At 34.0% G+C, this 72,089-nt stretch overlaps 2 protein-coding genes, 1 long non-coding RNA gene and 1 pseudogene across 4 annotated transcripts; 2 read left to right on the top strand and 2 right to left on the bottom strand.

The window, feature by feature from the left end:
* Positions 1 to 122: 122 nt before the first annotated feature.
* Positions 123 to 3,167, bottom strand: LOC121173640 (uncharacterized). The gene is made up of 3 exons (XR_005888873.1): positions 2,198 to 3,167; positions 1,226 to 1,389; positions 123 to 324 (listed from the first exon to the last, which is right to left on the bottom strand). It is a non-coding gene; the product is annotated as an uncharacterized lncRNA (long non-coding RNA).
* A 12,866-nt stretch (positions 3,168 to 16,033) lies between these two features.
* Positions 16,034 to 16,837, top strand: LOC112999594 (uncharacterized; annotated as a pseudogene).
* A 20,084-nt stretch (positions 16,838 to 36,921) lies between these two features.
* On the bottom strand, positions 36,922 to 38,160 carry LOC112999593 (elastin-like). The gene is made up of 2 exons (XM_026125909.1): positions 38,136 to 38,160; positions 36,922 to 37,397 (listed from the first exon to the last, which is right to left on the bottom strand). Exons 1-2 carry the CDS (start codon positions 38,158 to 38,160, stop codon positions 36,922 to 36,924), a joined length of 501 nt encoding a protein of 166 aa, XP_025981694.1.
* A 487-nt stretch (positions 38,161 to 38,647) lies between these two features.
* On the top strand, positions 38,648 to 47,354 carry LOC100801775 (lysine-specific demethylase JMJ18). Of its 2 annotated transcripts, none has more exons than XM_006597856.4 (12): positions 38,648 to 39,128; positions 39,341 to 39,429; positions 40,096 to 40,167; positions 40,661 to 40,738; positions 40,833 to 41,342; positions 41,438 to 41,659; positions 42,122 to 42,283; positions 43,763 to 44,128; positions 44,285 to 45,359; positions 45,451 to 45,554; positions 46,226 to 46,423; positions 46,704 to 47,354. In XM_006597856.4, the coding sequence occupies exons 2-12, from the start codon at positions 39,388 to 39,390 to the stop codon at positions 47,013 to 47,015; spliced, it is 3,141 nt and encodes a 1,046-aa protein (XP_006597919.1). In that variant the 5' UTR covers positions 38,648 to 39,128; positions 39,341 to 39,387; the 3' UTR covers positions 47,016 to 47,354. The 2 variants fall into 2 exon arrangements, with proteins under 2 accessions (XP_006597919.1, XP_003547562.1); XM_003547514.5 differs by having other exon boundaries at positions 38,652 to 39,128; positions 40,833 to 41,348.
* Positions 47,355 to 72,089: the final 24,735 nt, after the last annotated feature.

The raw sequence follows: 72,089 nt of genomic DNA, 5'->3' as shown, positions 1-72,089 counted from the left end.
TGATATAAGATTTATCAAACAAAATTTTACTAGTGTGCTCGGACAAAGAAGGAGGACATATCATTTAATGAAAATGAAAAGAATAAATTTAAAGACTTTCAAAAGAAGAAAAAAATCTCAGCTTTCAAGAAAGGGGTACCAGATATATACACTTTGGATGCAGCTCAATTCCAACTAAGTAATAACCCTCAAGATAAAAACAAGGAATAGCAGAGTCACAATGATATTAATCTTGTCTTTGGCAGAAAACAAGGCTTGTGAAAATCCACGTTCCTCCCCTTGCACTGCCATCTCAATCAACATGTATAGGTTCCCAATAGCCATCTGAAAATGACAAAGAAAGAAAGCATGTTGCGGAGTAAATTTGGCCTCTTCCAATGTTGACAAAGCATGAAGCTAAACTAAAAAACTTGTCAAGTAAAAAATGCCAAATATATAGCTTCACTCAAAGTTGCCTACTAGCAACATACAAAAGATGTGCACCATTGCTGAACTTAAAATGCATGCAACACACTTTAAGATCTGAACTTAAATTGCATGCAAGACATTTACTGCTACCAAAATATTCAGTAGCAGGAAAAATACCAAAAAGACTAATCATCCAAAATATCTAGCATGTATTGTGAAAAAAAATAGAAATCACTTGCAAAAGCAGATACACATTTACTGCTACCAAAATATTCAGTAGCAGGCAAAATAGCACACTCAAATATAGTTTGAATAAATTAGTCAATAGTGCAACTAAAATAATTCATGAGTTTGACATGTTCTATTATACAAATTATCTCATCTAACTCCTCCAAAAGTTAAGATGCTTAAGTTAAATTTTAACTTATGGAAAAAACTTGATTCATTTTCCTTTTTATTTTCTTCTTCTATAAGTGCTTATAGAGAAGTTTATCTTAATAGGGTTAGGGTCGCAATAGTATTGTAAGGAAATGAGCAATCAAACTCTTCCCAGATATACCACAGTGCAAGTGGATAGATTCATGATTTAGGTTAAAGTAAATAATGCCCATCACCCAAACGACAAGATTTTCAGGAAGTAAAATGCTATTCAGATATGAAGTATAATTTAAGTTGTAGCACCTGCCATAAGAATTCATGTTATGGTGGCAATTAGTTTGTAACCAAGAACCCACCAAATGCTATAGATCATAGTCATTGTTAAAGAGTCAAAATAGAGACCAGTCTTTAACCATCAAATTATCAGGGATATACTGACCTCTTTAGCTCCAGGTATTTCAATAATAGAGCATGGGCTGTCACTAGAAATATACATTGCATAAGTTGAACCATTGTCCTTAGCAAACTGAACGAGTTGGGTGAGTTGTTCTCAAGTTGCCGTAACACCAGTAGGATTGTTTGGAGAACAGAAAAAAATTATGTCTGGTCGAGAAATTGAACATAAATTAGGGAAGAAACCATTTTCTAGATTACACCTCATGTATTCAATGTATGCAAAGTTGGCAACATCCTTCTGGTAGAGGCCAGTCGGGCCCATAATTTCAATTGAATCTACATATGCATGCAAATATAACAGAGAACAACTACAAGAGATAAAGGGCTAGTAACTTGAACAAAATAATTTTATACCAAATTCATTATGAAAATAATTTTATATTATTTCAGTAGTTGTAAAAATGGAGTGACAATCAAATATTGATGAGAAAAAAAAAGACAGCCAAAAGTTAGGTATGCAGTCACATAATGGTTATTCTCGCTCTTCTAAAATGTGTGTGTATTGAAAGCCTGAGTCAAATGTTCTCATTCCAACACAACTATCAAATAACTAGCTATTAATTTGTTTGTTTATCAGATATGAAAAGGACAACAATGTCTAGTGTATTAAGATATAAAATAATACATGTTAATCATTTCAAAATGAAACAAATTATGAAGCATAAATAAGTGCTTAAGCAACTGATGATACAACATAAACCTACATATTTATCATTCTTTCAAGTCTTATCTTATATGAACAAAGAAACTTGGTGATTCTACTACTTCCTGTTGCATCATACAGCATAAACCAAATTGAATGGGCTAAAATCAGTCAGTATCTCACCTATTAAATGAATGACATTTAACAATAGGAACAAAACTAAATTCTCCATTTTTGGCATATTGAAGCATAAATGAGTGCTTAAGCAACTGATGAGAAAATCATTTAAACAATGACAGAGCAAACAATTACCGGGTATGAAGGGTCTTGCACAACCATTTTTACATTTGACCCAAAGACAATCTGCCACAAAATGAACATAGAAGAATATTTAGTTCAATTCACAAAGTACTTATTGATTGTAGCAAATACCCAATTAACATGCCAACCCGCAGCCCTCATCCCCACAAAGGAGAATATTTAAAACTAAATCAGAAAAGTGGTCTAGCTAAAAGAGCATGATAGGCAGAAAAGGTGATTTAAGAAGGATATCAAATATTTAAATAATAAAAAAAAAGACATATGAACCTGGAGACGAGATATATCACACTTTGCTCCATCTGAGACAAATATATGATCCTGTTTTATGCCAAGATCACTATAAAATGTTGAAGCAAGTTCCCTTCTTAATGGATGCATATATTAGAGATGTCATTATCTAATCAAATTCCCCCAAACGGTAAACATCAACATCAATTGCAAGGATTAAACTTAGGCACTTGGCACCCCTCATTACAGAGACATTTTTTTTTATATATGATTACAAACACAAAGCTTTCTTGTCATCTCAATTCTCAAAGCTTTCAAAGAAGGTATATAAATTAAAACGATGGATAAAAGCTACTTGGCATACAATACAAGGTTAACTACACACCCTGAAAACATGATCTAATGTGAAAAATTTTAAGACCCAATTTTGTTACAAGGCTCAAGCCATGACTTCATCTTCCAGTAAAACTTCTCGAAGTGCACAACAAACTTATGTTCACTCAACTAAAAGGGGAAAATATCAAAATTTCTTCCTGAAATATTTCAAGGATGAAGAAAAGAAAAGAAATTCAACAGTAATCAAACATCTCCTACCTCAACACAGAAATGGTAATTGCTTTTAAAAAAAGAAAAAGAAAAAAGACCATATTAACTGCCCAATGTCCAAGCATTAAAGATATATCAGCTTTGTTGAGATCAAAGTTGTACCTTTGACATTGCATTAGTTATGACTACAGGAATAGGTTTATTTGTATCACCAATTCCAAGGCTTATTACTTTAGCATCAGGGTACTTCAGCAAGTGTGCAGACCTTCGTCTACCAATCTATTTTTTTAAAATAAAATTGCAAAAAGAAAAGGTCAGTCACATGAAAGGCAGGAAAGTAATTAGATATCATATAAAGAATTAATCTCAAAGTTGGAGTGTGTGAAAGGGAGACAAAGATATACACATTCATTGATAATTACAATTGTATATAAATAAAACAGTAGAATGAATCAGTAAAATAGTACATATTTTTATAATTCTCCCTTATTTATCCTTTTTTGAGGTAGAAAAGAAAAGCAAATTTCAAGGGTAAAACAATGATACAACATCTCATTCCACAAAAATGAATCAGTTTTTACTTTTAAAAATCATATGATTAGTTGTTGACCAAAGGCATCTTTTGTTAAGGTTACATGTATGGCTCGAAAAGAACATCAATTCTGATGAAGTAGAAATGAGTTGACTTACCTAGAGTAAACCTTAAAATAGGAGATCGATCACAAAAAATGCAGTGGTTAAGCACTTCAGAAGTTTTTCCTTATTTATTCAATAACTTTTTATTTCACTGGAAAAAGACATGGAATCCTTCATCTTGTATTATGAGGCACTTGCTTAATACAATTCCAATCTACTTGTACATATGAATGACTGGACCGGGACATGGAGAACTATTCTGAAAACTAAAAGCTTTTCCCAGAGTGGGATTAGACACGTATAGTAACACAAAATATTTATGACCAATACAAGAATATTTTCAAAACATTGCATCCCATTTGGAGGAAAAACATGTATGATGAATGAAAACAACACAAAGTAAAAACTGAACTGGCATGTCAAATGAACTATGCACTGACTGATAATGAAAGTTATAATATCAAACATTGGGATATCATACCATCAACAACTCTAATACTTTTATGAAAAATATTTTTAAAAAAATTGAGCACTGAGTTCAATTAACCAACCTCTGCAGCATCAGAAATGAATAGCAACACAACATCACTGCTTAAGATACTTTGACATATGTCAGCCAGAATTCCATTCTCCTCAGTAAAACCAGCTCCACGAGCCTCATTAAAGGAAGGAGAACCTTTCTTGAGCCCAATCTCCATTGCCAAAAATCCAGAAGGAGAGAGGGAAAATGACAAAAAAATTGCATGAGGATCACACCTAGTGGACTGCAAAAGTCGAATTAATTCCATCACCATTGATTAAGATTAGAGAAGCAACTACAATTGTGCTTGTATTACACAAACAAAAAGTTTGTTTTCTCCATTTGAGCAAAGTGTAGTATCTGTAAAAAGCACAACAAGACTAAAAGAAGAATTGTATTTCCATTGCTTAGTAGTTCCTATAGTCAATTCACTCGTGTTACACATTGGTCTAAGTCCAAAGCACCATAGTTATAGGCATTTAGTAGCTAATGCATAAATTTGGTTATAGAGACAACAAACCATGAAGTAATGTAATGTAATGTTGTTTGATTCCGGCAAGTGCACCGGATCGTGCAAGTAGTATAAAACGGTAAGAACCGAGTATCGAACTCTCGGGGAACTTGTGTTACTTGGCAAAGCTACTTCAGTGAATAGGTGTCTAGTATAAAAAGTGATGTGTTTACTATGAACAAGTATGTAAATTAACTATGAAAAAGGAAAATCACATGAGTAATGATTCGTAAAAACAAGTAGGTAACATGTTGGTCTTCCTAATAGGTGCCTGAAGTTAAAAGGATATTCTCTACTTAACAATGCTCATGTGTTCTATGGTGTCTCCTGAAATGCTAAGCCCCGATTCCTCATGATAGTCTAGCCTAATCCTGATCAGGCATCGTCCGTAGATTCCTCTTGTTGGACTAAACTCGACCAGAACCGCATTAAGACAAACATACAACAACTAGGTTACCGTACCCCGATCCCTCGTGATATAAACTAGCCCCGTCCTATCAAGTTCTAAGAATCATACCAGTTTCAACTGTTGAATGATCCTAAAGACACATGCATCTACGTGATCAAGGCAAAAGCATGGTAGAATGAAGTTTTGATAGCACAGTGAACACACAAAATATCATTAAATAGATATACATGTATTTACATCAAGTACCTACAAGGAAAAACCAACAGAGGATTTAGCTTTCCATAACTGGGAAGTTTCCTTTACACCAAAGAGAAAAGAAAGATGAAGTATTGAAGAAATACAAGTGGTGGGGATGTCTCCTCCACCTCTAGAACCTCACAATCACTCACAAATTCATCTCAAGTTCTCAGGACAACTTCCTCTTCAAGCTCAATTCTCTGCAGGTCTTCACACAGCAAAATCTCTCAAACTCTCTGGAACTTGGACCTTTCTCTCTCTAGAAAACCCTAGACATGCAAAAGATCCAAGAAAAGGCCCAAACTTCCATTTCAAAATCTGATTTCAGGCTTAAATAGGTGGCTTTGTTCGTGCTTGCACGCTTAGCGCAATTCTGAACCGCTTAGCGCTTATTAGTGGATTTCGGCTTAACGCGTGCTTTTCTCGCTCAGCAGATGGACTGAAGTGGTGCGCTTCGCTGGATGACCCTTCTCTTAGCGAAAATGCACAACTCATCCTTCTTCCAGATTCTTCCTCGCGCTCAGCTAAGGAGTGTTGCGCTCAGTGGATGGCTCGCTAAGCCAACATATTGGCTTAGCAAGAGGGTGAAAATCAGCACTTCACAAACTTGCTTAATTAACTTGAAATTGAGAGAAAATGATTATTAAACACATAAAATGGGACATACTAAGTATTTATTGCCTATCTTTAACAAAAATTAATTACAATACTACAAAACAACCATAAATTGGAGGAGTTTTATACAATTTACACAGGTTTTATACACAAAAGTTAGTCGTATTCATCGACTAACAAATGTTCATATAACCAATCGGAAAAAAAAATACATGCAATGGAAAGATAAAAATTTCCCACCATCAAATGAAGTTTAATTATAAAATAAGTATGAATAACGCAAATGTAAATGATTGGAAAAATGTTTAGTACGAACGAAACATGTTCCTATGTTATCTAAATTCTTGTAACTTTCGAGTTCTTAATCTGGAGAAAATATCCCACCCATTTATGTCAGAGTGTTGTCATGGTCTCTTTGCTTAGCGGTGTTCCATCACAAAACCACTGCAACATTGTAAATATGAAATAGTTGCGTACATAAAAACATTGGAATTAGTGAGGTTTACTGACATTAACAAGTAAATCATTAATAACAAACATATGCTAATCCATTCATTCTTCAAACCACCATTGACTATGCACCAAATTCAGTGCATGACATAGTATCCACACTCGTAGCCTCTCGTTTGAACATGACTCTACATGCAAGATGTTGACTTAAGGTAGTTATTTCAAAGAAACACACATCAGTTATTGGAGATCGCTATATTAATTTAATATAATGACGTACCTTTGGTTCAATCCACCAAGGCATAGGTTGATCTGCCATTTCTTCTGCAGTTGTGCTTAATGTTTTCATTGCACTATTTTAAATTAAGAGTTAACGTATATAATCATTGTTTGTGTACTATACAATTGTAATACATCAATTGACTTATGATACTAAAACTAACCTGTTCATTGCAGTCTTGATGTTAACATCAGGCTTCTTACGCAAAGAACAAAACTAGACAACTATATTGTCCCATGGACACAGAACAACAAGTTGCCAATAGGCCCTTAAAACATAAAGGCATGTCATTGAGGGAACAATAATCCACATGATATCGACATTGAACAACATGAATTCAACTTACTGATTTAGGTAAGGTCCTATGTACACTTCTTTTTGTGATTCCTTTACCTATTTTTCAATGTAATGTTGACAATCTTCACATTTGTTCTTTGTATTGTGGAGACACTGAGGTTCAAGGAAACCATACAGTGATCCATAACCTATGCTTGTACTCCAATCACACATAAACCTATTTCAAACATTTGACATAAATATTGTTAATGGTATATTTTAACCAACTTACATCCTCAGTTAACAAATGGAAGACCTAATAAACCAAATTTACTTACATAAGCCACAACTGTATTATGGAGATGTTCAAACACTTGTAACCTAAAATTATCTCACTAACATCTACTTGTGTGATGAAAAATCCATCTTTGACATTATCGATCCAAAATTTTGCCCCATCCCATGACAACTCAATTGGCTTTTGGTAAATTTCGAACAAGTTCTTTACCAACTCTCCCAATGGATCAACTGGAGCCACTACCTTGTCCGTCTCAGCAGATTTAAGTGGTCTGGTGAGAGGGTTTTGTGAATCCTATAAGGTTAACAAAATAAAGAATTACGCTAACTAACAATTTAACAATGTCAATAAAATTACTATTCATCACAAAAGTAATTACCTCATCAGATATGGGTTTCACCAGATGTGTTGGCCATCCCACGAAAGTGCCAACATCTTCTCTCACAAACTTAATTTCTGATGTTGGGAAATGGACATGAGCATTACCGTGGTAAACTTTCACAACACTCACCCGAACCACATCATCTGCGTAAGGCACATTGTGTATGGTGCTAGAAGTGTCATACAGTTTTCCTAATGCCACTAGTTGCATAGACTGCTCGACAAGTACATGCAGGCCCACGGTATCAGGATGCAGATTAGAAGTTTTTTTACCTATTGCATTTGTCTCAGGTGCTGCACAGCTCCCTTTCATGCTTACCCTTGCAGCTAATACTTGTATATCCTGTGGCTGAAGTGGGGGTGAGTGTTGTGATGCAATTTAATTGTGTCCAAAGTGCGTTGCTTTTCCTGTTCTGCCATCCTCATCCATGCTTCTTCTCTGTTTTTTTTCTCTTGTTCTACTTCTTTCCTTCATTCTTCCTTTAAGTTACCGATGATTTTAGCCAACTATTGTGGCATGATCGATGCTGATGAAGTGGTAGAGGCACGTGAGGCCTAACCAAAGTATTGTGTGATTGTGACACCTGTCCCCGCCACCTGAACACGACCTGGATGCTCGGGTCGGCCAATAGCAGTGTTCAATATATCCTCACGTCCAAAAGGAACTAAGCTGCTTTGCATGGTCTGCTCTTCTAAAGAGTCTTGTTAAAAAGAAAACACAAAATTAAAAGCCAACGAAGATTGTTATTATACAATTAATTAATTAGCACTATCAAACGGCGACTGGTAATTACTCACAATTTTGTCAGATATTTCTTTGGCGACTGTAGAGGTCATCTGGCCATATTGCTTTGTGCGGGCCATCTTCCACTTCATTTGTCTCAAAATGGGGGATGGTGGGTCCATATACAATGACGGGTTTTCAGTAAATTCTTGTTGTTATCGTGTCTTCCTTTTTTTGTCCATTAATTTTTTTCAAGAAGCTCGTAACCTCCACGAGACAACAAGTGCAGACAGTCATTGTATTTTTTAATCTCCTGCGCCTTTTTTCGTATTCCCTTTGAAAAAAAATGGGACATTTGCAAGGATTAGAAAAAACATTTATATCTTATCAAATTCACAAGCTGCATAGACAAGTATATATGTAGTAAAATAAACCTGCCAATTAGGGGTTTGGCAGATTTTTGCAAATTCGGCCCAAGTTGCTGCATCAATACCATACTTAACAGAAGGATCATCTTTTGCTTGCCCGTCACTGTTACCGTAAACATATTTTGTTGTCAGGGAGGACTTAAATTGCCTCCATCGAGTAGCCACCATTGACATGATCTTCTTTTTCGCATTGTCACCCTCGGGGATGTTGAATTTGGCCTCCAAAACAAAATTGTTAAGTAACAATTACTGACATATCATTTTTTGTTAAAATATTATATGAAATCATATACAAATGTCAACTGAAATAAGGACTTACCAAAATGTCACCCCATATCAGATTCTTTAGAGTTTCTAGTACATCATTCCAACTCAAGTGCGCAATCGAAGTTTTGTCTCGTGCAACTACTCTTAGGTAACTATGAAACTTCTCTTTATGAGGGCCTGATCCTCTCCTAGTGGCTGGATTGACATTAACTGTAGGTCATGGCTGATCCAAGCTTCGCGCAGTCAACCTTCTTAGTCGAGTGGATTGTCTAGTCTTCCTAGACGTACCATCAGAAGGAATATTGGAATGTGTAGGTGAGGGTGAGGGTGTCGTCATGAGTATACACAACTGAAACAAATACAATTAGCACCACATGTCAGTAATATAAACATAAATGTCAACATGATCATAAATGTATGACAACATCAATTTGAGCATGTTAGTTATACAAACATAAATGTCAGTTAAACAAACAAATAAAATGTACATTAAGTTGAATCAAATTCAAATACATAAATGTATTACAATTATGCAATAGGTCATATACATTAACAGTAAAAACATAAGCAGTTATGTATGATTATTCTCCCATAAACCTTTATGATGATCATTTCGAGTTGCATGTACAACATCATCATGATCTATGCCATTTATGATGGGCATTTGTTGGCAAGCGATTGGCATGTCACTGACATCAACTGATGAACCATCACTATAGTCACTCATAGAGAATTTTCTACCTTGAACAAACACTGACCATCTCGAGTCGGATGGATCTTGGACATAAAACACTTGTCTAGCTTGCACTGCCATGATGAATAGGTTGTCATTGTAACCACCCTTTTCGAGGTCTACTAAAGTAAAGCCCAATTTGTCTTAGCGTACTCCCGTGTTGCCATTAACCAATTGACAGTTGAACACAGACACTCTAAATTCACCATAATTACGCTCCCAAATATCTTCAATGACTCCATAGTAAGGCATGGATTCGTGAATCAGATTATTATCAAAAACACTATTAAAGTGATCTGCCTGACCGTCAACACTAACCCCACTGTTCTGCATGCTACTTCTTGCATCATGTGACTTTGTGTGGAAACAATATCCATTGATATCATATCCCTGCCAGGTGGGAACATTTAGATTTGGACCAATAGCTAACAATCTTAGTGTATTCGAAACACTGTCATCAACAAATATGGTGTGTCTAAACCAGTTAATGAAAGTTCTATTTGTGAATGTATGAATACATGATTTTGATGATGCCAAACAAGAATCAAACAAGGTTGCTTCAAAGGATAAGCATTGCTTCAAGATTAATACAAGGTTGCTTCAACAAACAAAGCCTTGCTTTAAGATTAACTCAAGATCAAGCCTTGCCTTAAAACAAAGTGTATCCAAGACATCCAAGGCTCTGGTAATTGATTACCATGCAGTGTAATCGATTACCAAAAGACAATTTTGAAAATAGTTGTTAAAAAAGGTTTTGAATTTGAATTTTGAACCTGTAATCGATTACTAGATGTTTGTAATCGATTACTAGCAACGGAACTCTTGAAATTCAAATTCAAAAGTCATGACCCTTCAAAATATAATTGTGTAATCGAATACTAGAAACCTGCAATCGATTACCAGTGAAAAAATTCAGAAAAAGCTTTTTGAAAAAACACATCTCTTCAAACCATTTTGAAAAGGCACGAAGGGCCTATATATATGTGTGTCTGATTTCAAAAAGCAAGAGAGAGATATTCCAAGAGAACTTCATTGTCCAATGCTCTCTCAACAGCTCTTGGACAAACACTTGCAAATCTATTGAGAGTTCATCCAGCAACTTCAAATTGTATTATCCACTCTAAAGGAGAGAAATCTTTATGTTCTTCACAAAAAGTCAATTGTAATCAAGAGACTGGTTGTCTCTTGAATTATGAGTTTCCTGAACACAAGGGAAATGGATTCCTTGGGTGTTCATAAATTGTAAAAAGGATTTTTACAAAGATAGTAGAAATCTCAAGTGGGTTGCTTGAGGACTGGACGTAGGCATGGAAAGTGGTCGAACCAGTATAAATCGAGTTTGCATTTCTCTCTTCCCTTATCTCATTTATGTTATTGCAATCAATTTTGTCTTGCATGTTTAAAGAACATTATTGAATTGATTGTTGCTTCTTCTTCTGCATTCTGAGCCTATCATTTAGAAGGGGGTTAAAAGTTTGTTAGTGGGAATTTAGAAACTTAATTCATCCCCCCTCTTAAGTTATTGAGGCCACTTGTTCAATACTATTGTGTTCTTGCAACAACCTCATCTTGTTAAATTTAGGGTGAGTATATAAGACATGTTGTTTGTGACAATCTATGTACGAGATGACCTCTGTTATGTTGTTTAGTACATATAGATGAGCTTAGGATAGCTATTGCCGATCCATCATTACAACATTAAATCCTCGTGTACCCCTACCTTGAGTCGTGGAGTCATGACGACTTTGAGGAACCCTGATTGGTGATGCATTATTTATGTACTCTGAGCAAAACTCAATTGCTTCTTCAGCAATGTATCTTTCAACAATGCTTGCTTCTGGTCGATATTGATTCTTTGTAGATCCTTTCAACACCTTCATGTACCGCTCAACCGGATACATCCAGTGTAAATAAATAGGGCCACACAACCCAATCTCATGAACTAGATGAACAATTAAGTGAATCATGATGTCAAAAAATGAGGGGGGGGGGGGGGGGGAAAAACATCTCCAATTCACAAAGGATAATTGAAGCTTCATTCTCCAAATTATCCAATTGTGATGGGTCAATAACCTTGCTGCAAATAGCATTAAAGAAAAAACACAACCGAGTAATGGCAATTCTAACTTTTTCAGGCAAGATTCCACGAACGGCCACTGGCAAAAGTTGTTGCATTATTAAGGCCAATCAATTTCAAATCCTTAATTGACACAAGGCTCTTGATATTTGAAAAGTATCCTTGTGGAACTTTCACATTTAGTAGACAATGACAAAAAAAAAAAAAATTTCTCTGCCGTTGACATTGTGTGACATGCTTGGGGCAAATATGTTCGATCACCACGTGAGACTGGATGTAGTTCGTCTCGTATACCCAACTGAACCAAATCTTGACGAGATTTCAAACCATCCTTTGTCTTGCCCTTAATGTTAAGAAGGGTGCCAATCAAACTATCACACACATTTTTCTCCACATGCATAACGTCCAAACAATGTCGAACATTTAGATCGCACCAATATAGGAGATCAAAGAATATGGACTTTTTCTTCCAAATGTTATTCGCAGACAAATCCTTTTTTCATGTCTTACCAAAGATAGTTACAATGTCTTTGACCCAATCATAAACATCATGTCCACGTAATGGTTGAGGTGCACTTTCAATCTCATTATCTCCATTAAATGCTTTCTTTAATCGAAGATATAGGTGATTACGACTTAAAAATCTGTTGTGCCTTGTATGTACTCTCTTCTTCCCATGTGTTAGTTGGATGTAACAAGTGTTTTTTTTTTTCACAAATAGGAAATGTGTGGTGTCCTTTCACACTATATCCGCTCAAATTACCATAAGCAGGAAATTCGTTAACAGTGCAAAATATCATAGCACGTAACTTAAAGTTGTCTTCAACATTTGCATCGTAGACATCAACCACGTCTACCCACAATTTCCTCAAGTCTTCAATCAAAGGACTCAAATAAACATTAATATCATTTCCTGGCTGTTTTGGACCCACTATCATCATAGACAACATTATGTATTTTCTCTTCATGCACAACCACGGAGGAAGGTTGTAAATCATTAACAAAATCGGTCATGAACTATGATTGGTGGTCAAGTTACCGAAATGATTCATTCCATCTGAAGCAAGAGCAAACCTTAGGTGTCTTAGATCCTGTGCAAATTCTAGATACAATTGATCAACTGTCTTCCATTATGGAGAATCACCGGGATGCCGGAGCAGCCCTTCCTTTATTCTTCCATCTGCATGCCAGCTTAAGTTTTTGGCATCAGATGCACTGCCAAACAATCTTTTAAACCTTGGTATTATTGGCAAATACCAACATACCTTTGTTGGATGACTACTACTTGTGGATGCACCATCAATGCATTCTCGGTCATTGACTTTGTAGCGTGATACCCCGCACGTGGGGCAGTTACGCATTTTCGCAAACTCATTTCTGTACATAATGCAACCATTAGGACATGCATGGATTTTTTGGTACTCCATGCCGACGGGACATAATATCTTCTTTGCCTCGCAGTGACTCTTGGGTAAAATGTTCTCTTCAGGAAGCATATTCTTCAATAACACAAGCAACTCAGTGAAACTTTTTTCACTCCACCCAAATCTGGCCTTCAAGTTCACCAAACCTAGCACAGCTGATAACCAAGTGAAGCTTATGCATCCCACATACAATGGCTTCTTTGAATCTGTTTGTAAATCATCATAAATATGTGCATGAACATCCCAAAAACCCTTTTGGCCAAGACCATGTATCATATCTTCCATTCGATCTCCACTTTGTACATTAACCGGCTCAGGTTGAGATGTTGTTGACACGTGTGGCAATTCACCATGCCATATCCAATTTGTGTAACTCGGGCTAAACCCATCACATATCAGATGTGATCTAATGTCATTCAACGACTGGCGTCTACCATTCACACATTTAACACATGGGTAGAAATATTTTGCAGCTAAATCTGGTGCATTTTGTTCGGCAAATGCCAAAAACTCTTCAACCCCCTTTTAAAAAATTTCACTTATGTGAGGTGCTTTAATCCAACTTCGATCCATGGTCATTGTTCTATAATACTAGGTACATTATCCTATATGCATGATAATCTCACTTTTTTCATTAAAAGGTGTGGTCCTATCCCTTTCAGGAACCCATTTTTTTTAAGTCATTCATATGTACAAGTACGATATGGTAAATTTGATTAAATTTCGACAGCATTTTGCATTGGTCTCCAGGTGCACAAAATGAAACAGGTCACATGATTTGACCATATTCAAGTATGCACCTCGAGAACAAAGTGATATGCAGCCAACCAAAACTTAATCAAATATACTGAAATGTACTTAACATGTAACAATGAATGAAGTAAAAAAAATAAGTGCTCCCAAACTGTCCAAATGGACAATTCAAGATCCAATACAGTGATTAATCCAAATTGTCCGTATGAATCATTGTATTGAAGCTTGAACAGGAAACTAAGGGTAACTCAGCATGCACATAATATTAATATTTAACAATTTAAATATTTGAAAAATTGTAATATCCGCATAACAATAACTATGACATACGTATCTGGCAAGATACGTGTAAAAAAAACTATCACTGAGATGATGGCAGGAAATATTGTATTAGGTTATTTTTAGTCAACCAAGAACCACACAAAATCGCCTTAACTTCCTTTGTCACTGAAATACAAGTACCTACAACTAATCCCAAACACTATAATTAGGTGACATACTAAAGCAGTTATATAAACATTGTTCATGCATCTTATTAAGAAAAAGGAATACAACTTGCAGGAATGTCAGTGGAATGAAGACTGAGGTGACAATGTCCTTAACTTCATCCATGTGATTAGCCAAAAAAATATGTTGAAAATAACAATTAGCACATGAATAGAATTACCCATGCAAGAAAAATCTAGAATTAATCTACCACTAAATTGGCACGGATATGATACTTCTATGTGTATAAGTATTAATGCATGTACCAAAAATTATTATATGATATGGAATCACCATAATTTGAACTAACTTATGATAGATAGTTAAGCATTATTAATTTTTTTTCATAAACTTATATGCATCACCGTAGTGATTGATCAGAATGCATAAATCATAAATAGGTAGTGGTATGACACTCTTAGTAGTTTTTTCATGCATGTATCCTTATAGTTAGTTTAGCAGCTTTAGCTTAGCGGTGCCAAAAGTTGGTATCATGACACCTCCGCAAATTGTGGCCACCGCCGCGCAAAGCAGCTACTTTGATTCAGATAACTTAAATTACCTTCAAAGATTGGTTAGATTTCTTAAAAGGAAAAACTAAACCATGCTAACAACTAAGGTAATTATAGTTAATTAACTAATAGTATGATTTCCACCCAAACCCAACAATTTACTTTTGCTTCACTTTTCAAATCTGAAAATATATCCAAAACAATTTATTCCTTAAAAAATATAAATCTCTATGTCTCTATCTCTATCGCGGGTAATTTATAGTAATGGAATGAAGATGAGAGTGCAAAATTTATTATCTCCCCATAACCCTTTTTAACTATTTTCAAGCATCTGACGGTGGAGAATTCATCAAACATTGTCACTGATTAGAACAATAATATAAGAAAGCCTCATAGATCTTCATTTGAATCCCCTCTTGACTCATCATGTGGTCCTCTACTCTATAACCAAACCAGCATGCCTACCCATTAAGTACTAATGGAATTTTTGTTGGCTCTGCTGCTAACTACAGCACCTGAAATACTAAAATTTGAAAGCTCTCTTTCTTTAAAAAAAGTCTTCTTTCTTTCTTTCTTTATAGTACTATGGAAACCAGAAAGAGGACTAAAGTTCTTGCCAGCCAGGCCTCAATACATTGTGTTCAGTTTTGGAGCTCCTTTGTTTTTTGTTCCTTTTTCCTTATGTTTCATGATCTTCATGGATCCACAGTAATTCACCACAAATCTTGGTTCTTTTGCATCTCCTACTTTATTATCTTCCTGACGAAAAGCTTTCAGAATTTAATTTTCAGACTGAATTTTCAGTTTCTAAAAACCTCATTTCTCTTCTTATTCTTCTAAAGAACTGCTACTTGTTCATGTTTATGTCCTAGTTGTTAATTTGCTAAATTCCTCCCCTCGAAGTTTTAGTTTATGGGTCTTATTCTTCTCATTTTTTCCAAGCAGAAAAAAGTCCTTTTTTTCTTCTTTGTTTTGAAATCTGGGTGTTGTTGTCAAGCGTTGTTATTAGTAGTGCTACTGCTGCAACATGCCAGTGATGGATCTTTTTCAAAACCCATCTTCTCTCAAATCAAACAGATTTGAAACATCCATGTGGATTGCAAAGCTTGTGCTAATGTCCATGGGGGTTATCTCCACTCTTGTTTTGTTGAAAGTGACAATAGTCCCATATACATTCCATCGTCTTCTCTCAACTCTTCCTCAGTTTTGTGTCTCAGTTACAAGCTGGCTAAGACTCTCATTCCTCTACATCATTTTCAACTTCATCATCATCACCATTGCAGCTTCCTTCGACTTCCACCCCAAAACCTTCTCTGACTCACCACCAACCTCTGATCCTAAGCACACAACCACCATCATTTTAGACACTGCCAACCACCCAACTGAGTCAGAGAACCAAACCAATGCACCTAAGGAAGAAGAAAAGGAGGTTGAAGAATAAGAAGAACAACTACAACAACAACAACAACAACAAGAACTACAACAAGAAGAGGTGGTTCAAGAACAGCTAGAGCAACAACAGCTGATTGAAGAGTCTGGTTTGACCTATGACAAATTCATGATCCACCCTTCACTTGAAAGTTGCACGAATGATTATTTCTTGCTGGATTCAGATGGTGATGACACACTGGAAGCTATGTGGAGGGCTATCTTGGAGGGACAAGGGAAAACAATGAAACCACAACTGAAGAATAGTGACACATGGGGTGCAATCCAACGAACTGCCCTAAAAAGAGAATGTCAATTTTTCTGCTATGTGTCTCGTAATCCAGAAGTCAAAGCTCCCTTTATCTTGTTATTTCCAACATCTTTAATCCTACCCAAATTTGTTTTGGACTAAAACTACTGACTTCCCCCTTTATCTCCAGTTAGATATAAAATCATTCATGATCCCTCATTGAATATATTGTGCTTTTAGGAGAGCTGATATAAGACATAGTATTAAAGACTTATCGTATATGATACTGAGAATGAAAGCATGTCCTCATCATATCAAGTTTGTCATGATTCAAAAATAACTGAAAAGCAAACATGGTAATGCTAACTTATTATTTGTTTTGTTGATTATTTTATGAATTTAAATTTACTTTCTAAGTTTGCAATGCTAGCTATAATAGGCATTTATGGTTCAACAACTACTAACCAGATAGAGAACCTTTGTGGGGAGGGGATACAATAGGCTTTGGTGTGTGCTAGCTATGTGTGCTAGCTAGCTTGCTTGTTTCTCTCTACATAGATGTACCTGAAACACATCAAATACCTGACAAACATGCAAAGAAGCAACTTTCATGTATATCTGCTATTTTCTTTTTATCTCTCTACATCACTAATCTGAATTGTTCAGGGCTAGGTGATTGATGTTTTTATACCAATTCAATTAGGGTTTTGCTTTGGTCAGAACTATCTTTACTCCTTTTTATTTAAATATTTTGCCTCAGGATAGTGCTATCATGAATAGGTTAATTAAGCATATTGTCAAATCTATAATTATGTCGGTCTCTTGTATAAGTATAATTGTTATGCATTATAAGAAATAAAAAAAGAGCTTTTCTATGCAAAATAGCCAAATCCACGTTTCCCAAAATTAGACGACAAAACATTGAATTTCAATGACCTAATCGTTTATCCCAGGCCTCATTTTGATATGCTACATATCATTACAAGCTACAAAACAAAAGACCAGAAAGTGTAAATTTAGCGGAATGAACAATTTGCCCACTTTATGCCCTCTCATGGTCACCTTCCCTTATACTATTGATCTTATAAGACAACCAACTGGAGAAAAATGCACATAGCAAGTGTTATCAATTAATTGTCCAACAAAAATTAAGTCACAAAGAAAGAACAAATTGATATCTCCAACAACAACAATTTTATAAGTGTATTATATATCCTTATTCCTTAATCCTTACCAATTTGAATGTGTTGTGCATCCTAATAAGATTGAACATTAATTGTAAAAACACGTAGTAGCCATATCAATCGAATCCCTAAAAAGCAAATCATGGTTGAGAAATGTAGTTTGGCTTACCCTAATAAAACTCCTAATTAAGTCTGAAATCATTGATATTATCATCTGCTAGTCAAAACAATATTGGAGATTGTGGAAGAATTTTTTTTTTTTGAAAGATGTTGTGGAGGGTACTAACCCATTGTGGGTGAAAGGCTTGAACTTGTCACTATTAAGGTATTGTAGGACACTCTTTAATAATATGATGTATGGTATATTAATGTATTCTCATAATGTGTAAACTAATGGTTCATTTTTTATCAGACAAGCTAGGGTCATACCAGCAGAAGCAAACCCAACGCATCCACCACTAGTATATAGATTTTTTCTAATGAGTTCAAGCTTAAGGTTTTTGAGTAAGCAAGATTAAAAAACTCAGTCCAAAACACAATGATTACTAGCAGCTAAATAAACAATAATAATCAATGCTTTGAGGTTTATTGTTGTAGGTTTCATTTCCTCCTTCATATTTTTTACATGTTGTGTTGATCTTCTTATTTCAGGAATTACAGAAGTTGTTGGATGTCTTAAAACATTCACATTAATTACTATGTACAGATCTTTGTGTGGAATTTCTTAGTCTCATGTTGAATGAGATGCAAGACAACATTTCCCTTGTATCATTTTCTAGTTGACTGGCCTCATAGGTTTGTCCCTTTGAACTCTAAACATGTACTTTAATTTAGATGTCTCCCTCATATTCAAAGTTTGAAAACACCCTGAATGGTATGAATAATTTCATGACTTCATCTGTTTCCTGCAATTTCATTGATCTATTTCTTCATGTATGCTAGATTTGGTCTAAGATGCTATGTGATTTTTTGCCAAATTTCATTCTCTGCAATACTAGTCAATACTCAATGTTTTATGAGATCATGAATGATTGTTCCTCTTCAAAAGCCATCTATCCAACCATATGTACCCTCTGTGAAGCCTAGTTTCTGTTGTGGTACTCAAGTAAGCATTCCTCTTATTGCCTTTAATGGTACAAACCTTATTTATAGATTGGCACACATACAAACCTCATTTATACGTGGCTCACTAACTACGTAAATGGGTGTTATTGCTACATTACTTTTCTTGGACAACAGGACCTGGGTACAAGTATACATCTAGTAGAACCTACGACCTAAGTACAAGTATACATCTAATAATTTTATCTTCTTACCTACAAATTAAAAGTGTATTTGTGATTTTAAGGGCTTATTTTTGAAACTTACAGCTTCCTCCTAGGACAATACATGCAATTTCCACCTTCAATGATTAAAGTTTACAATGTCACATCTGTTAGATTTATGTTTTTTGAAACTACAGCTAAGTGACAAAATTTTGTTATCCAAGAAAAATCAAAGAAACAAGCAAATAATAGAAGACAACAACAGAAAGCTTTCAAGTGGGAAAGAAAAAATTATAAACTACATTGTTTTAAACATTACCTATAATAGGGCTCAGCTTCACCGGAATCTATTACGGAGTAGTACAACACCCAAAACCACTGCTGAGACATAAGGACCCTGACCAGAGACGAAACACGAATGTATCAATAAAGGAATATAAGCATTACAAAAGAACATGAACATATGAACCAAATGCAGACTCTCCAATAAAACTTACCTAAATTGGGGCTCAGTGTTGTCGAAGGGCACTACAGATGGCACAAGACGAAAGAATGGACAAACATGAAAGCAAACCACCCACGAAATGAAACCTCGAAGCACGCAGCACGACAAACAAGGCGAAAGCAGAACATAGGGCATAAGAGAACAGATGCTAGGTATGACGCGTAGTGAATGGGAGTAGTGAAAGGTGTTTTGATGACTTACGTAGGCGCCAAAGAACACGAAACAACAATCACGTGTCCGCCACGTGCATCCACAAACGATACAAAGATGGTTATAGGGACAAGACCGTCTTTGTATGGTAATTACATAATTACAAATTTGCCATATCATGGGGCTACGGTGATGGGTATGCAAAAATGACGTTGTTGTGTTGCTCTTAATTACAATTATGCCACCGCTGCACTTTCTAAGACGGTCCTTGACAACCGTCTTAGAAGTAGCGACGTAAAAAGCGCCTTTTTTAGTAGTGAATTTTAGTCTTCGAAAGAAAGAAAATTCTAATTTAGTTCCTAAACGTGTAAAAAATGCAACAATTACATCTTGTCATACAACCTAATGTCAAATTAGTCCTAAAAAATACATCTTAATGTCAAACTCGTACTTGAACATTACAATTTAATGACAAAATAGTCCCACAAAACTTGGCGGCATTAAGCTACTTCTTGTCCCCCACTAAAAAAATTTCTAAATTTGTCATTGAATACGTCATTGAATACGGTGATTAAAAAAAATAGCATCACTAATAATATTCTTAGTACATATAATTTTTTGAAAATAAGGGTGCTAATTAGGAGATAGTAAAAAAGTTGTCATTTTTTTAAAAGTAACCAAGATAAAAATGAAAAAAATATGTGTACCTCTACCATATAGGTTATACATTACTTCTGCTAACTTATCAAACTAAAGCTTTTATATACTACTCTCTCCATCCCAAAATAATTAGTGTCCTTGGTTGTTTTACACAAACCAATAAAAAATAATAAATAGAGGAAATAGAATAATAATTTAAAAAATTAGCCTTATATAATCATTAATTCATTTATAGATTTTGTTATCCATCACTAATATTATAAGATATATAAGTGAAAAAAGATAATTAGTGTTGCATTGAAAAGTTAAAATGACAATTGTTTTGGGACAAGTTTTTTCGCATACATGACAATTATAATAGGACAAAGGGAGTAACAAGGGGTTGGCTTGAGTAATGATGAACTCAGGTCCCTTAAATAATAAGTAGTAATTAAGATTCAAATCTTGACTCTCTTATACACAAAAAGCATAGTTGGTTCAGTGCCTTTAAATCCTCTAAAAGAGATTCATTATAGTGAACAACTAGGGAAACTTCTTACAAACAGGTGTAAGAATAAAATAAATAAAACTTTTATATTGGTAACTTAAAAATATTAATCAAAAACACCTATACTAGCTTATGTTTAATTTGTCAAATAAGCTAGTTGACTCATAATATAAACTATCAAATTATCTTTCCAAATACATTAATTATGTTACGAGCATATTATTTAAGATATTATATATATATATATATATATATATATATATATATGTATATATATATATTTGAAATTAGTTTCTCATATTCAATTAAATATCATTATACCATTCAATCAATTGTTATTTAAATTTAAAAGCATAAGAGGATGTACCAAATGTGATATGAATACTAAAATAGGACTAATCGTCTTGAAGAATTCAGATTTAAAAATTGATTTAATTTTCTTTTAGAGGAAGGATATTAACGCCACACCCAAGAAATATATGAGATGGTAAATGATTAGTCATATGTTTGATCACCACAAGTTACCTTGATAAGATCAGATTGAGTTCTTTGCTCGAGAACCAATGGTTTTCATAAAAGTGAAAAAACTCAAACTTTCATTTAGATATCATTTTACCTTAAAGTTACAAAGTTTCCTCTATTTATAGCCTAAACTTCCATCTAAACATCCCATTAGGAATTAATTTTCACTAAAAATTTAATTCTCACTTACATTAATTTTCCAATAGAAATTAAATCCCACTGACCACTATAATAACTTGGGAAGCCTAAAAAACATAAAAACTGACCCAAAAGATGTCTAGAGTTATCTAAACTTAATACATGAAAAATACGAAGATTCAAAGGAAAATAGAAAATGAGCCTTAATTGGTTCTTTAGCCCAAAAATTATATGATCTATCCAAATAATCTCTAGACAACAATCGCATCTTGAGTATCATCTCTTGGACTCATCGTGCTCTTCAAATTATTGTCTTAAGTTTGTTGAATTTATCTTCAAGTTATAGAAATAAGACAATTCTTGGTTTGAGCACTTTCATCACTAAGCTTTGAAAAGTCGTCTTGATTCTTTTCGGTCTTGCTTTAGTCATTGTGCCTTTCATCTATTACAAAAGATATACTTGAAGTAATTGTACCTTTGTTGGATCATACCATTCCCTCCTTCTTTGAAAAGATTTGTCCTTGAATCAAGTTCATCATCTACATCAAATAAACTGAAGTCAACAACAATAAAAATGACATTGACTTGATACCCACCATGAAACTCAAGTTTATAAGCAGTATCATTGATCTTTTTAACCACTTGGAAAGGACAATGTCCCTTGGTTGCAACATCAAGTGTCTTTGAAAACTCAAGTTGATATTCATTTAATGCTTTACTTTCCTCCTTTAGAAACAATTATTCAAATCCTTTCACAAGATGATCATGACAATCAAACAATGGGTTAGAATAAAAATAAAAGCAATCATATTCTCTTTATCTTTTTCTCATTCTTCTTCATTCCCTTTTGCAATTATTTCCTTTTCTCTCATCTCTTTTTCTTTTTATCTGAACTCATTTTATTTCAACTCTTCTTCTCTTGTCTCTTTTTCTCATATTTCTTTTATCTCTTGCTTTATTTTATTTCTCAACTTAATTTGATCCTCACTTGCTTCTGTGATAATGATGCAAGTTTGATCTTATGATCTTCATGTACAAAATAAATCTTATTAGTTTTTCCATGATGCTTCACATTTATTTCAATTTATCATGGTTTACCCAACAATAAGTGACATGCTTCTATCGGGGCCACATCACACAACACAACATCTTCATATTTTCCAATGGAAAAATCCACATCAACTTGCTTATTCACAATTATCTCACCATCTTCACTAAGCCATTGAAGTTTATAAGGTCGTGGGTGTAGTTTAGTCTCTAAATTCAATTTTGAAACCAACATTGTGCTAGTCACATTAGTGTAGCTTCCATCATCAAATGATCAAAGAACACGCATTCCCTAGAATCAAGCATCTAGTTTGAGAAAGAACCTTATCAATGATTCCTTTTTAAGAAAACAAGGGAACAATCAAGTGACTTAGGATTTAGATAATCAAAGAGCTAAACAAGAAATATGACAAGAACAAGATGGATATGGATAGGTGTACCAAAGATAAGAACAAATACAAGATAATGAACAAAGACATTGCAAGATCATATTTCACAAACAAAGCATAGAGTCCTTCCATGTCACAAAAATCTTTGATTTTCCTTTTTTCTTTAGAAATTGAGTAGTGCAATATGTTGTTGTGTCACTCTTGAATCCTTTGAGATTTTTTTTTCACAACTTTTCTTCTTCTTTTTCAATTAGAATAATGATTCAAGTAACTTTTTTTTGGTATGAATTTCATTTTTTTTGGAAAGAACTCAAAATTAGCTAAAAATATGATGTTGAACACAATGATGGTGGAGAGAAGTGCAAAGACACAAGACAAAAACAAGGAATCACAAAAAGGAAATGAAACAAGATAAAAAGAAATAGAATAGAATAGAATGGAGAAGAAAACAAGATGAATGGAAATTGAAGAACAAGAACTAGACAATTTAAAAGAAGGATTGAAACAACGAAAAAACTCAAACTTGAACTTCAAGGAGTCGAAGCTTTGATGCCAAATGATATAAACACAGAAACGAGATTGATTGCCTTGAAGAATTCAAATTTAGAAATTGATTTAGTTTTCTTTTAGGGGAAGGATATTGATGCCACAACCAAGAAATAGGTGAGTGATAAATCATAGGTTTGATTGCCACAAGTTATCTTGATAAGATCAGATCCAATTTTTTGTCCAAGAACCAAGGAAAGCTCTTACAAAAGGGATAAAACTCAAACTTTCATTCAGATTTATTTTATCTCAAACTTACAAAGTTTCCTCAATGCCTAGGCTTCCATCTAAATATCCCACACTAGGAAATAATTTCCTTTAAAAATTAAATTTTCACTTACATTAATTTTCCATTAGAAATAAAACCCCACTAACCACTATAATAACTTGGGAAGCGTAAAAAACATAAAAACTTACCTAAAAGATGTCAATAGTCATCTGAACTTAATACATGAAAATAAAATATGAAAATACAAAAGAAAATAAAAAAATGGACCTTAATTGGTTTTTCAACTCAAAAGCTATGTGATCCATCCAAATAAACTTCACCAAACAATCGCATCTTGGGTATAAACTCTTGAGCTCATTGTGCTCTTCAAATTGTTGTCTTTAAGTTTGTTGACTTGATCTTCAAGTTGTAGAAATGAGACAATTATGGGTTTGAGCACTTGTATCACTAAGATTGGGGAAGTCTTCTGGATTCTTTTCAGTCTTGCTTTAGTCATTGGGCCTATCACCCATTGCAAAAAATACTTGAAGTAATTGAACTTTTGCTGGAACTTATCAAAATGCATATGAGAGTGAAGGAGAGAGGTTCATTACTTCATGAGATAAGACTACTCATATGAAAGTGTACGTGGGGAGAGTGGAAGCCTAATAAATCACACACACACACACACACGCATATGAGAAGAGATCAAATGATTAACTTTGACAAATATTACACCATTTTTATAACTTAAGATAGAATGTGATTTTTATTGATCAAATATCTACATATTACCAAGATTGTTTGTGTCAAAATTAAATGATAACAAGAAGGTAATCAAATGATTAATATTTTAGTATATTTTGAAATACTTATATTTCGTCGATTTTAATCTATATGAACGATGCATCAAATGATTATGGATTAATATAAAATTGTATGTATGTGATTTATGTGAAATGAACTTTCAATTCAACAGTGAGTTTTAAAAAAATATTATTTAATTGAAAGTTATAGAATGATGTAATGATTATCAAAGTTATGTCAATATAATTTGATTTCACCTCTCTCTCTCTCACACTTCTCTCTTTATATATATATATATATAGAGAGAGAGAGAGAGAAAAGGGGTTATATAGTGATAGTATAAAAACATTCAACCACAACCCACCATGTATATTAAGTTTATTGACTTTTAAAATTATTTTACATTTTCAGTGTATATCATATTTATATTTATTAATTTATTTGTTCCATAATTTTAATTTATTTGTTTTGAGGATATTATAGCAAATGTATTTTCTAGTATAAACAAAAATATCACAGGAAAGTACAATATTTATCTATTTTCTTCAGAAACAAAATGAGTGTTGTCTAAACAAAAAAAGTAAGGAAACGAGTGACATCTATTTTAAACTAACTCAGAAAACCAAGGATGCTATTTATTTGTTTTGTACAAAGGAAAGACCAACGTGTGAGACCAAGCACGTATGACATGTTTAGACACATATTCATAGGGGGAGGAGTTAAAAAAAGCGTAAAAATGAAAAATAAGAGGAAAGAAGAAAGGAGAAAGAATCCAAATCCTAAAAAAATTGGCTTTTTAACTACCGTGTGCATTTAAAACAGAAATGATCAAATTCTTCCACAATTAGAGTCACACTCACACATGCTGAGTATGATTTACTTATTATTATTTTTAAAAATAAGACCTATATAAGTCGTATATGCAATATATGACTAACTCTTTCTATAATAAAAAAATAAGTCATATATGACAATCACTTAAATTTTTCAAAATAAAACAGTAAGTCGATCGTATATATTAAAAAAAACTTTCCTATTATTTTAATTTCAAAATCACGTGAGCCGTAAATATGTATATGCAGTTATGCACAATTCCGTGGTGTAAATTAGGGTTTTGCAGGGGAATATATATGCACAATTAATATTTCTTTTGGAATTTAATTATATTCCACGTAAATTTAGTTAGAAAAAATACATATTTAAATATGTTTTCAGTCTTCTAGAGATTATATAATATATTTTTAATTATAACTTTGATCTATGTCATATAACTTTATTAACTTTTTTTTGTTTTAGTAGAACCACAATTATATTTTTTTCTCTCTCAAATCTGATATCATACTCAAAAAATCTAAATTTCACTTGAACCAATAACATGCTATTATATTATTATTATTATTATTTATTATTCCAATTTAGTCTTTGATACGAAGATTTTTCTATTAAGTGATGATGTGATTAATAAATGTTTAAAAATAACTTTCAAATATTACCTAAATAACAATAATTAAAATCAAAATATTTTAATATGTGAAAGACTGTATTAAAAATTTTACAATTGTTTCAAATAGTTAAAAAATAAATTTGATATATATTGCCTAAATAACAAGAATTAAAATGAAAATATTATAATATACAAAAGAAAAGGAATAAAAATGTGAAGAATGAAAAAGAATAAAAGAAAAATAAATTTATAAACTAAAGGCATATAATCGATCATGCTTGATTGCATGATGCATAATCGATTATATGCATAAGTGATGATTAGGAATTGACTGAAGTCCCATGAGACCATGCATTAAAATGTTATTTTTGGTCAATTAAAAAAAATAAGGGTACCTAAACACTTTTTATTATATTTTTTCATCCTTTCTCTTCTCATTTTGAGATGCGTTTGCTTGCATGAGGGACTCACCATTTTTGAACTCTCAACTTACTTTTGTTTGTAACAAATAAATATGGGATGTAACCTTTCATTGATTTTCACATTTTTTTACACCTCTTTCATTCATAAGGAAAATAAACACAAGGTAAAAGTTTGCAATATTATCAATTAAGATTTAAATAAAGAGGTAAATTAGTTGGATTTCATGTAAGACATTGAAATAAGAAAATTTAATAGAGATAAATAGTTTTTTTTAAAAGAAAAAACATATATTTTCTAAAAGCTAAAAAATTATTTAAATAATATACAACACATACCCGTACATATGCATGCACACTCTAACGACACACCTCGTCGCTATCGCTAACTCTAAAACGCATAATTTCAATTTTTAAATGAAATCTCCATTAATTTGATTATGAAAACGAAAGTAAATTTTTTGTGATATACATTCATCAAACAACGTACAAACACTTAAATAAACACACACACAAACACATATATGTATGTATGTATATCTTGCTCCCACAAAAAGTGTTAGACAAGTGGCCTCAGATATCTTAAGAAGGGGGGGTTGAATTAAGATATTCCAAACTACTTCCCCAATTAAAAATTTATTTCACTTTCTTTTCAAGTTATAGATTCCCTTAACAAAGAACTTCTTAAATATTAATTCAAATAAAACAATTTGAATATGAATGTAAAGCAATAATGAACAAAGGAGATTAAGGGAAGAGAAAGTGCAAACTCAAATTTATACTGGTTCGGCCACACCCTTGTGCCTACGTCCAGTCCCCAAGCAACCCGCTTGAGAGTTCCACTATCTTGTAAATTCCTTTTTACAAGTTCTAAACACACAAGGACAATACTTCCTTTGTGTTTAGAATTCCTTTACAACAAGAGACCCACGGTCTCTTAATCCCTTAGAGAATGAGTAGAAGAAGAAGAATGAATCTCTCGAGAAAGAGATAGATTTTACAGATTGAGTGCTCAAATAATTCCTTAACGAATTGCAATTGAATTGGCCAAGGAATTCTTAAGAGGATAAAATGAATTTGCTCTCTGAGAGGATAAACACTTTTTGTTCTGAAAAAACTCTGTCAAAATCGTGTCTCAAGTCACACATATATAGGCCTATGATAGCCATTCAATAACCACATAAAAAGATGTGACTGTTGAGAATGTTTTCTGAAAAACTCCTCTGGTAATCGATTACAATAAGTATGTAATCGATTACACTCTTTAGAATTTGAATTAAAACGTTCAGAAACTGCTGGTAATCGATTACCATATATGTGTAATTGATTACACAGTGCAAATTTTGAATTCAAATTTTAATAGCTGTTGTAAATCAGTTTTGGCCACTGGTAATCGATTACATCCTCTGGTAATCGATTACCAGAGAGTAAATTTGTTGAAAAACACTTTTTTAACTTAAAATTCTTGGCCAAACCTTTTGCTAATCCAATTGGAATTCCCTTCCTATTTAATATCCTTTCTAAGACTCTAGACTGTCTTGATCATCCATCTTGAATATCTCTAATTGCTTTGTCTTGAGTAAATCTTTGAGAAGCATATGATTCATGTAATCCTTTGGCATCATCAAAACATTCAGCTTGATCCTTTGTTCTACAATCTCCCCCTTTTTGATGATGACAATACCTGAAATCAAGACAAGCTATATACAAGATGATAACACGTTCACACAACCCTTACTCCCCCTATCTTTTGGCATGTTTGCCTAAATTTCTAATTGATTTCTAACCCATGTTCTCTCCTAAGTTCTCTCCCCCTTTGGCAACATCAAAAAGAACTAGAGCAAGGCAATCAATATCCAAACATTAACACAATAAATATCCAAACAAAGCCAACCATTAAACCAAAATAAATCCATACATTGTCATAATCAACCAAAGCAAAGTCTAGAAATATAATTATAGTGCAAGATTACGATAGCTAGAGCAACAAAGAGCCAAATACACGGCGATAAAACAAAGTACTAATAATACTTAACCACTAATAATACTTAGTCTTAATAATAACATATAAGCTAAGAAGATGATGGAGGCGGTGGTGGTGGATCAAAGCAAGTACGGATGAAGGAGACATCTTCTTCAACTTTGGTGATCCTTGATTCCATGGCATCAAATCGCATGTCGACTTGCAATTCCATAGCATCAAACTTGTCACCAACAAAAGTCTGAAGACCATCGAACTTTTCCAAAAGCTTTCGAAGAAGAGAGGAATTATCTTCAACTGGTAGGTTGCCTTCATCATCAGCGGGTGGAACACCCTTTTTGACCCAAGAGCCATCATGCTCTTTGCGGTAACCAAAAGAAGCAATCACAGCAGCACCAATTAAAAAGGATCTCTTGATTGGAACGTAAGGTTCAGAATCAAGAGGAATTTGAAAATGGCGGAAAAAGAGAGTGACAAGCTGTGGATATGGTAGTGGGGCATTTAATCGCAATGCCTTATGCATGCGATATCTGACTAAGTGTGCCCAGTCAAGTTGACGCCCTGTATTAAAGGCCCACATGATAATTAGATCTTCCTCAGAAACCTGGGCAAGGTTGGAAGATCGTGGAAGCAAAATACGCACAATTAAATAGTGAAGGATGCGGCTTTCAAAAGCCAATGACCCGGCAAGAAGACGTCCGGTCATATCCGCATTGTTGGTGCAAACCAACTGGCGGGCATCATGGGCAGAGAAATCAAATTTCCAGTCGTCATTCAGTGTACCTTCAAATGGTACACCGTCACTGGGTAATTTGGTTAAGTCATGGAAAAGGGATTGGTCAATGACCATTTTTATCCCAAAATTTTTTGAAATCAGAGTGTTGTCCTGAATTTCAAGATTACAATAAAAAGCTTTAACCAATTCAGGATAAGTAGGCAATTGTAATGACATAAAAGGTAGAAGACCTAAGTTCTGAAAGGCTTGAATGCAATCAAAGGTTTCAGCAGAAAAGAATTCCATATCAATAAACTTAGGGTCGATAATGGAACGAGATGAGAAAAGATTGGAGTACCGTTTCTGCTGTTCGTCGGAAGAAAACACTGGGGAAGAGGACAATGAGGGTGGAATTGGTGCTGTGGATGCGCTAGTGGCTCCAGAACGATGAGCTCTTGAAGCCGAAGCGGAGACGGAAGAACCCTTTCGTTTCTTTGACGATTCTACCATTTGAGGGAGTTTTTGCAGATTTTAATCGGTGAAATCAAAAGAAAAATGAAAAAGAAGAAGATTGCAATTTACGGGAGTCGATTTGATGAAGAAATGAGTGAGATAGGAAGGTTTGGAGGTTTGGGAATGGAGGTACGGCGCAAGGAGGAAGGGGCTGCGCAAGAGATTCTGAAAACGTGATATTTATAGAGCAGGACGCATGGTAATCGATTACAAGTAATGGTAATCGATTACAGGAGGAGGCAGCCTACTGGTAATCGATTACAAGAATACTGTAATCGATTACAGGCCATCTGTTCTAGTATAATCGATTACACTGGATGGTAATCGATTACCAGAGCCTATCCTAGGCTAGTTTCTTAAGAGAATATCTATGTTTATGCTAAAATACATCCTATATGATTAATTTTCACTACTAATACACTAAATTCAATCATTCAATTATTATATACACAAGAAATCATAAATTCTATCATAAAAACAAGAATTCAAACAAGATCAAACAAACAAATTAATCTACAAACAATAAATAAGAGTAAATCAATCAATCAATCAACCAATCAATCCCTTATTTTTCTAAATCTCTTACATCAAAGAGACCTAATTCTCTTCTAATAGAGAAGAACACTTCCTTAGGGAGAGGTTTTGTGAAAATATCAGCAAGTTGATTCTTAGTATCAACAAACTCTAATACACAATCTCCCTTTAGGACATGATCTCTAAGAAAGTGGTGTCTAATCTCTACATGTTTAGTTCTAGAGTGTTGAACTGGGTTTTTGGATAGATTTATGGCACTAGTGTTATCACACCTAATAGGTATACGATCAAGAAGGATACCATAGTCAGATAATTGTTGCTTCATCCATAAAATCTGTGCACAGCAACTGCCGGCAGAAATATATTCTGCTTCAGCAGTGGACAAAGCAACACTGTTTTGTTTCTTACTATGCCATGAGACAAGAGCGGATCCAATGAATTGACAAGTTCCACTTGTGCTTTTTCTATCAGTTTTAGATCCGGCAAAGTCAGAATCAGAATATCCTATTAAGTTACATGTTGAGTTCTTAGGATACCATAATCCTAAATTTATTGTACCTAATAGATATCTCATGATTCTCTTAACTGCACTCAAATGTGATAGTTTGGGGTTGGATTGAAACCTAGCACACATGCATACACTAAACATAATATCAGGCCTACTAGCAGATAAATAGAGAAGAGATCCGATCATACCTCGATATTGTTTCATGTCTATAGATTGACCAGATTCATCTTTATCTAAGTAACAACTAGTGCTCATAGGTGTGGACATGTGTTTTGCACTATCCATCCCAAATCTTTTGATCAATTCCTTGCAGTACTTGGATTAATTGATGAATATACCTTCTTGAGTTTGCTTGATTTGTAATCCCAGAAAGTACTTTAGTTCTCCCATCATTGACATTTCAAATTCACCCTTTTGAGATATCACCAATAATGTTGTCGAGGGGATGATCTCTTGAAGCTTTCCATTCTCTTGGAAGTTCATCATTGGATTTGACTTCTTCTGGAGGATCTTCATTGTTTCCTTTATCATTTCCTTTGGAATCTTGTTCATCAATATTCATATGTTCTAAAGAATCTGCAATATCATCTAGCATATTCTTTCTTGACAAGATAGCATTATATTCATCAAAGGTAACATGAATGGATTCCTCGATATTCATAGTTCTTTTATTATATATCCTATATGCTTTGCTTTGTAATGAATATCCAAAAAAAATACCTTCATCAGATTTTGCATCAAATTTTTCTAGATTATCTTTTCCATTATTGAGCACAAAGCATTTGCAACCAAAAACATGTAGATGAGAAATATTAGGTTTTCTACCATTATATAACTCATATGGGGTTTTCTTTAAAATGGGTCTTATCAAGGCCCTATTCATGATGTAACATGCAGTATTGACAGCTTCAGCCCAAAAATACTTTGGAAGAGAAGTATCATTTAATAAAGTTCTTGCAATTTCTTCCAATGACCTATTTTTCCTCTCAACAACTCCATTTTGTTGAGGGGTTCTAGGTGCAGAAAAATTGTGTTCAATACCATGTTCATCACAAAATAATTCAAAATCTTTATTTTCAAATTCACCCCCATGATCACTTCTAATGGATGCAATCTTAAGATTTTTCTTGTTTTGTATGACTTTAGCTAGTTTTCTAAATGCTTGGAATGAATCACTTTTATGTGTAATAAATAATGTCCAAGTATATCTAGAGAAATCATCAACTATAACTAAAGCATAGTAATTTCCTCCAAAACTCATGGTTCTAGATGGACCAAATAAATCCATATGCAATAATTGTAAGGGTTGAGTGGTTGAAACAACATTTTTAGGTTTGAATGAGACTCTTGTTTGTTTGCCCTTTTGACATGCATCACATAGTTTATCTTTTTCAAATTTCAATTTAGGCAAACCAACTACTAAATCTTTTGAAATTAATTTATTTAAGTGATCCATGTTTATGTGAGCAATTCTTTTATGCCATAACCATGGATCTTCATCTTTACTAAGAAAGCAATGATTGTTTTCTTGTTTTATGCTTAAGTCTATCATGTAAACATTATTGACTCTATGCCCTATATGCTTTATATTAATGTCATGCTTATGTTCTATAAGACATTTCTGAGAATCAAATGATACTAGATAGCCTTTGTCGCATAGTTGACTAACGCTAAGCAGGCTATGCTTAAGTCCTTCAACAAGTAGAACATTTTCAATGGAGTTTGATGAATTTGTACCTATTTTACCCACTCCAAGGATTCTACCTTTGTTGTTGTCACCATATGTTACATGCCCGCTTTTCTTTGGAGAGATATGTGTAAAATTTGATGCATCTCCAGTCATATGTTTTGAGCATCCGCTATCTATGTACCACTTCTTTCTCAAAGATATCTCTTCATCACTTTCGTAACTTTTAGCCATAAGGCAGAGATTTATCTCTTCATTTTCAGAATCTTCAGAAGATTCCATATCATTTTCATCCCATGTGATGTATGCTTTCTTCAGTTTCTTTTCACTATGATTTTTCTTTTCAGATTTTTCCATCTTTTTCTTGAAGATGGGACAATCAACCCTCAGATGTCCAGGTTGATTACATTCAAAGCATTTTAAAGTAGAGGATGAAGTTTCTGTCCTTCTCTTTGATTTAAAATTGGGTCGCCTCTGATTTCCTCTTACTTTAAGAAATTTATTGAATCTTTTTACAAAAAGACTCAGATCATCATCATCATCTAGATCATTTTCCTGATCACTTTCTTCTTGAATTGAGGATGATGCTTTAAGAGCAATTCCTTTCTTTTTCTTATCATTTTCTTCATGTTGATGTAATCTCAATAATTCCATCTCGTGTTCCTGCAACTTTCCAAATAAAGTGGCAAGGGACATGTTAGACAAATCTCTTGATTCAGAAATAGCCGTTACTTTGGGTTGCCATTCTCTACTTAAACATCTTAACACCTTGTTTATGAGATCCTCATTTTGAAATTCTTTTCCTAAGGCTGCTAGATGATTTACTATATGTGTAAATCTCTTTTGCATGCTTTGAATATTTTCATTTGTATTCATTCTAAATAATTCATACTCATGAGTTAGTGCATTTATCCTAGATCTTTTAACATCTGTAGTTCCTTCATGTGTTAATCGAAGAGTGTCCCACATTTCCTTAGCACTCTTACAATTTGAAACCCTGAAATATTCATCCATTCCCAGGGCAGATGTTATTATGTTTTTGGCTTTTAAGTTGTATTGTACTCGTTTTCTATCCTCTTCAGACCATCTATCTCTAGGTTTTTCTATAGTTATGCTTTCACTTGATGAACTACCATCTATTGAAACTCTTTCTACTGTGGTAGGTATATAAGGCCCTATTTCTATGGCTTCCCAAATATTTAGATCTATTGCCTCAATAAAAATTTGCATTCGGGTTTTCCAGTAATGGTAACCCTCTCCATTAAAGATTGGAGGTCTATTGATAGAATTCCCTTCTGGAAATAAGGAGTTTGCTGAGGCCATCTTTTTCTTGAAGCTTCTAAACTTTATACAAGAATGAAGCTCTGATACCACTTGTTAGACAAGTGGCCTCAGATATCTTAAGAAGGGGGAGTTGAATTAAGATATTCCAAACTACTTCCCCAATTAAAAATTTATTTCACTTTCTTTTCAAGTTATAGATTCCCTTAACAAAGAACTTCGTAAATATTAATTCAAATAAAACAATTTGAATATGAATGTAAAGCAATAATAAACAAAGGAGATTAAGGGAAGAGAAAGTGCAAATTCAGATTTATACTGGTTCGGCCACACCCTTGTGCCTACGTCCAGTCCCCAAGCAACCCGCTTGAGAGTTCCACTATCTTGTAAATTCCTTTTCACAAGTTCTAAACACACAAGGACAATCCTTCCTTTGTGTTTAGAATTCCTTTACAACAAGAGACCCACGGTCTCTTAATCCCTTAGAGAATGAGTAGAAGAAGAAGAATGAATCTCTCTAGAAAGAGATAGATTTTACAGATTAAGTGCTCAAATAATTCCTTAATGAATTGCAATTGAATTGGCCAAGGAATTCTTAAGAGGATAAAATGAATTTGCTCTCTGAGAGGATAAACACTTTTTGTTCTGAAAAAACTCTGTCAAAATCGTGTCTCAAGTCACACATATATAGGCCTATGATAGCCATTCAATAACCACATAAAAAGATGTGACTGTTGAGAATGTTTTCTGAAAAACTCCTCTGGTAATCGATTACAATAAGTATGTAATCGATTACACTCTTTAGAATTTGAATTAAAACGTTCAGAAACTGCTGGTAATCGATTACCATATATGTGTAATCGATTACACAGTGCAAATTTTGAATTCAAATTTTAATAGCTGTTGTAAATCAGTTTTGGCCACTGGTAATCGATTACATCCTCTGGTAATCGATTACCAGAGAGTAAATTTGTTGAAAAACACTTTTTTAACTTAAAATTCTTGGCCAAACCTTTTGCTAATCCAATTGGAATTCCCTTCCTATTTAATATCCTTTCTAAGACTCTAGACTGTCTTGATCATCCATCTTGAATATCTCTAATTGCTTTGTCTTGAGTAAATCTTTGAGAAGCATATGATTCATGTAATCCTTTGGCATCATCAAAACATTCAGCTTGATCCTTTGTTCTACAAAAAGAATCTCTCTCCACATCATTTACTGTTGTTCATCTGCTTCAATGAACTAAGGTTCTCGATCTTCATAAGTACCAACCACACAATATAAAATTACAAGGATGACTTTATTATATAAGAAATCAACAAACATCACATGACCATGATTAACAAGAAAACAATAACAAATACCATAATCATACACAAATATTCATCAGTCTAACATACACTTAACAACTAGTCATCAATTTTTCCACAATTCCAATCAATCATGCTCAGTATAATGCATGTACCTGACCTCAACTCTCAAATGCAATGTGGTATCATTCATCAGGAAATGACCTAAGTGTGTCCATGCGACACTCACACTTAGGAAAACTAGGCAGCAAGTGTCGAGGTCACACTGTCGTACACATGTAACTCCCCCCCCCCCCCCCCCCCTCAATGGTGACCAGACTGAGTTACAAGGGAATTTCAAACCAAGTGACATGCCCCTAAGTACAAGTATTTTCCCTCATAAAAAACCACTAGTATTTACTGACAAAGTTTATATTATTTCCATGCATTATGAAGTATGAAACATGAGCACCCTCATTGCACTGATTGTGGATAAAACTCTTTCCTGAGATGCCTAAAACTCTTTAACCACTCTATTTTTCCCACCAGGGACATCCAACTTACCCCCATGTACATACACAACATAGATCATCACAATGGCATAATCAACATCAACTCATCTTAATGTCATTAACATCATCTCATCTCAATATCATCATCAACATCAATATCATCGTCAATATCAACATTATCTCACATCAACATTATCATAATATCAACTTTCACGGTTGAATACCCTTGTCAAATTAAAAGGGGCTAAGAGGTGTTTCAGGCTCTACTTCAAAGAGACACTATTTTGAAATTCTGATCACATCAATGTGACCAGGTTTAGATAAGGTCATTAAAATGACATAAAGTTTATAAAATGGTAACTTTTACATCGTCTTATTTTCAAAGGAAGTGTAAAAATATCCTACTACATGGCCTAAATCACAAGAGATATTAAGAAAGACTCAAACTAACCAGGAGAAAGACATAGAAGTCAAGGTTACCTAAAAAATATCCACGAAAGAAAAGGTTGGAAGCTCCATCCTCTATCAAATCCTTGAGATGGATTCTGAAGATTCTGCTCCAATTAAAATGTTCCTTTCCATGCGGTAGTTTGACAACAAGCAACGACGACTTGTGGTGGCCACTGGTGGTCGTGGGTGGTGGAAGAGGAGTTTCTAGGGTTTTTGGACGGAGTTTAGAGAGAAAAGGGTGAAAATTGTATTTTTCACGATGAATAGCATATTTATAATCTGCAAATCTTACTTAACGAACTCATCTCGCTATGTGAATTTCAACTTTTGGCACTGAGCGTGACATTTCGCGTTGAGCGCAATTTCTCTATTGGCTAGAATTGCGCTTGATCTCGTTGAGTGAGTTATCTCCTTGGGTTGGAATTGTGCTTAGTATGCTTGTCTGGCTAAGCGAGATGTTCAAAAGTGTTATTTTGAAAATCCCAATGATCAAAGCGTGAAGACGTGGGTTGCGAACCTATAGTCCATATTTGAAGGTGATCCAACAGTTAACGAGTTCGAGAACGCAATTTTATCGGAATAGGTTTTGATAAAAACTTAAAATCTCATAATTTCAACATAGGTCAATCAAACTCCACATAACCTAACATCCACATCAAGCAATCACACACAACTAATTCACACAACATCTTAATTAATCAAAATCAATCAAATAATCAAATAATATAAGAAATACATTAAACATCAATCTTTAATTAGTAAAATTTCACAGTGTTACACAAATAAATTCTCACAAACCCACTAACCTTGTGTTTGGATGGAGGATTTGAAAATTTCTAGGAAATTTAAATACACAACATTTTAATTGCCTTGATTTAAATTCCTTTCATTTTGTAAATATTTTGTTTGGATGAAGTAATTTAATTTTTTGTATTTTAATTTCCTTTTTTGGATAAAGTAATTCAATTTCAATGAAATTCAAAATTTCATTTTAAAATATTTATTTAAAAAAAAGTGTTGATAGCATTCCCAACCACAACCCCTTCTAAACCAAAATCAACTGCGCCTGTTGCTTCTCCCACTTCATCTCCACCAGCTTCATCCCCCAATGCTGCAATCGCAAACCCTCTTGTTTCATCTCCCATGGTAGCATCTCCTCTGTCTAAAGCTGCTGCTCCAGCTCTAGCAACCACTCCTCCGGTGACCACACCTCCCGCGACCACTCCTCCTGCGGCTACACCTCCTGCTGTGACACCTGTGAGCTCGCCGCCAGCGCTAGTTCCGGTGAGCTCTCCCCCTGCACTGACACCGACAACTCCGACACCCGTGGTAGCACCCAACACTGAGGTTTCTGCTCCCAAGTCGAAGAAGAAGACGAAGAAGAGTAAGAAGCACACTGCACCAGCACCGTTGCTGACATTGCTTGGCCCTCTCGCTCCTCCGGTAGGAGCTCCGAGATCAAGCCAGGATGCGTCATCTCCTAAAAAAAAGGTGTGAGAGAGAAAACGAAGGGGCCTATGATACAATGTGAGAGGAGAAAAGTTCAAATTCTTACCATTATGGTGGAATTTCAATTCCTATCATTTTAGTCTATTAAAATTCTTTTAAAAAATGATGTCATTTTAAATTTTTTGAAATCCTATATCCAAACACGTAAATTATGATAGGAGTATTTTAAATTCACTAAAAAAATAAATTACTTTATTTAAATACCCCATCCAAACACAGGATAAATGTTTCAAATTGTTAATGCTAATAATGAACTGTTTATTTAGTTTTAAATTTATTAATGGTAGTATATTATAAACCCAAACATATAAATGTTTTCGTAGTATATTAATACGGATATTGTGTTTAAAAGGAGAAAATATAGAAAATTAAAACAATAACATTATACTAAATGTGTATGAACTTTTTATGGGTAGGTAGTAATTGCTAGCTCCCTAAGGTATTCACAAATTTCGGATATCTGAGTTAATAATGTGACTAATTCTTAATACAGGACTTAGTGAAATATAAAGTTTGCCATCTTTTTTTTAAAATATATTTTGTAAGGATTACACACAAGTCTTATTTTACGAATTCAACCGTGTGTTGACAAGAGTCACATCCATTGCTAAAATCATACGAAATTTTAGTCCAAAACATATATGATCCTCGTATACAACTAACAATAATTCTGCTTATTTCTTTTTTTACAGCAAGTGCATCTAAATACTGGATGTTTGTTGGTTCATGGTCATTACTCAAAGTGTATAAGAAAGGACCCACAGTTTTCAGGGAGAGAGAGAGTTTATGTGATTCTTTTATGTTTTTTTTTGTTGAGACAGTACATATATAGTTGGTGGGTTGGTTTGTTTCACCGCTTTCCGTTAATACTGCGTGCGTTATAGCGGGTTCGTTTGACCCTCTCTCATTATCATTTTCTTACTTTTTATTTTTAATTTGAACCTTTTCCTTTTTACTGCTTTTTTATTATTTGTTTCTTTATATTTACTACTTTGGTATGAATGGTTTATTTCGTTTTATTTTATTTTTTTCCCATCCATTTTCAATTCAAATGAACATCAAAGTTTAATTCAATATTTTAATGATAATAAAAACAATTAGAATAAAAGGAGTAGAAGACTCCAAAAAGCAAGCACACCTTTCAACGTGGTATCTTAACTTCTCTACTACCCCTGATTTTTTTAGTGCCATATATATTTTCTCAAAGTTAATAAAAATGCTTTTAATTGTCTTCGTTTTAAAAAAATTATAAAGGAAATTAAATAGAATATTTTGAAAAGTAGTATTCGATTTTTACTTCTTAAATCTGGAGATATAATATCTTTCTCATTATTTCTCTTTATTAATTATATGAATTTAATATTTTTTGTTTCCCAGTCCACCTGTCAAAATAAATGAAAGATTTTTACTCAGTCAATTGTTATTTCTATTTGTTCTTTTAATTTTTGTTGTCTTCATTTTGTGGGAACTGTTCGAATTTTTGAGTATTTGATTCCAAGATTCATAGTATTTTGTACTCTTTTTTTAAAAAAAAATTTGTAGGTAATTGTCAGGGGGTTTCACAGAAATTTGCATACACATGCAAATTGAATTTGCATTTAGGTTTTCTTCACTGTGTTGATTTCCAAAGGAATTTCTTGTTTAATTCATTTGTACGCAATCAGAACGTGAAAGGAACCGAACTATCTTTTGCTGCATTGAGGTGAATATTGTCATGTTCTGCATTTGTTCTTCTTTTTCCCCTCTTAAATTTCTTGCTTTTTTTTTTTTATTAATTTTAATTTGAACTGTTTTTAACGTTTCTTTTTTCTGTCAATTAGTTTGCTAATAGAGAAGTAGAAAACTGTTTCTGGGTTGCCTCCTTGATCTTTTTGTGGACTCTAATGATAAAGGGGTATCTGGTTTTTGTTGCAGGCATAATTGTTGTTCAATTGGTTTTTCATATCATAATCTTGCATTGAATGGAGCAGTTGAAATTGGCGGCAGATTCTGAAGCCAAAGAGGTTAGATTTTCAAACCCTAGCAATGTATCATGTCTTTGTTTTTGAAGCCTGTTTGGAATATTTTATTATCCTGTTTCTCTGTTTGAATCTTCTACCCTTTGTTTTTGTGGATCACAATTGCTGGTGATCTTATTATCCTTGTTTATGCAGTTTGAAGATTTGTTGCAATTCTTGTGTTATTATTCCCTTGGTTTTCTTTTCTTGTTCTGTTTATAACATTGTGTGTTCACTTGTCAGAGCTATTGATGTTCATTACTTGTAGTTTAGTTGATCAACTAACTTCTGCTGCTCAGAAGGATGGTTTAAATTGTTAATTCCCTCATATCCTAATTGCTTAACATTTTTCTTTACCCTGACTTTTAAGATGTATGTGTAAGCTATATGGTTTCTTTCTTTCACGGGGTTTGGAAAGATTAGAAATTTTTTATCAAGTGGTGGTAAATAGTACTGCCTTTGTTTAGCCTTTTGGAGTCGCATACACTAGTGGTATTGGTATCTCTTGATCTCTTTGACATTAAAATGTTACACCAGTTTGTACCAAATCCTTTGGCAATATTTGGATTGTGACATTATTAGTTATAATTAGATTCAATTCATTGTTTACCTTGATTACTTTTAGATAGACTGATAATTTTAACAAGTTTATCATTCTTACATATTTTTCAGGATAAGTCTTTGGGACACAAGCCAAAAAATAACAATGCCCTTGAGTCTTCTGACAGTCTGAGAAATAAAAAGGTATGCAATATGGTCCGATATATTGAGCATGCATAATGTTTTGATGGTCCATGAACAATATTTTGTATTTTTCTAGGTCTTTGGAACAAACAGGAACCAACTTATGAAATCTGAATGGAATTAACTTTTCAACACCCTGTGCTTTAACTTTAAATAGGTTTTTTCCTAAACTCCCCCCCGCCCCCTCCGTGTTTCTTGAAGATGAACATGTTTAATATGAGGGTTCAAAATTTTGAGCTATTTATACTTGTCTAGATAAGTAGATAACCATGAGTTGAGTCTAACTTCAATAATTTGATAACCATCTTATTGAAAGCGTAAAGGGATATCAGTTAAGTCAATGACTATATTCAGTATTTTCAAACATATTTCTTATAGTATAGAAGAAAATAATGCATTGAATGCTACCATTGATGACTATATACAAGAGAGGGAGAAAGTTTTGTATTTTTTTTTTCTTTTCATATGTTGGATTATTGTTGCTACATTGCAGATATCAGCTCGATGGGATCCGGTTGAAGCATGTCGGCCTATAATTGAAGAAGCACCTGTTTTTTATCCGACTATTGAAGTACTTATTATTATAGCCATCTTCACATTTGTTGTTGCAATATACTAATTTTTTATTTTGAGTAATTTGATTTCTTATTTTACTTTTTAATTAGGAATTTGAAGACACGCTTAGTTACATAGGAAAGATACGACCCCTAGCTGAACCCCATGGCATATGTAGGATCGTTCCTCCAGCTTGCTGGGCTCCACCCTGTCCTCTTAAGGAGAAAGATCTATGGGAAAATACTGAATTTCCCACTCGTATTCAACAAATTGATTTGCTTCAAAATAGGGAACCTATGAGGAAAAAAAGTAGGGGAAGGAAGCGAAAACGTAGAAAGCACTCCAAAACAGGCACATGTAGGAGGAAGCCTGCCAATGCAGCTTCTGAAGCTAAGAATGCTTCTGAGTCTGAAGAGAAATTCGGATTTCAATCAGGGTCAGACTTCACGCTTAAAGACTTTCAGCAATATGCTAATTTTTTTAAGGAATGCTACTTTGGGTTGAGAGATGCTAATGGAGACAGAATAGTGAGTGAAAGTGACCATCAAAAGAGATGGGAGCCCTCTGAGGAGGAAATTGAAGGTGAATACTGGCGAATAATTGAGCAACCAACTGATGAGGTTGAGGTATTAATCATTGTCTATTGACAACTATATTAGTCTTTATTGCCGCATAACTGTGCTAACAGTTTGTATGTTGCTGTGTCATATTGTAGGTGTATTATGGAGCTGACTTGGAAACTGGAGCACTTGGAAGTGGTTTTCCCAAGGCCGCATCATTAACTAAGAGTGAGTCAGATCAATATGCCCAGTCTGGCTGGAATCTGAATAATTTTGCCCGACTGCCAGGTTCTGTACTAAGTTATGAAGGAAGTGATATATCAGGAGTTCTAGTGCCATGGCTGTATGTTGGCATGTGTTTTTCATCATTTTGCTGGGTAAGTGATGAGAATTTTTTGTCCAAGTCTAAATTTATGATTAAGGGAAAGCGTTAAGACATGAGATAGAATATTACCAATTTTTTGTCATGACATGATATGATAAGTTGAAGTTATTTTTCATGAAAGTTTTCTTAAATTTTTTAACATCTGTTGTTTAGTTACTATAGAAAATTTCTCATTTAGTTAAAGGTTTACTTGACAAAATAAACAATTAGAAGTAATAAAGAATGAAGTGGGCCACTACATACTGCTTCATCATTAAATCATTTAATTTAATAGAATCCTCAGTATGTTGGTACTTGCAATATTTTGGATTCCACTTATATTAATATGTTTGACCTGTTGAACTATAAAACTAATAAAATGTCTTGATCTTGAATTTTGCTTTTCTTTCCTTTCAAACCCTAACTATTTTCTAGAAGGATAACGCATTGTATCATTTTCTGCTTCTTGGAGCAGCATGTTGAGGACCATCACCTCTATTCACTAAACTATTTGCATTGGGGTGACCCAAAAGTATGGTATGGAGTACCTGGAAGCCATGCTGCAGCCTTGGAAAAAGTAATGAGGAAGCACTTGCCTGATTTATTTGAGGAACAACCAAATCTACTCAATGATCTGGTATAATGCTACCACTTGTACTTTCCTTGTTACTTTTACTTGTTGACTAGTATTTTCAGTTACTGGTTGCTTTAGTGCTTCTTTATTGTTTCTATAGAGAAGAACTATAACTTAATGTTGTGCGTCTCAGAGGTATGCACATGTGTACTATACAAGAGTACTATATATAGTAATATATTAGAGTAAAAAGGGGGTCAATCTTAAATACAAATCAAATCCCTAATTACAATAATGGCTATCTTCCTGATATTAACATGTGTCTATTACAATATAACCATGTGTAAAATATTTGGGTTATGCAATAAGCTTCTGCATGCCCTTTATTTTAAAAAATATAACCTTGTGTATAATATGCTATTTAACACACTCTCCCATCAAGGTGAAACATATATGGTGTGTAATAAGCTTGTCACAAGTATATTTAACCTGAACCTCAAAGAAGCTTGGCAAACATACCAGCCAGCTGATTGCTGGAGTTAACAAAGTTGGTTGTAATTTCACTGGAAAGCACCTTTTCTCTAACAAAGTGACAGTTGATCTTTCTATGCCTTTGATCCTTTCATGTGTTTGTCTCCCAATTTTAGCTGTTGGAGTAGTTGCCTAAGTTGCATAAGCTCACATGTGGCTATTGCCATAGAACAAAATCCAACTTTTGCACTGGATCTAGTAATTATGTTTTCCTTATTGCTCTTCCATGATATTAGGTTTCCTCCAGCAAGAACACAGTATCCTTAAGTGGATCTTGTGTCTAAGGGTGACCTTTCCCAGTCAACATCAGAGTAATGAATGATCTTTGCATTGCCTTTGTCCTCATGTAATAATCCTCTACCTAGTGTATTCTTTATGAACTGAAGAATGAATTTCACAACATCCAAATGACTATCACAATTGGCATTCAGAAATTGACTAACCATACTTATAACAAAGGTGATGTCAGGTTTGGTGATTATGAGATAGTTAAGTTTGCCTACCAGGCGTAATACATGCTGATCAGCATAGTGTAAGATGCCTTTATATATATATATATATAGATATTAAGTAAAACTGCGGAAGCTATAGTAATTTGGCATTAAATTTTGAGTAAGAGAAATTATCAGTTACTACACCTGAGAACTGAAATTCATTATAGACTCCAGCAAACCACTCTGCTAGTGTGTTTAGGAAAAGGTGGTGACTGAGAATTGGCATGATCTTAATGACTTGACGGTTCCTCGTGACCAATATTCTTTATGACACAAACTTTCAGTTCTGTTATTGCTGCAGTGATGCTCACTCTTATAAATCTGTTTATAGCATTTCCCTCCTTACAAAGTGGGATGAATTTTGTCAGTTGTATTTCTACTAATAATTAACATTTGTTCATCTCCAGATTTCCCCAGTGCACTTGTTCAGTTTTTAGCATTCTATGTACACTACATAGCTTTTAGGTTTGTGAAAGTATTATGATTCTAATGGTTTTGATTTTTTCCTTTTAAGCAGGTTACCCAGTTTTCTCCTTCAATTCTTAAATCTGAGGGAGTGCCTGTGTATCGCACAGTTCAGCATTCTGGGGAATTTGTTATTACCTTTCCCAGGGCATATCATGCTGGCTTCAATTGTGGCTTCAACTGTGCAGAGGCAGTGAATGTGGCTCCTATTGATTGGTTAATGCATGGACAAAATGCTGTCGAGCTTTACAGGTTACAATGCCGTAAGACATCCTTGTCACATGACAAGCTGTTATTTGGGTCAGCACTGGAAGCTGTACGAGCCCTTGCAGAGCTAGCTCTTGGAAAGGAAACTCCAAAAAGTTTGAAATGGGGAAGTGTTTGTGGGAAAGATGGAGATCTTACCAAGGCAGTTAAGGTAGTGATTCTCAGCCTCCACTTTGATGATACTTACTTCCACAAATTCTGAAAGCTACTGTAAAGTTTTGGAACTCATTTATTATACTGTTTTTTGATACCATGCAGATATTTTATTCAGTACTCATTTTCTTTGTTACCCTTATTTGTGATATAGGCAAGGATAAAGATGGAAGAAGAAAGGCTAGACTGTCTTCCAAATCATCTTAAGTTGCTGAAGATGAACAGTGATTTTGATTTGTACAAGGAAAGAGAATGCTTCTCTTGCTTCTATGACTTGCACCTATCAGCTATGGGTTGTGAGTGCTCCCCTGACAGATATTCTTGTCTTAAGCATGCTAATTTGTTCTGCTTGTGTGGATTGGAGAAAAGATTTGTTCTGCTTCGATATACTATAAGTGAACTAAATAAATTGCTTGAAGCATTAGAAGGAGAATCACATGCTATTGAGGTGTGGGCAAATAAAAACTTTGGAATGATTTCTGCCAATGCCAATGAGGTTTGCTTAGATAAACCAGACCTTGAGAAAGACATGTACAAAATCAAGAATTGTGAAGAAATGGAAAGCTCAACTGGCTTTGCAGGAACCAAGGATAGGTCAAATTTAAATGCACCTAGCAGTCCTAATAGTCATATTACTTCAGAGATAGTGCAGTCTGAGGCTCACCCTGTAACTTCAAGTGCAGCATATGAAAGTATAGATAGTCATAATGATAATAATAATGATAAAAAGTTGATCACAGACAACAAAGATAAAGTGGATCAGGCTGGTTCTCTGGATTTGAATCTTGATGTTATCTCTGGTGAAAATGAAAATCATTTGCTGCATATTGCTGGTAAGCATCATAGTAAAGGTGTTTTAGTAGAGGAAAAAGTGTGCTGTTCAGAAACCAAACAGGAAGAAGACAACATGGAACTTTGTGGTGAGGGTAACTTATCAAACTCGTTTTCTGTTCTAAAGACAGATTTTTCATCATGTTCAAGGGGTGTTCGTAATTATTGTACATTTGATGGTGGAAAAATTGAGATGGATCTGCAAATGGATTCTGATTCTGGAAATCAGCACAACAATCTATTTGAAAGGAAAGCCATAGACACCACACATACTAGTATATCTTTGACAGACGAAAGCTGCTTAGTGCAAATGTTTGGTACTTCTGTAAAGCTTGTAAGTTTGGGATCTGCTGTTTATGGAAAGCTCTGGTGCAGTAAGCACACACTATACCCAAAAGGTATGCCAGTAGGATCTTTTCTGGGTTTATATTTTATTAGATTATCTATTTCTTGGAACTTACTTGTCCAGTTTTTGGTATACTTTTGAAGGATTCAAGACTCGAGTTAATTTCTTTAGCATTCTTGATCCAACAAGAATCTGTACCTATATTTCTGAAGTCATTGATGCTGGTTTTCTTGGACCTCTTTTCAAGGTATCATTCCTAACCTTGTTTCTGTTTTAGGTTTGAAAAGGAAACAATATTGACAAGTCACTGTTTCTTGATAATACTGGAATCCATGTAGTCAACCCACCAGAATATGGTGTTTGTTGCTGTTGTTGACATTTTCAGTTGCCAAATTCCATTTCCAAATGCATTTTAGCTTGAATATTAATTTACAAACAGTTTCTTGGTCTCCAATGTAGATTCAACTTGAAGGATATTTTTAAAATATTGGCATGCATTTTTCTCTAGATGCCTTTATTAAAAAGATATAGTTGTTTGCCTCAGCAAGAATGCATGGAATGTTTTGCACAATATGCTTTGTTTGCTGGGTTATGGAGTATTTTGTTAAAATATAATGCTACAGATTTATGGGACAGATTACTTCAAGATCGTGTGTGTTTCTGTTGATGGGATAGATCCAGTGGCTGCCTACTAATTTTTCCATCATTAGATGTTCATGTAGAGGCATCAATGTCTCAAGTTATTGAATCTGACAAAATAGTGATAATCTTTTGTTTCTTTTGGTTAAGAAACTCAATGACATTACTATATAGCACTAATTAATTAACTATATCCGAGTCTTTATGGTAGTATTGATATGCATTGACATGATTTCAATTTAAGTGTACTTCTTTCTCATCCCATACAACATATTTCAGGTTACCATGGAAGAATGTCCAAGTGAGGCTTTCACAGATACCTCAGCAGATAATTGCTGGGAATCAGTTCTGAAGAGATTACATCATGAAATCATGAGGCAAAGGAGTCTAGGTGAACTAGAACTTCCTCTCTTAGAGCTCCTGAAAAGCATTAATGGTCATAGAATGTTTGGCTTCCTTTTACCATCTATTATTCAGGTAATGTAAACACACGAATCTTATATTTTTGCCCAACGTGAGCTAACACTAATATCTTCTATTTGTAGATTACTGTCTAATTTAAAATTAATTCACATAATTCAAATCTCTTTACCAAATTGTGTGTTGAACTAAATTAACATAGCTTATTATAGTAAATTTTGTTCAATGACTACCAAATTAATTTTGGATATAGTTTGGTTAAACTTGACTCTTCTCGAACATTCCTCTGGATTTATGTTCTTACTTCTGATGTTCTATTACATTCTGACACTTTCAGGCCATCGAAGCTCAAGATCCCAGCCATCTGTGTGTAGAGTACTGGAATCACAAAGTTGCCCCTTCTGGCAGTGTTGTTGATAACTTCACATATGGTTCCAGTGGTATTATTATCAATACCAAAAATTTTGGTATTGATTTGATTAAGCAGGAAAAAGAGGACATCCTTGAAGAGATGAAATTAATACTGCAAAGGGCAAGTCCTGATGAGTTAAGCACAATGCATAAGTTACTCAGCTCTGATGCACAGTGCTGTGAGTGGAGAGTGGCATTGATAGCGCTGATGGATGAGATCCGAAACGCTCGTCAATAAAGTGTGAAGATCTCAATTCTTTCTGACTCTGGATAGTTATACTTCCTTTAGTCATTATAGTTTAGATCCATTCTTTCAAAGATAAATTAAACTGAAGAGTTTGCTGGGTGAAGCGGAGATAAATTTTTGCTACTTGCTCATAATAAGTGACCTAATACAGATGGATAAAGCCATTGACCCATTTTCATACTTTCCTATACATTGCCTTCTAAGGTCTAGCCTTTAGCTTTAGCTGGATTTAGGTTTTACATTTATTTCCTTTTCTCTAAATTTTTGTATATACTAAGAAAAATGCTGCTGTTACAATAAATGATCAAAGGTAGGGAAAATACATAGGGACATCTGATATTCTTCTCTAGGTTGAGGTAAGTGCAAATCTGATGGGGGAATGCTCTTTGACCTTGGAGGTTTTCAGTCTTGGATCTTTATCCTAAAATTTTATCCAAAAAAAATCCCCACGTCCTGCATTATTTGCATTTAATTTGAGTGATTTAGCTCTATGTGGTTGCCTTTTAGTCTACCTATCAAATAACTCGAGAGGAAAATCAAATAAAATACAGAACTTAAAAGCTGGGGGCAAGCGATGCCAGTTTCTGTTGTGGCCATTGATTGTGTTTTGCAAAGAGAAATTTTATTTCTACAATTATTTCTATAATTAGAAGAAAATTAGGAAGAGAAGAAATACATCTGGGATAAGAAGAAAAAAGATAGAGAAAATGATTTTAAGAAAGATGTTTTAAAAAATGTATGAAGAGAATGAAATGTTATTTAAGCAAGTGTGTAAAGTTAATACTTATAAGTTCAATTTCTCACTAGACTACTTGTAAGTGTATAATATCACGAAAAGAACTCAAGTTGACGTTTCATCTGTACAATTATAATTTTTCTTGAGTATTTTTCTTTTCTCGGATCATATCAAAATTGGCTAAATTATAGTTCAAGCCCCATATGATTTAATAATTTTTGTTTGCCATACGCAGTTTAAATGATATAATTTAATATTTGAAAGAACAAGTGTTTAGAGGTATTTTTCGAAAGTAATTTTAGAAAAATAACGGTAGAAATTATTAAAACAAGTTATTCATCTAACAGTTAAATAAATTTTTTAACTAGTGAAATTTTTTTTTCTAGAAAATAGTAAAATAAATTAAAAACTAAATAAAATAATTTGTCAAACATAATTAAAGGGTATTGAAGAATAACAAAAATTCGACAATAAAATTGTCCCATTTGTTTTTGTAATGTATTTTAAAATTAAGTATATAAGAAAATACGTAAAATTGTGGGAAATATTTTATGTCAAAATACTTAAACTAATAACTAAAATAATTGTCCACGAATATTTAGTTTAACGTTAACAAGTCGTTTGTTCAAGTAAAATTGGATTCGTTGTATTAAATTAGGTCTTAAGTTTGAATCTTTGTGAATGAAAAAATATAGTTGGTAGATACTTTAATCACTAACATGGTTAACTTTTAAAAAATCAATAACTTGGTTATCCAAAAAAAAACTTATAATTTAGTGTTCAAAGTTGGATCAACCACACAAAAAGGAGGTATTTTAAGTAACTTTAAATAATCTTTATTTACATTTTTTTTTTTAAATGACTTATTTGGTCCTTTATCTTTTTTTTTTAATTTGATCATTTATCCCTTAAAAAGTTCATTTTGATCATTTATCTTATTGTTCAGTTTAGTTTTTTTTATCTTTTTAAAAAGTTTATTTGGTCATTTATCTTATTTTTTGGTTAAGTTTGATCTTTTATGTTATTTTTTGTTGTTTAGTTTGATTCTTCAATCTATTTAAGATAGACTTTGCTAATTATTTAATAATGAACTTTTTTTAGTCAGTTTTCTTTCTTTTTGCTCTACTTCATTTTTTAATAAAAAAAAGTTCATTTTAAATAATTAACGAAATCAATTTTAAATGGATTGAAAGACTAAACTGAACAAAAGGAAGAAACTAAATGACTAAAATAATCTTTTTAAAAGATAAAAGATTAAACTGAAAAAAATAAAAATAAAATAAGAGACCAAAAATGAATTTTTAAAAATATAAATTATCAAATTGACCTAAAAAAAATAAGTTAAAGGACCAAATAGGTCATTTGTCAAAAAAAATTATGCTAACCTTTATTATTTACTTTTAGGATAAAAACATTAAAAAAATAAATTACTTCACTTGTAAATATATTTTAACTAAAATGAATTTTATTCCAAATAAAATTCACAAACCTTCACTGAAACACCTAGCTTGTAAGTATTTGTTCCATCTATTAAGCGATGGCTACATATGGGTAGTGTGATGTTGTTGTTCTTTTGGCTCATTTTCTGTGGTTAATGTCCCTGTTTGAGTTTTATTGTTCCATTTTTTAAACTCTATTGTGCAATGAAGCATACTAAGACTCAGTAGTGGGAGTAATGGTTTTGCTATAATAAATTTGGTTGATGATGTAATTCCTCTCGATTTATATATAAACAAAAAAAAATATGTTATACCTTAAACTTAAATATAAATAAATTTAACTAATTTTGTTTCATTTAATACTATCATCCTTAAAATACTTTTTATTAAATTTTAATTATTCTTTTTATTTACAATAATAAATTCTAATGAAGGATATTTTAAAAATAATCTTATTTTTTCATGAGATTAAAAAAATTAAATAATGTTATTAATTTTTTAATTAATATGAAATTAATTATTTTTATTTATATATGACTAAGAGGGAGGAGCCTTTGCTGTAATAAATTTAGTGGATTGTCGCTATGATAATACAGATTATTGCATTCATGTCATTGAAACTTATTTGAACCTTTTGTTTCTCACGATTTGTCGTAAATTGTAATCAATAGTTCAAATGTTCAATGCTTGTGCATAAAATCATAACGGGTTCAGGCCATACAAGTGTTGTGGATTGGTAAGCTCAAGGTAATTTTTTAATTCTTACAATAAATAAAGGCTATTTGGCAACTAAATCAGAAATATACCATATACAGATTCATGAACTAAATCAGAGTTTCAAGCAGTGTTATGGTGGAAGGTGTAGGGGGTGGTCAACTTGGAGAAAAAAAAATAGAAATGTCAACAGAGGAGCTAGCACGTGCAAACTTTTAAAAATGGAGAAAAAATTGAGGTCATACAGGTGGGAGAGGGCAAGGGACGTTCAAAATTGGGTTCCCATTGTCCAGGACGAGATAATATCTGATTCTTTGCTTTTGAATGAGCAAGTACATCAACCATTCAACTAGGCCACGCAGCATCAACCGCGCACTAATTCAAATGAACAACTCAATTCTTTCATTGGAAGGAGATAGAATGTTAGTTGGATGATTAAAACAGAAGAAAAAAAAAGAGAAAAAAGATTACGGGCTTGATTCTTTTACAAAATAAAATTAACAAACCTACAATTAACATTTGTTTGTTGATAAAAAAAATTCTTGGTTGGAATTCGAGTGATAGGAATCATGGATCTCTTGATATGGAAGTGGTTATATATGGAGACCCCCCTTAGTTGAAGGGGTTACAAGTTATCAGTCTCAATTGCTTGTTTATGATGATGGTAAATAAGAGTTCCGATATTTTTATTTGGAATTGGAGAGGTGCTGCTAATAGAGCTTTCTTTCATTTAAGTAAGCAATATGTCAAAGGGCGGCTTCTAAGGTGGGGGGCATGAATAAATCCCCCACCGTGAGAAACAAAGCTGGTGCGCAGGATTTTGGTTTTTTTTTAGATATGTGTGAAACTACGGTAGACATGTCCACACCAGAATAAATAAAAAAAAAAATGCTAAAATAACACAATCACCAGCCTCGCAATCCAGGATACAACAATCTAAGGTGGGGGGCCCTCTTTCACTTAGAGAGGACCACAGTTCAATATATGGTCTTCAACAAATGTTTGAGAGGCTAGATAGGGCGTTGAACAATGATTTGTGGAGGCTTCTATTTCCTGATGCATGCAGTGGTTAAGGTTTTGCCTAGACTTGAATTTTCAGACCATCATCCAATCCTTATAGCTCTTCATGGTTTTGAAAGGGAGACATATCTTAGGCTTTTAAATTTGAATGTGCATGGTTAACTCATTATTCCTTCAATGATGTGGTTACCTCTGCATGGAAATCTAATGCCCCTTTTGTGCCTAATATTTCTAACTTGCAAGGAACCTTTCTCTATGACAATGGGATATTTTTGGAGAAATTAAAGTGAAGAAAAGAAAATTGTTGGCTCGTGTTGAAGGTATCCAAAATCAAAAGCATAATGGCTTTCATAATCCTTTTTTGGATAGGTTGGACCGCAATTTACAAGGAGAGCCAAATCTCTTATACCTCAATTGATCTCCCCTTTTCAGATGAGTTTCATTCAAACTCGGAGCATTCACGAGAATATTGTTGTTGCTCAAGAACTTCTCTGTAATTTGAGGAATGTATGGGGCAAAACAGGTTACTTTGTTATCAAACTAGATTTGTCAAAGGCCTACGATGGTATGAAATGGACTTTTATGAATTATGTTTTGCTAGAAATGGGTTTACGTAAGAATCTTATTACTCTTGTTATGAATTGTATAGAAAAGTAGAAACCAATGTTATGTGGAATGGTAAGTGCTCTCCTATGTTTTCTCCTCATAGCAGGTTGCATCAACGCAACCCTCTATCTCTTTGCCTTTTTGTGCTAGGCATGGATAAGGATGAGGCTTGGTGTTGGGAAGATTCAAGAAATTTTATTCAGATAGAGCAGCACAGATGATAGAAGGAAAAGAGAGATATCATACACATTATTAAGTTTATTGCAAATAATAAAATTTGCAATTGAAGGGTTCAAAACACACTCAAGTTTTCTAAACCCAGAAAATATAGCTCCTTCTAAAGGAGACACCAGCTAACTATCTAAATGAAAACTATTATAAGAGAAAAACAAAAGGGAGTTACAATTACAACACAACCTATGTTAATGAACCACCAAATTGGACGCTCTTTTCTACGTGACTTGATGCTCCACTAGATTATAGAGGATTGGACGACCTATTCAAAAGACAAGAGTGTTGTAGCAGACAACTGTTTCGCACTCTGGGCTACTATTTGTTTGTTTGAATGCGAAATCTATCGGCAAGTGCACTGGATTGTCAAGTAAATAATTAAAACGGTGTAAATCGAGTATCGAACTCAGGGAACTTGTTCATTTGGTAAAGGTTTGTTCAATAAGCAGGCTTTTGCAAACAGAAATCATGATTGTGAATGAAAGTAAAAGTATGTTCTATTATAATTACAAAGCAATAAACGTGAGCAAGTAAGTGTGAAAACAGATATCTAAAGGCGTTGGGTCCTCTTACTGAGCAAATTGATGCAATTAAGGATATTTCTCTAATTAAAGATGTTTCTGTGTTCTATGCTGAAGGCTCAAGAACTAAACACCGATGTCGCGTGAGTTTAGCCTAATTCTAATTAAACTTCGTTCGCAGATGTCTCTTGTTGAACTTAGCTTAATTGAACAACTTTATGATCACAACATAATAAAAACTAAATTACCACACTCCGTGTCCAGACATACGGGAACCTAATCCCACTCTATCAAGTTCTAAGGAGACAATACATCTTTCAATGCTAAACCCCCTAACGGTACACACATATGGGTGATCAAGCCACAAACATGCAATAATAAAGTACTGATAGAAACAATGAACACATAAAACAACCTTAATTAGATAGGGAAAGAGTTTACATCAATTACTCAGCAAGAATCTCCAACTGAGGATTTAACCTTTCATAGCAAGGAAGCTCATTTTATAATGAAGAAGAGGAATTAAGAGAAATTGCTTGCTTACAAAGAAGTGGGGATGTCTCCTTCACCTCTAGGAATCTCACAATCACTCAAAAATTCACAAATCTTCCTAAAAGGTCAAAACTTGGCTTCTTTGCTCTGTTCTTTGCCTTTGTGTATTTCACTCTTCAAGCTCTTATAACTATTTAGCTTTATCTCTTCTTTTCTGCTATTCCAGGCTTAAAAAGGGCTCACTGACCTCGATGTCACCCTTAGCGCCATTCTCGCGCTTAGCGCGAGTAAGTGAATTTTCGCTCAGCGCCAAACTCGCGCTAAGCCTGGAAGGTGACAAACGACTCGCTGAGCGAGCTGATGACGCGCTGAGCGCATGCCTGCATGACATATTCCCTTCCAGATTCCTCCTATCCACTAAGCGCGTTGATGCCTCGCTTAGCGGATGACACTCGCTAAGCGCATTGAGCTCGCTTAGCGAGACATCAACTTTAGCACTTCTTCAAAGTAACTCCTTTTTGCCTGAAATTGAAGAGAAATTGACATTAATTTCATGCACAAGGCTTCTACTGAGCACAAATAAAAACAAAGCAAAATTTATTTACAATCCTACAAAAAGAATCATAAATTGGGGAAAATATATACATTTTGTAAAAAATTTCTATACAAAAGTTAGTCGTATAAGACGACTAACAAACTCCCCAAATTTACAGTTTTGCTTGTCCTCAAGCAAAGAAAGAACAACTCACTTGTGCTCAAGTGACAAAATCACAGTGGTTATTCACAAGGTGTTTGCTCTAAAGAATTCAATCACATGAAATGAATGGAATACAATGCTTCAATCAACAGCTTCTCACAAGACATGTAACTTTTCAAAGATGTGAACATGATTATTAAGGAACACAACTGAAATAAGCTAGTAAGAGTGACAAATATCAAGGAAGGATCATTAACCAAAGCCTCACAACTACTGTTTCACTCAAACACAAGTGTTTAGGATTATTCAACAATCAACAACTAACACAAGTCTCAATCTTTGCAATTCATCTCATGCCATACAGTCAAGAACACACAAACTGAATCTGAAGGACTTTGCTAGGCTTGTAACGAGGCTAGGCTACAATCAATTCATGGTTTTTCTAGGATGCAAAAGCTTAGGTTCTAAGAGAGCATTCATCCATAGATCAACCTTTTTCTTTTTATTCCAGCTCTATTACTTGCATTTCCGCACTTAGCTTTTCTTTTTCTTAAATAGCAGCACACACACTTTTATTTTATACTTACAGTTTTTTTTTTAAAATACTTTATGCTTATTAGATGACTGTGTGTGTTGCTCTTTTCTTACCATTACAAGGTTTCACCCCATAATTCCCCCAAATTTGGGCAAATTTGCTTTGAACCAAAATTTCCTTTTATGAATGATGCTCTCCTACAACCTAAGACAAGGTAGAAGGAGATAAACTGTACAGACTCAAGGTTCAATCAAACAATCATACTTTCAGCTCAAAATGGGTGCAAGGGAGAAATCAATCATGCACAAGGTAAGCTTTTTAGCTAAGTGGCTATCTTCAATCAAAACATGGGCTTCATCATCTTCAATTTCACGCATTCATTCCATATTCAGAGATTCATGCAAAAACCATTACTTAATGTTAGTCGTTCTCTCACAATTAAAGATCACACTCTCACCGGGTTGCGGCTAATGTGTTCCTTTACAATCAACCTGACAAACCAACTAACATTTCCAGTCATGATCCTAATTCCATGTTCTTTCTCTTCTAATGACTGCATGCTCATTCAAGGCATATGATCTACACATTTCAATTCACTCACACCATACAATTGATCAATTCAAACCAATCACAAACACTAAATTCCAAAATCAAGTATCAACCACTGGATAATATAAATGCACTGTTCAATCAAGCTTTGTACAAGCTATCAACCAAAATAAAAACTATAAACTAAAATTTAAAAGCTGAAAAATAAACATAAATCTAAATTATAAAATGTACTAAAGACGAGATAATATTAAAAATGTTCAAAACACAGGGAAATAAAAATCCTGATCCTGTCAATGATTCTGTGCAGAGTCCATGGCATGCTCATTCAGGTCCAATACAGTAGTGCCTACTGATGAATCCTGAGGAAGGGGCAGGTCTAACACTGGTGCAAATGGCTCAGTCTGAGAAGAAGACATGTCCAGCACTGAAATGGAAGGCTCTAGTGGAGGCTGTGGAGTCACCTGTGGGGTAGCTACTGCAACATCCTCCTATGCAATGACTGGATCCTCAAAGATGAAAGGCTAAGGTGGAATAGGCTCTGAGGCCTCTAGAATGTCATCCTCCTGGTCCGACTGAGGCTTCTGGGCTACAGAGGCCTCACCCCCTCCCAAAGGAGAAGGATGGACTCCTGGCCAAGCCACCTAATGAACAAACTCCTCCATGCTCATAACTGGTCACTACTGGACCACATCCTGCAAACTCTGCATGATCAGGAGTTGGCCCTGATGCAGGCTCTGTAACATAGACATGAAAAGCTCTGAGCTCTGAGTGGAGGGACTTGGAAGAACTAGAGCTGCTGGTGGTGAAGGAAGAGCAGAAGTAGATGGGGCTGATGTAGGGGGAGCAGGGGCAGCTGAAGGAGACGGGGCCTCAGATCTTCTAGCCTTGGATTTCTGGGTCCTTGGAAAAGTGACCGAAAGGTCATCCAGGTTCCAGCAATTCTTCTTAATATAGGCCAAATTAATGGCTGGGTTGTGTGACTCGAAGGTAAGAGAATCTGAGGTGACTCCTCAGACCTTGCACAAGGTAGTAATCAGGGCTGGAAATCCAAGCCGTGAGGAGTTGGACTGAGCAATGAGTGAAATCTGACCAGAAATAAGTGATCCTAAGTTCATGTTCATCTTCATTACAAGCCCATAGACTAACTTGGCCCTATCCAGATTAAGATCAGAAGTATGGGATGTCGGGGCCAAGTTAGAATAAGATAGAACACTCCAGGTTTGGGCCAGAGTGGTAAGATCTTTCCTCAAGAGCTTCCACGGCAGACCTTCGGCATTAAGTACAAATCCCCTCCCAGGGATACACAGCCGGGCTGCAAGCTCTTGAGGATCAGGCCTCAGTCTAGCAAACCTGGAGTAAGAGGGCAAGCTCTCCCCTTGCTCCACGACCACTGGAGTCTCCAAAAAGGTGTTGAGGGAATCAACATCAAATTTTATCAGGTGCCCTCGAACCCTAACTTGCTAGGGATACTTGTCCTTAGGGACATATAGATTTGCATAGAATTCCTTCACAATTGCCACATCAATGCTTCCCTCAGTCAATTTGGTTAGTTGTATATGCCAGTTTCTTCTAATCAATTCTCTTCTGAAATCATCAAACTCATTGATATACAACTTGACATTTCTTTCTGGCAGAATGTTCCTAGCAAGCACATTATCTGAGTAACGGTCACAGGCCTCCTATGATACAAATCTTGATCTATCATAGCCGGCCTAAGACACTAAAGCTGTGGCTTTTCTCTTACGGGAAGCCATCTGCAATACAAAAGAATCAAAACACAAGATTAGACAGGAATTTATTCAAATTAAAAAGCAGAAAATAAAACTGAAAATCAGTCTGGGCGCTTAGCGAGTGAACACAAATCCAATTTTTTCTGCATAAATGGCTTAGCGAGCAGGCTCGCTAAGCCCAATTCCATAAATTTTCAAAATAGATAAGGATTTTCTCTTAGCGTGGCAAAGCGTGCTTAGCACAAGTACTCTACTAAACAACATTGGCTTAACGAGCAGGCTCACTAAGCCCAATTCCAACAAATAGAAAAACAGAGAGATAATTACGCTTAGCGTGACAGGGCACGCTTAGCGCACAACAAACACAAAAATTTCTAAGTGTCCGAGAACACATTACTCGCTTAGCGCACAGATGCGCTTAGCGAGTTCATAAGCAATTGAACTTTCAATCAGAGAAGATGAACACGCTTAGCGGGAAAGGGCCACACTTAGCAAGTTCATCTGGAAATCCAGATGTTCAACAAAAACGATGAACTCGCTTAGCGTAGCAAGGCACTTAGCGCGCTCATCGCAATTTCCAGAAAAAGCAGGGGCTTCTCACCCCTCCACTTAGGCCCCTATTAGGCCATCTAACCCTAATCAAAACAAGCACATTGTATCCATAATAAAACCCTAATTCTAGTCTAACGAACAACTAACCTAATAGAACTAAGTATTAACAGAAATTCAACTTAACACTACTAAGTTAACTAGCCTAAAGTTTGAAATTTAGAAATAAAATGAACAAAGTCAAGAAGCTTACTTGTGTTGTTGAATATGAGTGCAAAGAGGGAGCAAAAATGCAGGCAATGCAGGGAGATTGAAGTACTGTGCAAAGGGTGAATGCAATGAATATGAGAATATGCTCAGAGGAAGTAAAATGGAAACTGCCTAAGGCAGTTGCCTTATTTACTGGCAGTTTCGAATGACTCGCTTAGCGCATGGACTCGCTAAGTGAGTCAACATGACGTTTGAGTTTTAAAGCTCATGCGCTTAGCGGATCTGCTTGCTAAGCCCAATACAAAATTATAAAATTCTAGAGAAGTGAGCCTCTTTAAGGATTGATGCTACTGTTCTGTGGTGCAAAAGCTTTCTTTTTCTCTCTGCGTTGTTTCTTCTGAAGGTTGCTTCAATTTCTAAATCCAATGGAACCAATTCACCTGCAGAAGATCTACGAATGCAAACACTAACAGGAACAAAGGTTAACCAATTCAAGAAGAAAATAAATTATGAACTAAACAAATATTAACAAAAACAAAAATTAATAAATCAAAGAATGATGAATTAATGCCTTTAAACTGAACTAAACTTTCCAAATGGAAAAAGTTCCACGGAAGCGGCGCCAAAATACTTGTTTCGCACTCCGAGCTACTACTTGTTTGTGTGAATGCGAAATCTACCGGCATGTGCATCGGGTCGTCAAGTAAATAATTAAAACGGTGTGAATTGAGTATCGAACTCAGGGAACTTGTTCACTTGGTAAAGGTTTGTTCAATAAGTAGGCTTTTGGAAACAGAAATCATGATTGCGAATGAAAGTAAAAGTATGTTCTATTCTAATTACAAAGCAATAAATGTGAGCAAGTAAGTGTGAAAACAGATATCTAAAGGCGTTGGGTCCTCTTATTGAGCAAATTGATGCAATTAAGGATATTTCTCTAATTAAAGATGTTTATGTGTTCTATGTTGAAGGCTCAAGAACTAAACACCGATGTCTCGTGAGTTTAGCCTAATTCTAATTAAACTTCATTCGCAGATGTCTCTTGTTGAACTTAGCTTAATTGAATAACTTTATGATCACAACATAATAAAAACTAAATTACCGCATTCCGTGTCCAGACATACGGGAACCTAATCCTACTCTATCAAGTTCTAAGGAGACAATACATCTTTCAATGCTAAAAAGCCCCTAACGGTACACACATATGGGTGATCAAGCCACAAGCATGCAATAATAAAGTACTGATAGAAACAATGAACACATAAAACAACCTTAATTAGATAGGGAAAGAGTTTACATCAATTACTCAACAAGAATCCCCAACTGAGGATTTAGCCTTCCATAGCAAGGAAGCTCCTTTTACAATGAAGAAGAGGAATTAAGAGAAATTGTTTGCTTACAAAGAAGTGGGGATGTCTCCTCCACCTCTAGGAATCTCACAATCACTCAAAAACTCACAAATCTTCTTAAAAGGTCAAAACTTGGATTCTTTGCTCTGTTCTTTGCCTCTGTGTATTTCACTCTTCAAGCTCTTACGACTATTCATCACTGTCTCTTCTTTTCTGCTATTCCAAGCTTAAAAAAGGCTCACTGACCTCGACGTCGCGTTTAGCGCCATTCTCGCGCTTAGTGTGAGTAAGTGAATTTTTGCTCAGTGCCAAACTCGCACTAAGCCTGGAAGGTGACAAATGACTCGCTGAGCAAGTTGATGACGCGCTGAGCATGTGCCTGCGTGACAGATTCCCTTCCAGATTCCTCCTATCCGCTAAGCGCGATGATGCCTCGCTTAGCGGATGACACTTGCTAAGCGCATTGAGCTCACTTAGCAAGACATCAACTTTAGCACTTCTTCAAAATAACTCCTTTTTTCCTGAAATTGAAGAGAAATTGACATTAATTTCATGCACAAGGCTTCTACTGAGCACAAATAAAAACAAAGCAAAATTTATTTACAATCCTACAAAAAGAACCATAAATTGAGGAAAATATATACATTTTGTAAAAGTTTTCTATACAAAAGTTAGTTGTATAAGATGACTAACAACAACCATTTTCGTCCACCCTATCTCTATTGTCCAACAATAAACAATCTCCACCTAGCTTGGTTCAATAAAATTTATGAATTACAAGTAACCTAGTTCATTTCTAGCAATCTACGTTATGTAGATCGAGACAATGCATGAACTTGCTTCTTGGAACAAGCTTCGTGAACATATTAGTTGGATTCTCCCTCATATCAACTTTCTGGACTTTGACCCTTTTCTTAAAACGGATGAAGTACTATCTGATGTCAATGTGCTTAGTCCTTTCATGATAGACTTGATCCTTGTCTAAACAGATTGCATTCAGATTGTCACAGAAAATGATAGTCTTTTCTTGTGAAAACCCAAGATTGCTAATAAGACCTTTAAGCTATATTCCTTCCTTTACTGCTTCTACCAGAGCCATGTACTCTTTCTGTGTAGTGGATAAAGTCATTGTGGGCTAAATTGTTGCTTCCAACTGATGAAAGATTTGGGCTCATCTTGTGGCTAGTGAATTTTGGGCTATTAGTGATGGATGTATGGTAAATGTGTTGATGGATAGATGAGTAAATAATGACGTAAAGTTGGCTACTGTTGTCAATGATATACCAGATCAGTATTTGAGATTAAAAGTCAAAGATCTGGTTCGAGATGATGGGGAATAGATCTGTACTTTGATGCAACAACTTTTTTCATAGGATGTGATTGATCTTATTATGCCTATACTATCTCCTTCGAATCAAGCCGGTCTAGACAAGAGATTATGGCTGAGAAATAAGCAACTAGAGTTTATTGTGGCTAGTGCCTATCAAAGACTCAATGGTTTCCATGCTTTTCAACATAATGGAGCTTGGAAAATGGTTAAGAAGATTAAAGCTCCAAAGATAGTTAAGGTGTTTACTTAGCAAATGACTCATGATAGACTTCTTACCCATAGTAGAATAACAAGATAGGGGTTAGGACAGTCAGGATGTTATCATTGTAATTTTATGGAAGAAACAGTTCTTCATGTTTTGAGGGATTGTCCTCTAGCATCCTAGGTTTGGCATAATTTGATTCAAAGCCAACACAAAAGCAATTTCTTCACTTCTGATTTGCAGGATTGGCTAGCTTTTAATTAACTAATGCACTAAATAGTGGTGAGTTACCAGGGTGGAGGGGCATATGGGTTTAGGGATGTTATTTGTTTTGTTTTTCGAGAAATTAGTGACTTCATGATCCAATGTTTGTAAGGCCATCCAAACCCTAGGAAGTTATTTTCATCTTTCTAATCAGTATCTTCAAACTTCTTAGCCTAGCATAACTTCTTTGGTTAAGCAAAGACAAGAAATATTGATTAGATGGTTGGTTCTAGATGTAGGATGCTATAAGTTAAGCGCTAATGGATCTATCCATGGTCACAATGAACCTTCTAGCTGTGGGGGAATTATCAAAGATGAAGGGGGAGGTGGATTTCTGGGTTTGCAAACAAATTAGGTAGACTCTATATCTTTATAGCAGAATTATGGGGAGTTTTTGAGGCCTATGCAGTGCAAGACATAAAGGAATTCATAAGTTGGAGGTTGAAGTTGACTCTCAAGCTGTTGCTTTGAGCTTGAATCAGTCCAAACAAAGGTGTGCTTTAGTATGGGCCAGGGGCGGCTCAAGGATTTGAGAGACCTAAAGCAAATTTAAGAATGAGGCCTTTTATTTACTCATAAAATAGTTCATTAAAATTATCATTTTTTTATTTAAAATTAATTTTTTCGGCTTTTTGTGATGCAAAATTATCGATTAAATTGTTGTAATTAATTTCATTTAATATTTCTTTTTCAATAGACAATAACGCCAATCCGTTTAATCTTTGTTGAGACATTGTTGATCTTAAGTAAGTTTTTATTATTTTTAGCTTTGAAAAACTCTTTTCAGTTGAAGCAACTGATACTGGTATCGTTAACATTATTCTATAAGCTATATACGCATTTTGAAAATAATTTATTCTTTTTATATAATTAAGAATGTCAATTGGTTTATCATTTTCCAATCCTATAATTTCCTTTAAGATATTTAATTCTGAAAATAAATCTAATCCATCAACATCCAACAAATTATCATGTTTCAAAGATTTTTCAAGGTTTAGACATTTCTCTTTCAAAAGTGTACAATCTAGTAACTTTAATTTTTTAACACGAAATAAAAAATAAAAAATATCTTCATATATTTTAAATTGTTCAAAGATACTTTGAAGTGTGGTAATTGCTTTATCTACAATGTAAAAAAGGTAATCAATTCTAAATGATTCTTGAAGAGATTTTACAATTTCATCCTTAACATTTTCATCAAATTGTTTTTTTCTACGACTAATACGTTTTTCATGAAACTTAGGCTCTATATCCATTTCAAAAGCAATTTCCTTGGTAGAAATCAGTGCATTTTCAAATCCATTTTCCCTATACTTTTCAAAAAATGAAAGAAGACCTTTTAATTGTTCAATAGCTTCATCAATGCACATATTTTTTTATTGTAAATTCTTACTAAGTTAACTGCAAATAAAATGTCATACCAAATAGTCATGCCTAACAAAAATTCAAAGTTTTCAAGCTCATAATTTTCTAAACAATCAACTTCACTTTTTAGTTTAGGATCATCACTAGCTTCAACTAATTCAAATAAAGCATCTCTTATTTGTAAAGTTTGAAATCTTACAGCTTTCACACTTTCAATACGGCTTTCCCAATGTGTTTGTGACAATGATTTAAGAGTTAAGCTATGTATATGGTTTTGTGAAATTTTCCACCTTTTTGTAGAAGAAGAAAATAAAGTGTATACACGTTGTAACACTCCAAAGAAAGATGTAGCTTTAGGACAAGAGTTAGCCATATCACAAAATACTAAGTTTAAACTATGACAACCACAAGGAGTATAAAATGACATCTATAATAGCATCAAAAAGACCTTTTCCACTTGTATCATCTACTTTTAAAAATTCTAAAAAATACTCATTAACTTGTATTGGAGTTGATGCAATATCCACACACCTTAGTACAAAAGACATTTTCTCTTGATGACTTATATCTGGAGTACAGTCAAGTATGATTGCATAATATTTCGTGTCCTTAATTATTTTTAATAATTTTTGTTTTGATTTCGCTTGCTAACAAATTTATCAACTCATTTTGTATATTATGCCCAAGGTAATGGTTGTGAATTTCATGTCTTTAATTTGAAGAATATGTTCTTGCATGATTGGATCAAATTCTGCAATAATTTCAATTAGAGTTAAAAAATTTCCATTTGCTTCTTGGTAGATCTTTTCATTTTTTCCACAGAAGGCTAAGTTAATTTTACTAAGGGTTTTAACAACTGCAATAATTCTTATCAACACATTTCTCCAATGTTATCTATCTCTATTTATTTGTTCTTGAACATGTTTGTCTATTATTTTATTTTTTACTAATCTCATTTCCAAATCAATCCATGCATTCATGTTAGTAATATGCTCATTCGTTATTTCATGACTCTTCAACTTAGCACTAAGATTTCTCCAATCTTTACTACCTTTGTTAGCTAGTTTACTTGTACAAGAAAAAACATTAAATAATTTGCAACAAAAACAAAAGACTCTATCCAAATCTCTAGAATAAATTAACCATTTTCTTTCATGTTTCTCTGCATTGGGAAATTTTTGAATGTAATTTGATTATGAAAACTGCCTAGAACATTTATCCTTTGGGAAATCCATATCAGTAACTTTAATAGGACCCTTTTCTACTAATAAATCTCTCAAAGTCGTATCAATATTCTTCCATTGACTTGGATCATATATATTTTCAAAAGTAGAATCGTCTAGTCTCCCAATCTCCTCCTCGTTATCATGAGTTTGAGAATCAGAATTATAATTATCCTCATTACTAACTACTTCTCTATTGTTTCTTTCACCTATATCTAAATTGTTATCTCGTTCATTCAAAGAGCACCCACCTATATTTTCTAATTCATTTTTCTCATCTATTTTTATAAATTTATCCATAGCTCCTTTTTGTGATTCAATTAAAGCCTCGACTCTTCTCTTTTTCTGAAGTTTTGAATAGTCTGATTCATATTTTCTAGTTGACATACTTATTATATATATTTTTGAATGAAATTAAAAATTATAATATATAAAACACTACAAAGATGAGTATATAAAATAAGAATGAGCTAAAACAATAAAACCTGATTCTGGTTGTCAAGAAAATGAACTTGATTGTAGTATCTTGAAGTCTCAAGTCTCTTTCTCTTCTTTGGTAAGTGCTTAAACTTAATTTCCAAATTTCAACCTTTTTGTTAAACCTGCATAAATTATTTTTGAGATTAATCATTATTCATTAATAAAACAATAAAAAATAAACTTATTTTGAGATCAATCTCACAATTCATTAGGATTTGGGGTAGAAGCTTAATAATATATATAAAACTTGTCATTTGTGATTTGTTAATACAATAATGAGACTATTATTGTATGTATAAGATTTTAGATTATTAAATTAACACTTTTCAATAGAAAATGCAATTATAATTTTGATAAAGGAACATGTAAGTATGTAATAATTATCCACAAAAGAAAATTTGAGTAGATAAGAGTACAGTAAGTTTTATTTTTGCCTTTTACCTGATATTCACACACTCAAAAGGAAGAAATGCCAACTATTCCCTCTACCCTCCAAATAAAGACACATGCACATAAGAGATGAGAATAAACAAATAGGTATTGAGGAGCTATTGGCTAATGTGTCAAAGTGCAACAATAATCAAGTAAACTGAAGAAGCAGGTGAGAAGACAGAAAAGTATGAGAGACAGTGAGAAAAGAAGACAAAATTAAAATTGAATAGGAAGAAAATAAAGAAAATAGAAATAAAAGAAACGCTTTTGGGTTTCTTTAGCTATTAACTATTAAATCTATTTTTTCTAAACAAAGCTATGATATTGGTAGATCAAGTTTTCTTATGTTTATAGAGAAGCAAATTGGGTTACTAATGCCATTGCTAATAGGCCCAACCACATGGATGAGGAATTTTTTATTTATGAGCAACAACCTTCTTTCTTGGATCAACTGTTGCTTTTTGATGTATTAGGAGTTGAAACTCCTAGAGTAGCATTTTTGTATTTTCCATTTTTGGGCTTTAACTCCTCTTAATCCAAAGAAAAATAATTAAAATAAAAGTGGTATATGTAGATAAACATAATTGAGTATCATTCTAACTTTTTATGTTGAAAGAACCTACATATGATAGAAGAGGAAAGATATATCTCTAGATAGTGGTGAGGTTGCTAATCTAGCCAATAACAATGGCATGGTAGACTTTATAGGATCTAAAAACTTATTAAAAAGAATGACAAAATGTTTGTAATTGACTAATTGGGTAACCATACTCATAGCATGGGAGAGTGTTTCTAATTGTACCCATTACTAATTAGAATGCAAACTATTATATCTTTTATATAAATAAAAAAATATACAATTTACATCGGTTGTGTCTGTAACTGATGTAGAAAGTTAACAAATTTACACATGCATTAAGACACACTTCTACATTGGTTTAGGACACCCGATTAACATTCCTTAGTTCTCTTTATCTCTCTTTCTATCACATGATTTTACCTATTATACCTATATTTTTTTTCTCTTTTCTCTCTCTCATTAAATGTTTGAAGAATCAATATATAATCATTGTGTCCTGAATAGTATCAATAAGAGTATTTTTCAATGTATGGGTCAAAGAGGTAGAAAGTCATTGACCGTGTATTGAAGAATCAATCGATGTCAAAAGAAGAAAACAAGCGGGGATGAAGAGAGGTGTAACAGCCCAAGTTTTGAGTACTAAGAATATATCTTAAGGATAATCCTTATTTAGATATTGTGATATTACCTATAATTTATTATTATTATTATTATTATTATTATTATTATTATTATCATTATTATTGTATTATATTTGGCGTTGATAGTGTTATTATCATTGTAGTTGTATTATATTATATTTGGTGCTAGAGGAGTGTTAGATACACTTAAAAAGTGTCCAAGTCTAGTGTTTGTTGGGTTCTATGATGAAAACCCTAGAATGATTACGTCATATCTTAAGTTGTACTCGTCCGTTCAAGGTGTCATTTGTGTAGTAGGAAATCTTGTTGAAAAAGATACAATTCATCCTTACACCTTAGAAATCAAAATTAATCACTATCTTAGTGAAAATTGATCCCAAAGTATGTCACTTGATCATGGAAACCACTCTAAAATAACCTCATACATTGCTTTCTTATATATATATATATATATATATATATATATATATATATATATATAGAGAGAGAGAGAGAGAGAGAGAGAGAGAGAGAGGGGGGGGGGGCACTAAGCTATAAGAGCATCACACACAAATAGTGCTTAGTGCAAAGCATGTAGCCCCTTAAAGCTAATAATTTTTATATTTCCCTTAGAGTTTCCAATTAGTGCAAACTTTAAGAAACAAAATGAGTTTGGGATTGTGTTTTAAAACATGTCATGAATTTGTCATATTAAGAGTTATCGTGGGAATAGTGGTGAACGACATCACTAGGTTCATGTGTTCTTGGGGTTGACCAAGAGATCATATTCCTTTTCCTTTTTGAGGAAACTATATCAAGAATTCTCTTTCTTTATCATCAATCAAATCACTATTCAAGACTCATGATTCTTTTTTATCATCAATCCAATCACTACTCACATTTTTTTCTCTTAAAAAGGAATAGATTGCTTTACTTGGATGATGTCATGAATTGATGATTTGGGTTTGGTGTTTTGCTCTTTCCAATATTCTTGATGTGTTAATTCATGCTTTCATGAGAATATCACACTTATTTCTCTACAACGTTCATAAACTTTGCAACAAATGAGTTGAAAAAAGAAAGAATTAGAAAAAATGGTCTTTCTGAAAGTTGTAGTCCTAAATGTTAGTTAAGTAAGTGCTTTTGTTTAACTCAAAAACGATGTCTAGAACTCTAGATATTTTAGTAAGTAAATGTCAGCTTGTTAAGATTATGTGATCAGTTTATATGTTTCCTTTAACCCTTTGTGGTTTGCTACACACCGCTTGTTTCATAGAATGCCAATTCATTCTTTGAATATTAAGGAAAGTAGGTACCAATTTGTGTTGTTAAACTTGATCATCTTTTAGTCTAGTGAGAAGTGCTAAGTGAACTTGTGGATTTTAGTTGTTTATTGTTAGTCGTCATTTACGACTAACTTTTGTATAGAAAAGTATTATAAAATGTTTGTCTTTTCCCCAATTTATGGTTCTTTTTGTAGGTTTGTACATATTTTTAGGTTTAGTTTAGTTTTGTTCAGTAGAAATGCCCAACATTGTGAATTTAATGTGTTTCAACTTCAATTTCAGGTAAAAAGGATGAAATTTGTGAAGGCTAGCAGCTGGTGTCTCGCTAAGCAAGGCTTGTGCGCTTAGCGAGAATCATGCGCTAAGCAAGGCACTCATCCTGCTTAGCAAGTTGGGAGAATCTGGAGAAGAATATGAGAAGCATCTGTGCGCTCAGTGCATCATCAGCTTGCTCAGTGAGACGTTTGTCTCTTCCTGTGCTAAGCGCGCCCAGCTCGCTCAGCGGATGTGCACTTACTCACGCTAAGCACCAAAATGGCGCTAAGCACGACGTCGAGGTCAGAAAGCCTTTTTTGAAGCCTGGAGTGAAAGAAGAGAAGAAAGCTTGGCAGAGAATAGAGAAAAATAGAGAATAGAGGCGCAAAACAAAGCAAGGGAGCAAAAACCTTAGCTTTTAGGTAGATTCTAGGTTTTTGAGTGATTTTTCGGTCCTTAAAGGTGGAGGAGACATCCTCCCCACTGTGTATCTATGAATTGCTCTCAAACCCCTTCTCCTACTTGTAAAAGGTGCTTCCTTGTGATGGAAGGCTAAACCCATTGTTGAGGAATTCTGCTAAGTACTTGATGTAAACTCTTATCATATCTATTTAAAGTTGTTTTTATGTGTTCATGGTTTCTATCTATGCTTTATTATCGCATGCTTGTGGCTTGATCACTCATTTGTATGTGTTGTTAGGAGCTTTAGAATTGGAAAATGTATTGCCTCCTTAGAACCGGATAAGACAGGGCTAAGTTATCGTATGTCTGGACACGGAGTGCGGTAAGTTAGTTTTTATTATGTTGTAGTCGTAACGTTGTTCGGTTAGGCTAAGTTCAACAAGAGGCATCTAAGAACGAAGCTTAATTTGAATTAGTCCAAACTCACGAGACATCGGTGTTTGGTATTTTAGCCCTCAGCATAAAACACATAAATAACCTTAAATAGAGAAATACTTTTAATTGCATCAAATATCTCAGTAAGAGGACCCAACGCTTTTACATATCTGTTTTCACATCCACTTGCTTATATTTATTGTTTTCAATTAGAATAGAAATCACTTTTGTTTTTAATTCAAGATAATCAATTCTTTGCACAAATGTCTGCCTATTGAATGATGCTTTGCCAAATAAAACAAGTTCCCTGAGTTCGATACTCGATTCTTACCATTTTATTATTACTTGCACGACTCGGTACACTTGTCGGTTAGATTTTGCATCACCAATTTTAACAAGTAGTACAGGGGTGAAACATTTATCTATTTGTGCAAAGGAAGTCCTTGATTCTAGTTTGTATTGAGCTAATAGTACATTTGTGCTAAAAATCGAAGTCCTTGTTTTATGGTGTCGGTGAGTTCATATGTTTTCGTGTCCTGTGTTGTCAACACTTATGCTTTTGGATTGTTCAACCAATGCTATCCCTTCATGTTCATGTTTCCTTATCCTATTGAACCTAGTTAGTACAATTCTACCAGTTGACACTCATTTTGACAACCTTTGCTTCATTGGAACAATAGGATTTTGTCTATTAAGTAATGGATTCAACTTTGAAATCCCTTGGTTTGCTAGAAATTTGCTTTAGAACCCACATCTTGATATTTATTTCCTCATTTCCTCTAGTGTGTATAGCTATTCAAAATTTTACAGATAAAGCTTATGATAAGCTGTTTATGAAATCATAGTAATAAGAAGATTTTATCACAAATAGAGTTGTGGGCAATATATCCAGCGTCTTGATATTTCTACGCAGTTAAGGCTCCTAATATTAAACTTGAGCATTTATTTTATATTTATTGATTATTATTATGTTCTTTTAAATATATCTCTTTCTTAAGTTTCCTTAAATAAAACCCAAATTTTAATTATATCTTGTGTGACTGATTCCTCTCCTTTTGTGTGCCATATTTTTTGCTAGAAAACTCTACTGCATAGCTAGAAGACATGCAATGTCCATACTGTCTTGTGTCACCAATGTCCTCAAAAGTTATTTATTCCAACCAGCTACCAAGTGTTGGAAAGTAGGGGGCTTATGCAAGATCCTATATATAATGATTTAATTTTCAAACTTGCAAGTGGGGACATTTATTTATTTTTCCATCTTACAGAATAAAGATTATAATGGAGTAAATAAGTTCCATATCATTTCTTTTCCCATGATGTTTACTGATTTCTATTTGTTTTATTTTAGGTTTTTGATAGGTATTGATATCACTATAGAATTGATAGGAGAAAATTTAGAGAACAAAGCTATGATTAGAATAAGAAAACAAGTGTTGTTAGAAAGATGCATAACATACTCCTGTGCACCCTTTCCCATACTAGTTTTATTGCTCCTATCTCTTCTACGGTAGACTTTAATTATAGACTGCTGTAAATTAATTTTTTGTTTTGTGAAGGGTTTGATAGGGTCTTGTAACATTTATTTTGGTCTATTTGAGGCTCTGTAATTTAGCAAGTGTTTCTAAGGCACTAGGTGTTAGCTTTTCTTCAATGATAAACATTAGCTCATATTGTATGATCAGGTTAGGTTTTAGACTTGACCTTTTCATAGCAATCCTTGATCACACAAGGAATGGGGAAAGCAAACACATGCTCATGTGATAAGAAATTGTTAAGATGATCAGGTATCTGTTCACAATTCTCTTATTGACATGTATTCTGTATGCAATGACTTGGATTTGGCACAAAAGATTTTTGGCTTGATAATGGACAAGACTCAGGTTTCATGGTTTGTAATGATCCAAGGATATGCATTACGTGGCCACACTCTTGAAGCTTTGTCTCTATTCTTGAAAATGAAGTTGAGTGGTACCAGAGTTGACTTCATTATGTTCATTAACATCTTGCCAGCATTTGCAAAGATTGATAGCAAAATTATACTTTCATGTGTAATTTCTTAAAATTCAATATACAAGAAATTACACTACAAGATATTGGATAACATATTTCTCACTACTATTATACTCTGAATATCATAAGAGGATTCAGAAGACTTACCCAGATCCATCATGCAAAACTTTAGATGTTTCTCTCTTCTTTGACTTCTTTTAATTGACCCCAATGATGATGTAGAGATCTTTGATTTTGACCTTTTCTTCTTTTATTTTTTAGAGTTTTTTCTCACCCTTTTAGAAACATCAGAAACCCAATTTTTGAAAGAGAGAGGGAGACAACGTATGTAACTTCTCTTTTCAAAACATTTCTTTTTCTTAATGCCAAAATTACCCTTAATGAAGTGAGAAGAAAAGGATTTATTTTAATAACTTAAAAATAATCCCCAATGATTTTAATATAATTTTAAGTCTAACAATCATCACATTAGACAATCTTTTCATTAAAATCATTCCATAATTACATGAGCCAATATTAGATTAAATAATCTAACATTCTCTCATTTGGCTCATGCAATGACTTGAAGATTCAACACTTAACTATAAGTGTGCATACCATACGTTGAAATCACAAGTCGCCATCCTTTATTTGAATTAAAATGATTGAATCATTGCGGTTGCAAGCTTTCCAAACAACTTGCTTCCTTTCATGTATCACAAATCATTCAATTCAACTTAACTTTAGGTAACACTATAATATGTGTCTTTAATGTCCTTTCAAAGACACGCCTTGTCATCTCACTATAACAATAATGTATACCATATAATGTGAATGGCATAAGTCACAGAAACATAACTATAATTGAATTCACAAGTGTCATGCAATACGAGCATTACTACCATAATGTGTGTGTGTACACACACACACACACACACACATCACATTACATCGTTAACAAGGACTTATCCATAACACCCATCCTTTCAACATGGCCAATAAATGTCTTAGGTGGTAAACCTTTAGTCAATGGATCCACTATCATTAATTTTGTACCAATATGCTCAATTGACACTCTATGTTTCTGTACTTCTTCCTTAACTGACAAATGCTTCAAATCCATGTGCTTAGCTCCTTTCGAGTATTTTTCATTCTTAGAGAAGAAGACAACTACGAAATTTTCACAATAAATCCTCAGCGGTTTGGCTATATTTTCGACAATACCAAACTCTGAAGTAAAGTTCCACAACCATAATGCTTGAATTATGGCGTCAAAGCATGCCACAAACTTAGCCTCCATGATAGAAGTGGTAATCACATATTGTTTTGCACTTTTCCATGATACCGCTTCTCCAGCAAAAAGCATAGTGTAATCTGAGTAGCCAATCACTTCAATGTGATATGATCTTCTATGTGTGAGTATGTAATCTTTTGTGCCTTGTAAATACCTAAGAACTTTCTTTTCAACTTTTTAGTGTTCTATTCCAGGATTGTTGTGATATTGACCCAACATTCCTACAACAAAGCTAATATCTAGGCATGTACATGTTTGGGCATACATCAAGCTCCCAACCATTGATGCATAAGGGGTATGCTCCATTTCTTTTCGTTCCAAATCATTTTTAGGACATTGCATTAGACTAAACTTGTCCCTTTTCTAAATTGGAATAATCCCTGCAGAGCACTTTTCCATTATGAATCTCTTTAGTACCTTATTGACATATCCTTTCTGAGACAATCCCAACAATCCTTGTGACCTATCATGAAATATTTCTATTCCTATCACATAGGATGCATCACCATATCTTTCATTTCAAATTTATTAGAGAGATACTTACTTATATCATGTAACATAGCAACATCATTAGTAGCAAGCAAAATGTCATCAACATATAAGACCAAAATGACAAATCTGCTCCTACTGACCTTCATGTAGATACATTGATCAATGATGTTCTCTACAAAATCATATGACGTGATGGTATCATTAAACTTAAGATACCATTGTCTAGATGTTTGTTTTAGTCCATATATTGATTTCTTTAATTTACAGATTAGATTTTCCTTTCTTGTGGAAACAAACCTTTCAGGTTAGGACATATAAACTTCTTCCTCTAAGTCACCATTCAGAAAAGTAGTTTTTACTTCCATTTGGTGAAGCTCTAAGTCAAAATGAGCCACCACAATCCTCAAAGAGTCCTTCTTAGAAACTAGAAAGAAGGTTTCTTTGTAGTCAATGTCATCTTTTTGAGTGAAACTTTTGGCAACAAGTCTAGCTTTGGATCTTTCATTATTGCCCTTCAAGTCACGTTTGGTCTTAAAGACTCATTTTCAACCAACTCATTTTGAACCTTCAGGCAAATCAACTAGATCCCAAACTTTATTGTCATCCATTGATTTCAACTCTTCTTTCATTGCACTGAGAAATTTTTCAGAAATGTCACTTTTCATGGCTTGTTTAAAAGAGATTGGATCTTCATCAATACTCAATTCACATTCATGTTCAAGTAAATACACAACATAATCACTTGAAATAGCTGGCCTTCTTTGCCTTTTAAACCTTCTTAGTGCTATTTCTTGTGCCTCTTCTATCACTTGTTCATTTATAACTTGAACATTGTTTGCTAGTTCATTATTTATTTGTTCATCTTGTGAGTTTTGAATATTATCATGTTGCCTTTGGCTGTTGTTTGTCTATAATACAACCAGAGGAACAATATCTTGAAAGGAGACTTAAGGTAAAGAAGATTCACCATGAGTCTCTATAATATGTACCTTTCGTGATTTCTCACTCCCATTGAATTGACCATTCTCAATG

Source organism: Glycine max, chromosome 15 (genome assembly GCF_000004515.6).
Source record: "Glycine max cultivar Williams 82 chromosome 15, Glycine_max_v4.0, whole genome shotgun sequence".
NCBI classification, from domain to species: Eukaryota; Viridiplantae; Streptophyta; class Magnoliopsida; order Fabales; family Fabaceae; genus Glycine; species Glycine max.
Note: the sequence above shows the minus strand (reverse complement) of the source record. Positions and strands in the feature narration are given on the sequence as shown.

Coding starts and splice junctions, on each gene's coding strand:
- LOC112999593 (XM_026125909.1), bottom strand. CDS start 38,160: ATGACCATGAACCAACAAACATCCA. Junction 37,398..38,135: donor CATGAACCAACAAACATCCA/GTATTTAGATGC, acceptor CCTTTTTTTTAG/GAGATGACGCATCCTGGCTT.
- LOC100801775 (XM_003547514.5), top strand. CDS start 39,388: ATGGAGCAGTTGAAATTGGCGGCAGATTCTGAAGCCAAAGAG. Junction 39,430..40,095: donor CAGATTCTGAAGCCAAAGAG/GTTAGATTTTCA, acceptor CATATTTTTCAG/GATAAGTCTTTGGGACACAA. Junction 41,349..41,437: donor AACCAACTGATGAGGTTGAG/GTATTAATCATT, acceptor GTCATATTGTAG/GTGTATTATGGAGCTGACTT.